This window comes from Rhipicephalus sanguineus, chromosome 2 (assembly GCF_013339695.2).
Source record: "Rhipicephalus sanguineus isolate Rsan-2018 chromosome 2, BIME_Rsan_1.4, whole genome shotgun sequence".
Classification (NCBI taxonomy): Eukaryota; Metazoa; Arthropoda; class Arachnida; order Ixodida; family Ixodidae; genus Rhipicephalus; species Rhipicephalus sanguineus.
Genome location: NC_051177.1, coordinates 181,845,211 through 181,917,299, shown reverse-complemented (window position 1 = coordinate 181,917,299; position 72,089 = coordinate 181,845,211). Strand labels below are relative to the sequence as shown.

The 72,089-nt window shown below is 46.3% G+C and overlaps 1 protein-coding gene and 2 non-coding genes across 3 annotated transcripts in view; all 3 read right to left on the bottom strand.

Moving 5' to 3' along the window:
* Positions 1-5,944, bottom strand: part of LOC119381407 (uncharacterized) — a 9,860-nt gene extending 3,916 nt beyond the window's left edge. Inside the window, exon 1 of the mRNA XM_037649245.2 lies at positions 5,674-5,944. Within this exon, the coding sequence (XP_037505173.1) occupies positions 5,674-5,752 (79 nt within the window). The 5' untranslated portion in view covers positions 5,753-5,944. The remainder of the gene's footprint in view (positions 1-5,673) is intronic.
* Positions 5,945-41,237: 35,293 nt separating this feature from the next.
* Trnag-gcc (transfer RNA glycine (anticodon GCC)) lies at positions 41,238-41,308 on the bottom strand. Its single transcript has one exon. It is a non-coding gene; the product is annotated as a tRNA-Gly (tRNA).
* Positions 41,309-42,840: 1,532 nt separating this feature from the next.
* Positions 42,841-42,953, bottom strand: LOC119384186 (small nucleolar RNA U13). Its single transcript, XR_005181900.1, has one exon. It is a non-coding gene; the product is annotated as a small nucleolar RNA U13 (small nucleolar RNA).
* Between the last annotated feature and the right edge of the window lie 29,136 nt (positions 42,954-72,089).

Here is a 72,089-nt window from a genome sequence, read left to right as displayed (position 1 = left end):
CTATACTATAGAGGACTGCGCTATGCTTCACCCTCTCCCCTCCTCCTTTCTCTCCTCCTCACCCTCTCTTCACTTTCCCACCGCCTTGATATAATATACCATACTATTCTATACAAGGTTATGCTATGCTCTACTGACGTACCCGAATAGCTGAGTGGTATACTGCGCTTCGGATCGCGGGTACGCGGGCTCGAATCACGCCTCGCCAAGAAATTTTTTTCTCCAAGAATTCCTCTCTTTCTTTTTTCTTTCTCTCTCTCTCTTTCTTTCTTTCTATCTCTTTGTATTGTTTCTCTAGCCCTTCAGAGTTACTGGATCTCATGCCGGACGAATCGGCGCACGTGTTCTGGGAGCGAAGCAGAAGAGGAAAAAGAGGATGAAGAGAGCTCGTGCCGGTTCATGATTAATATTTCTGTTTACGAACAACTGGGCTTCTCCGAGCTTAAATAGCTCCCCTGTTCAAAACTGTATACATCACTGTGTGTTAGACAAAAAGACTTCGGTTGACAGTCAGCGCTTCGTGTATCTCAGTCTATTTGTCCATTACCTGAGCTGTTACTCGCTTCTTATGGTAAGCACCAAACAACTAAAGTTAACACTGCGATAACATATCCACGTCTCACAAATTCTCCAAACCAGAAGAGCATTTCTCAGTCCTGGTCTTTCAATATATTTCTGCACCTTGACAATGTTTCTTAAGGGAACAACGGCAGGAAAAATGAATTGCGCTGTCATATTTCCCCATTAATGACCCCCGTGAAGCAATGTGCAACTACCGTTCCGCGTCCCAGTCTTAAATTATGCGCATAGTAGATATTGCCGAACTTGAATAAACATATTGGAGTTAACTTGCGGGCCTCAACCGGTGCACAGATGTAACCAATAAAGCTTCACATATCATACAAATATGGAAAGATGCGAACGAGAGAATAGCGGCATGGGCATCGTCTTTACCCTGCTTCCTTGTACAATTTGACAGAGAGTGGGGAATAAATGAAATTTCTAGTAACTACGGTAACGTGCACAGGTTGAAGCGACCAAGATTTCGCACCACAGTTCGCAAGTTTTCACGATGGGGCTGAATCACCATGAGTTAGACGACGTCGATTAGTTTGACGAGAAATCTATGCGGACTTTTACGTGAATACACCATCCTGAACGCTGCTTAACGGATTCCATATAACCAGTTCATATTTACCGACAGCAGAGTGTAACATCAGTTCTTTCGCCACTGATAACAGCGTACTGAATTGTAGTGATGCACTACCAACAAAATCGCGTAAAATATATCTCACAGCGTCGCAAACAGCACACGCTGCTCGATTGGTGCAAGGGGCTGGCATAACCGTAGTAGTTGTGTCTCTCTGCAGTATAAAGATACGATGATTTGGCGAAAATTTTCATGTATATATATTCGTCTTATTCTTTAACATATATTACTCTTACATCTTTAAAGGGGTCATGAAGCACCCCTTGGGCTGGTTGAAAAAACACATCCTGCGGAAAGCTGACACGGCTATGAACTGCTCTGCCAAATATTACAGTCGTGCGCGCCGCGTAATGGCCACAAGCGGAGCGCGAAGTTGCCGTTTCCCCAGGCACCCTCTTTTCAAACAGAGGCCGGTTCTCACTCTCGTCGGTGGGCGGGGCGTCTGTCCGCTGTACGTCGCAAAGACATAGCATGCTTATTGGCCGATAGCCGACGTAAATCGAGAGCGGCGTTTGGATCGGATGCGCTTCTCGCCGCGGAATGCCGCCACTTGCCGGCGCCGCACTCGCGCAAGCGAATCACAGCGGGAGAGCGATCGCGTTTCATGACGCGCGCTGGCGTAACTTCTTTCCCCCATGCCATCCCTCCCTGTCTAGCTTCCAGTGCGCTCGTCGGCACGAGAAAAGAGAGAAAGCGCTGGGAGCGTGCGCCAAACCCCCGTAACTCCGCTGATTCTTGACGGATTCGAGAAATTTTTGCGGCAATCGATTCGGGAGGCAGTACACTCCGATACTGAGGCCATTAGATCATTACTTGGAAAAGTGGTTCATGACCCCTTTAAGGAATTCCGAGTTGGAGATTTCGGTTATCTGTAAGTAGAAAACGATAGCTCGAATTGAGGAGACAGTGCAAGCGCTCGTTTTAGCGGGAGGGTCTGATACAGTAAAATAAATAACATAACGCCCCTTGTGATCATATGGATTCAGACGCTCACAGCGTGATTGTATGTGCCAGGAGCAAGACTGCTCAATAAGAAATCATTGATTTACAAGACAGTGTTGCTGTCTTGAAGCACCAGCAGGTGAGGAACTTAAGTAACTTTTGAGTGCTGGAAACAGCTCCAAAACGTTATAAGAATACGAACTTGTTCTGTGTCGCTCGTATTTTGCTAATGCGAAAAGTAATTGTCTTTTACAAATATTACAGCGAAATGCTGCACGAAGTCAGGCATGCCATTTTTGCACTCAACAGCAAGTCGGCGCCGGGTCCCGACGGCATCACCAATAAGATGCTGCGGAATCTCGACGACCGTTCGATCGAATACCTCGCCGAGAAGATCAACGAGACGTGGAGAAACGGCAGCGTCCCAAAAAGAATGGAAGACAGCCAACACCGTCTTTATCCCCAAACCAGGCAAGGCTCCGAATGTTGATAACCTGTGACCAATCTCTCTCACGTTTTGCGTCGGGAAAGCAGCGGAGCACGTCGTCCTCAATAGACTAAGCAAATATCTCGAAGACAACAACGTCTATACCCACAACATGACTGGCTTCCGAGCCGGTCTGTCTACGCAGGACGCCCTGAAGATGATTAGACATCAAAATATTGACGGCAATACCAGGGACACCAGGGCCTTGCTCGGACTCGACCTCGAGAAGGCGTTTGACAACGCTGTCCACGCATACATCCTGGCTTCTGTCGGGGACACCGAGCTGGGCACCAGACTGTAGAACTACGTCCATTCGTTCCTGACCGGGAGGAAAGCGAACCTGGGGTTTGACGTCTTCGTCTCCGACGAAGTGCTCCTGTGCTCACGGGGTATGCCGCAAGGCTCCGTCATTTCGCCCACTCTCTTCAACATCTGCATGACTGGACTCTCCAGGAGGCTGGCCCAAGTCGAAGGTATCAAACACACCATCTACGACGATGACATCACGGTCTGATCCACCGGCGTTAGTGAAAAGCAAGTGGAAAGTGCCATGCAAGAGGCCGTAGGTGTCACGGAACAGTACCTGTTACCCACCGGACTCAGAGGCTCCCCGACCAAATCCAAGCTCCGGCTTTACAGGAAAGAATAGGGGGGTCAACCTATGAGCTGGACGCCGGTCTCCAAAAGTGACATTCACCTGTTCACTCGGAGCGGCGACCCGATACCCAGGGTCGACACCATCAGAGTCCTCAGTATGTTCATCGAATCGCGTGGCGGCAACGGCTCTGCGTTGCGCAAAATCATCGCAAAGACTGATAACGCTTTTCGCCTCGTTCTAAGGGTCACGAACCGACGTCGAGGCAACAAGGAGGACAACCTGCTTCAGCTCATCAACGCCTTTGGGCTGTATCACTTCACCACGGTGGCCATGGACAACTGGCTCAGAGCAGAGCGGGAGAAGTTGAATGCCCTCATTAGAAAAATCGTCAAGTGAGCGCTCGGGCTGCCCATCAGAACGCACACCGAGGACCTCCTCCGGCTCGGCATACGCAACATCATGGAAGAAATTGCCGAGGCTCACGAACAGGCCCAGCTAACTCGGCTCTCCACCACGCCGGCCGGTAGGCGGATTCTAGAGGAGATTGGACTCGCCCCCACCAAGAACTTCGCTAGCAGCACACAAATTCCCAGAGAAATAAGGGAGAAGCTCGTCGTCGCTCCGTTGCCCCGCAACGTCCATCCTGTGCAGAACGCAGGTCGTCGCATGGCAAGAGCGTCAAAGATACTAAAACAAATCCACAATGATAAGATCGAAGCAAGCTTCGTAGACGCCGCCGCCTACCGAGACGGCAAGGCTTTTGCGATTTTCGTTGTGGACACACTGGGCAAAGTCATCGACTGTGCCTCGATTCGGACGACGGACCCCGAGGCGGCCGAGCAAGTGGCCATTGCACTCGCTATGCAAGGAGGTCGGAGAGACAACGTGTATGGCGACTCTAAAGGTGCCGCCAGGCCATTCCAGAAAGGTTGGGTAGCCCGGCAGGTAGTTGAAATTCTGAAAGGCTTCAAAAACGGTGACAGTTCCACACAGTCCATCTTTTGGCTCCCTGCGCACGTCCGGGCGATCCAGGGGTTTCCTCTGAACCTCAACGAGTCTGCCCACGAGAATGCGCGTGGCTTTACCGACCGCGCTGCCCTCGGATCGGGCGACTTTACCCCCGGACACGGGGGCGCTCCTAGCACGCACAACGAAATTACTCAATTCGTTTACTTAGAGAGAACGGTCTTTCCGCTGTCTCATTCCAAGCTAAGCAGGCCGCAGGTGGTCACACTCAGACTCCTGCGAATTAACTCCTACCCTAATCCGGCGTCCCTTAATAGCATATATCCGGACATTTACCCGAATAGTTCTTGCGCAGCGTGTGGCGAGGCTGCTACTTTGTCTCATATGCTCTGGGAAGGCAGGTCATTGGGCCCGAAGCTCATCAAGGAATAGTGGGACGCGCTCCTACGAAGTCCCATCTATGAGGGCCAAATCCTGACCGTCCAGCGCCCCTGTGATCGGGCCGGCAGTCTAGACCTGTCTGTCCCGTCGTGGGATTAGCCGGGTGCGCGATTAATTGCATTTTGCTGGACCCAATAAACGTTTATTCACTCACTCATTCCACGTGACCAAGGTAACAGTGTTCTCATGCCTACGGCTAGGACAAGGAGCGTGTGGCGAATGTCCGCGTTCATGCTAAATATTGAATTTTTCTCATCTCAAGGTATGCGAAAGGCACTCCATAATGTATTCGTTGCCGCCCGCATAACCGATTACGTGATGTTACTTGAAGAGCAAAAAAAAAGTAATAAGTTACATCGCCGACCCGCTCGCAGGCCGGTGCCGGGTCTGAGGCCCGCCCCGAATTAACTTCGCTGGATTCTAAATAAAGTTGATTAATTGATTTAAGAATTAAATTAGCTTGAATATTTTGCAAAACTTACGGCTACAGCGCGGTAAAGCACCTTTCGCAAGGCATTTGACTTGATATATCCGCGCCTATTGTTTTACCCGGTTGCTCTCGCAGTTAATTTCAAGGGACTTGAGGCAACATGCTATAAATTATACAGGGTGCTTCTGCATAATGTAAGTACAGTTGCAAATCAGTTGTCAAGAACCGCAGGCTTGTTAGAAATTTCTAAAAACATCAATAATAATCATTATTACAATAAATAATACAAAAATTACCGGATAGGAGGACAAAATAAATGCAAGGAGGTTAACCAGCGATGAGCCCGGTTGTCTACCCGGCACTGTGGACAATTCCATCCGAAACGTTAAGCGAATGGCCGGGCACTGACTCTGTAGCCTATGGCATATTCACACGATATACTGAAACAGCGGTTTGAGCATCGACCGCTTTAGCTGACAGCCCAAGTGAGGTCCGTTCTTTCTTTTCGCTCGGCGACTGCGCGCACTATTCAAGAAGTCACCCACTGTACATGTAGAATCATTATAAAAAGCTATTATGGTTGCTGATATACTGCTTACCGCATAGTTCTTTACCACCAGCAGCATCGGCAAGGAAAGCTCCTACAAGGACGAGTCCGCAGATGAGCAGAACCTTCATGTTGCGTCGGATGACGACTTGTACGGGACAGCGACAATGTCACACAGGCGCTGCACAATCTTAAGCGAAAGCTCAATGGAAGAACCATTGCGTGTGCGTTTATATAAGCGGGTCGGCTCTCCGGTGGCCTTGATCACGGCGCGTGACACCAACCGCGAAACTGTGAACATTTCCGCCTTTCCTCCTCGCTCAACTACCTCTACGCAACGTTGCTAACGCCTCTGTGAAATTTATAAAATAGTGGTACAACCGCACCACACTGTAATATCGAACATAAAGCGCTTGTTTGTTTTTTTATCATTCACGTGTCTGCATGACGGTTGTGGAACGGGAAAATTTTAGCGGCCCAAGGGGAAGGGGAGGAGGGGGGCGTTGCAGAGTTCTCATTTAACACTGCGCCCCGCAAGGTAGCAATATATGGCATGCCTCCGGGCAATCTGATGACCAGCGTTCTTTATAGCACGATGTCACTCGAGAAATTGCGATCGTCTTGACAGTTCAACCTTCTTGCCTTGTCGCCTTTTTTTTTCCCGCGCGTCAAGTAACACCACGTAAGATCACAACCTTGTCCAAGTTCTCTTCATCTGGTTGTGAGAGCGCATAGCGCGGCCGCGGCTCGTGCGGTCCTGGGCTGGGGCCTCCACCCACACCCAGGGCCCGTCGGACGGCCCTCCGTGTCCCTTTATTTTAACAAATGATATCTCTTTCTCTGTCACCAAAGTTTCAGTTCTTTTACATTCTTTTTTTCTCTCTCCATCTTATGCACTCTAAGAAAAAAAAGGACTGATTGACTCTTTATGTGTCCTGACTTGCCACGCATATGACTCTCTTTAAAAAGACACGCGAAGACTCTTCGGAGATCACTGTACTCTCGTTGGAGAATCGTGGGACCCAAGAGAGAGATAAAGTGTCTCTTTAAGAAAGTCTTGACTCGCCAAAAAGAGTGACACATAGTCTTTTTCTTATTTTTCCTTAGAGTGAGGGGCAAAAATATGTGCATATACGCGTATTGCATGATGCTTGTTTCGGCGTCCGCGATCACTTTCGTCAGGTGTAAATGTTTAAGGTCGTGGCAACATCATCCGTGCACGCTCGAGAAAAATGTTTCATTCAAATGCACAATCCGCTGTAAACAAGGAAACGCAATTGGATGTACTTTTCAAACAGTTAGACAAATCTTTTTATATAATTATGCTAACTGAAACGTGGTATGTTTAAAAAAGCATTGTTTTCAGTATGCCTGGGTATCATAATTGTCTTTTAAATTGAACTGCTAGCAGAGGAGGAGGTGTAATATGATGGTGGAAAGTCATATTATTTGTCATCTGTTACCGGAGTTCTGTCGCATGAACAATGACCATGGATGTTTATCTCTAATCTTGAATCGAACCTTAGTGGCTGTTGTTTATCGACCGCCAAGCGGCAATCTTCATCTATTTTTGCATTTTCTCGGACCTCTCGTCTCCTATGTAGGTAAACATAACTATGACGTCATACTAGGAGGAGATTTTAATGTAAATATGTTAGCTGACACCGCTAACAAAAGAAGACTAGACCAAACAATTTGTTCATTTTGTTGCAATAATGTTATCCCCATGCCTACAAGACTGACTTTTACCTCTTCCTTTTTACTTGACCTATTCGTAACAAATATACATCCTTCTCGACAAAAGGCGAGTGTAAAGAGTACAGATATCAGCGATCACAATAGTAAATATTTATGGGTGCATACAAATATACTTACAACAACTAAAGTACAAGTGCCCTTTCAAGAAATAACGCCTCGAACATTGGAGACTCTCCGAGAGAAAGTAGAAAGTTTTGATTGGAGTGGAATATTTAAAGGAAGCGATCCCGACTGCGTGTGTGACAACTTTTTGAGTCCTTTTCTGTCTCTATATAATACGTCATTTCCGCACAAATTTTTACGAACTTCGAAAAAAATTCGTAAGCCATGGATCACATCAGAATTACTAAGCAAGATTCAGATTAAGGATAGAATGTTTAAAAATTCCTTAAAGCTCGCGTTGTCGATCTACTTAGAGTATATAAAATATATCGGAACAGTCCAACGAAAAAAATTAGAATGGCCAAGGATAATTATTTCTGCGACCTCTTTTCTATGTCTGCATCAAGATCAGACATAACGTGAAAAAATCTAAATGCCTTATTCAATCGATCGAAGTGTTCAGGAATCTTAACAAAAGTAAGAAAGAATGACGAAGAATTTAGTGGGAAACGATTGGCAGACTTATTCAATGATTATTTCATCAATCTCGATACTTGAGAAACTAATCACAACGCCCTGCGTTACTTAGAACGTAGTGACGATAAAACCTTTTTTCTTAACCCTGTTACAACGATGGGGGTGATTACGATCACCCCCAACGATGGTGAGCGACGTAGATGACATTAAAATAAAACCCGTCAAACACGTGATAGACTTTTTAGCACCTTGCCTAACAAATAACACATGCTTTCAATCTCTGTTTAGCAGAAGGTGTTTTCCCGAAACGAATGCAAGTAGCAAAAGTAATCGTTGTACATAAAAAGGAGACAAAAATAGCATAGCTAACTACAGGTCAGTGGCCCTATTACCTGTATTTTCAAAAGGCCTGGAAAAAGTTATTTTGTCAAGATTGTTCAGCTTTTGCGATAAGCATGAGATAACACATACGGCTCAATTTGGCTTCACGAAAAAGCGCGCAAAAGAACTCGCTCTATTAGAACAGAGGTAGTTCATTTTGAATGCTTTCGACAATCGACACTTGGCTCTGGGTATTTATGTAGATTTAGATACTCGAAAGCCTTCGAGTATCTAAATAATAACCTGTTATTTAAAAAATTTGTAAAGTATGGATTTCGCGGCAAAGTCTTGGTATTCCTCGCTCTTATTTAGGTTGCAGGCACCAATTCGTAAGTATAAATGGCCACTCTTCCGACATAAAACCAATTTTGTCTGGCGTTCTACAAGAAAGTATCCTTGGTCCCTTTCTCCTCAACTTCTATATAAAGGGCATTGTCAATATTTATAACCACCAAATTCGTAATTTACGCAGGTGACACGACTTTGCTTTTCTGCGGTACATTATTATCTGACATAATCGATAGGGCAAACGAAACATTAACGCAGCTGGGTAAGTGGACTTATCACAATGCATTAAACGTTATCAATACCAAAACAAAAGCAATAGTTTTCCGGCCAAAAAACAGGGATGTGGTTACTGATGCAGCTTTAGTGTATAACGGCGCAATAATAGACGCAGTTAAAGGATTTAAGATACTTGGCGTAATATTTTCGGAAACATTTTCTTGGGATGACCACGTTAGCTACGTAGCACAAAAGTTATCTAGCATTGTAGGAATAACTTATCTTAACAGACAAACTCTCCCCACATAATGTTAAACTTCTTATTTATAACTCGCTGTTTTACTCGCATGTAACATACTGCCATCTTGTATGGGAATTTACTACTTCCACGAATTTACGAATGCTACACTCACTTATGAAAAAAAATGTTAAGACACATATATAACGTGTCTTTCGATCATCCGTCAGCACCGCTTTTCTGTAAGCATCATATTTTACAAATTTCCTGTCTGTATTCTTACCGCCTCTCCATAGCATACAAATCATAAATTAAGAATAACGGTCATTTCCTAGCACAATTAGCCTGCTTAGAATAGAGGATGCAGACGTATTCAGATCGCCATCCAGAGACTTGAAAAATAACACTATGTCGAACTAATTATGAGACACAAATGTTAAGACACAAGCTTCCGGAGTTATTAAACTTATTTAGCAGTAAGAACATTGCACCGGAAAGATCCTTCAGAAAAGAACTTCGTATTTTTTCTCAAACTTGTGAAAGTTCTTTTTGTTTGATTCGCTTTGAAATTACTTCCAACCATGCCTTGACACCTGTTTTGACGCAATATGCCATGCCCCTTAAGCGTCATTGTTTCTTCATAAATCTTACCCATCTTGCCTAGTTTTCACTTGTTGAAGTTTAACACATGACTCTCTAGTTACCAGTGCTCTTTTCTGCACTGCAACATGTTGCGATGTGTTCTTGTTAATTTACATTTCTAATGAAAATGCATTGCATTGTGGTCTGATAATATTGTTTTCCATCCTTTTATTTTCTTCCTGTTTGTTTGCCATGTTTATTTACATTGTTTAACTTGTTCCTGTATAATTCTCTTTTTGATTCATCATGTGCAGCGCAGTTTGCTGTAAACGCGCCAAAGCGTACATTCTGGGGGCCGCAGCTAGTCTAGCTGCTTCTCAGGTTTTCCCCAAGCCTCCCTCGTCTTCGTGATGAAAAATAAAGGAACTATTAATAACTTTAGCCACCACCGGAGCTGAAGGGATACCCTCTTTGTAGAACTACGCCAGCTCTGCGGCTTTCTAATGATTGCCGCTACAAAATGTCCGTATACCGACATACTGTGAACGTTTTGTGGAAAAATGGATGTTCTATCACTATAGTGATAGAATATGCATTTTTCTACCTCGCTAAAGTTTAACCTAAATTTACATCGAAACTGTTAGTGCGCCTATAAAAACGTTCGAAAAAGTTATGCGCATATTTTTAGAGTCCTGCACGGAATAACTAAATGACTCAGCAAGTATAAATGAACAACTGATGCGTGATATTACGTGCGATCTGCCTGCTGGCAAATATTGAAGTCTGCGGTTAAATTAGGAACAGAGTCAAAGTGTCTAAATCCTTGTTTCCGGCCCGTTTGGATGCATTATATGAAATGCGTAATAACTTCTGCCAAGTGCTTGGGAAACTCGAATTTGACAACGGCATGTTATTTTAATATGAAATCAAGATTATTCACCGGGTTAAAATGTATCTAAAAAACAGGCGCCCGTTCATTGCTGTAGGCAACCATCAGATCTATTTTCACTACGCTTCGTTCGGTTTTCGCCAGAGCTATGTCCTTCGGCCTACAGTGGTTTAATACACACAAGTTACCATTGCATAAAAATAAATTTATTATTTGAATTTTTCCAGATGACTGCGTCGTGTGCATTTAACCCGAACGATCATCTACAGTGCAAAGTGACCTGTATAAGCTTAGCAGTAAATGCGTTCATTCACAAATGAAAATTAACACAGGCAAGACTGAGCTGCTGAGTTTTAGTGCAACCAAAAAAGTCACAGTTTCGCCGCAACGGCAAAGCAATGATTGCGATAGCAATAAATTGTAATGTAACGCGAAGAACGGAAAGCAGCTCGAAATTGCCAGCGCGTCGCTCGAGCCCAAAGGATGCACGAAAAGAACGCACACAGGACGAGCGCGAACTAATGCGTCACAGCTCGACACTTGAAGCGCACTGCTCAAACATAAAGCAGGACGCACGAAACAAACGGACAGGTACACACAAGACGAGCGCGAACTAATTGTCACAGTTGTTACTTATTTCTGTTCGAACAGCGCGCTCCTTTCGCAAACGCGGCCGCTGCAGCGAGCGAAGCGAAGCACCTCACCGGCCGCCCCTTCTTTCCTTAAGATAAGTGCACGAAAGCGACGACGCCCTGTAGAGCGAACAGCAACGGCGTTCGCAGGGGCGGGCCGACGATCTTTAAAGCGCGCAACACGCGCGCACGTCGCGCCATCTATGTGGCCACTAAGAAAGCATGCTGAATTACATGGTATATATAAATAGCTCGCCGTTAGCAGGCTGAGAGACGGTGCTGTCGTGGCCTACCGTCTAACGCGGCGGGCTGCAAAGCGAGAGGTCGCCCGTTCGATTCCGCGCGTCGGAAAGAATTTCTTAATTATTTTTCTTTGTGGCCTTTCTATATATATACATACTTATACATATACGGTGAATGACGGGGACGGACATTTTCCAGCCGAGACTGTCCATATAATTGCTATCGCAATAAAACATAATTTCGTATGCTTATTGCATCAATTCTATGCTGTTGTGCCAGAGCACCTGATCGAACGTGGAAGCAGGGATCAACCCCTACATGCTTTGTCTGCAATCCGGGGAAAACGGCGTCTTCACCCAGCCGGTCCCGACAACTGACGCCAGTCGTTCTTCAAAGCTGCCCAGCTATGGAAAGGCTGCTCAACATACAAAAAGAAGACCGTCAACACCTGCGGCCGGCGGACGCTCAAGAGGTTAGAAGACCGTCAACACCTGCGGCCGGCGGACGCTCAAGAGGTTAGAAGAACGTCAACACCTGTGGCCAGCGGGCGGTCAAGAGACTAGAAGACCGTCAACACCTGAGGCCGGCGGACGGTCAGGAGACTAGAAGAACGTCAACACCTGCGACCGGTGGATCGTCAGCTGGACAATGGACGGCTAGAGGATTTAACACCCTGCCGGTCCATCGATGGGAGGGGAGATCGGAGAAGGAGAACGACTCGAACGGAGTCGAACAAGCCGACGTGGTCGGGCTGGCAGTCATGTTGCCTGATAGCAAAAATATGTAAATAGTTTGTACATAAAATCTTTTCCTTCTTCACCTTGCCATTACTGACTACTCCGAGCACGATACACACCCGTGTTCGCACCGGCCACGCAACCCGAGTCCCAACAGCGGTTCCAGAGGAGGGATGCAACGACGCGTATTCCCAGCAGCGAGCCTGAGGGACGACATCGGAACCTAAAGGTGGCGGTAGCGATGGGCCACGATATCTCATTCCTAACAGTGGTGGCAGCGGTGGGATGCCAGGACCTCGTATCCTACGCCGCGCACCCGAGGGGCCCTACACCAGTCCTAACAATGCTTACTCAAGCAGTTTCACTTTTTAGTATCTCGAGGTACATGTGGCAAAGCCGGAAATCAATTAAGGCCATATTGAACTATTGGATAGGCTACAGTACTCTCGCTCCGCGCCTTCTTTTCTTGTTTGTGCTTTTTTTTGGAACGCCTGCTCTCCATTGTTCTTTCCATCTTTCTTTCCCCATTCTTAGAGTAGGGTAGCAAACCGGATGTTATACTACTGCTTGACCACCCCGCCTTTCCCTAATTTTTATCCGTCTCTCCCTCTCTCTCTCTGGGGATTCATTCGTCGTTCCTGGTCCTGCACTAACAAAGACGCTCAACATTTCGCATACTGTTGCATTATCCACTCAAAATTGCAAGTCGCCCTCTTTTTGTGGATACCTCATAAGTGGTGCCTTATCAACAAACTATGTCTAGAAAATGCAAAAAATTTCAAGGAATTACTCCGCGTATATACGATACCCGCTGTCTATCAACTTTGTTTTCGAAACGAAATTTGCTTATTTCTAGTGCAACTGTGGGTGAACATGTATGTTTATTGAATTTTTTCAGCGAACGAGGGTGACCTTGAACACATTCACATAAACACTCGCAATTTTCGCAATTATATAGGTCAAAGGGGGGGGGGGGGATCGTACATGTGTGCAATTTTTTTTTTTTTTTGCTGAACTAAGCCGTTTAAGCAATTTTTATAGATACAAAATCTCAGCATGTCTTGTTAGTAAAAGCACACCGTCAATATTGCTGTACAATTGTTCAGAGTTCAGCGTTTCCTTTGCGAAGAACATTGATGATGAAATCTCGTTTTGCGCTTATTGCTACATTAAGAAAAAATCGTTTTGCTATATATGTGCCAAGGACTTTAGCAGTCACAGGCAACTTTATGGACCACTGACTGTAAAATTCCTGGGGTCCGGCACATATGTGCGAAGTATTCTCGTTAAATCAATATTTCACGTAAAATTGTTGTTTGGGCTAAAAGCTTTAGGTGACATAAATGAGCTTTATAACATCGAAAATGCGGGCTCGCGCAGCTAAGGCGAACTGATTCAAGTTTCTGAAAATGGAGTAACGGCAACAGTAACGTGCATCACTTTTTTTTTTTTTCGGTAACGCTAACGCGTTCCTTTTTTATTAGCATAACGAGTAACGCACTTAGTTTTTTTTTTTTTTCGGCAACGCCTACAACACTGCAACTTACACATAGGTCGCACGCTAAGGGACACAAATCACTAGCGTCATGGTATACGTCAGCGGTCTCTTTCAAATATTAAGCTTCATCTAATCTAGCTAAAATATTTCGTTTAGAGGTCTCTCCAATTTCAGCGCACTGATGATCTATCGTTTCTGCGTAAGCTGCAATCTTTCAAATGCGAACAGAAATTTCCCAGAGGTTGCGCACCGTTGCCGCAAACTGATTGTAACGTGCAATTCGTCAGGCCCCAACTCTCTGGCGCTTTTTTTTTTCGCGTTGTCCTTGGCTTACAGCGGCGACGAGTGTAACATTACTCTTGGCAGTGCAATCACCCAAGGTTAAACCTAACATTATGCGGCCTCTGCATGCATCTTTTGCAGAGCGCGGTCGTGCCTGTTGAATTTTTATTACGTATGATGATGCAGGAGCCGTCATTCCGTGCTAGTGGTTGGCACTCTTAATTTAGTTGCTCGAACTTGTTGCAAACTATCTAGCCAGGCTATGATCAGCCAAGAACGGGGCACCTGTCACTGTCTTGTTTGCGTCAGACGCGATGCATAATGCGATGCAGACACGCGACGAAACTTGTTTCGTCTTTTCTCTCACATCGCTTCCTCGACACGCCAGCTGGACGAGCTTTCACTTCCTCGCGCAGCTATTTACCACTTTTTTTTTCGTCGCCCAGGCAGAACGACAGCAAGAAAATACGAAGTGCTGTTGGCACCCAGATTTTAAAGGCCTGACTGAGCCAGGTTTTGGCGCGAATAATTAAAGCATCATCACTAACTACACGCCCATCACGCGTTCTGGTTTATGTCTAAGCTGTAACGTTATTCTTCCGATCATTGTTAATAGTACCTTAGTGACTATATTTCCTCAAAGTCCACTACTTCTCCGGGTCTGGCTATTTCTTGTATGTAAGGCTGACCAAAAGTCGCAGAAACTGTCAAACATGACGGTCCATTGCTTCCCCAAACCAGGGTTGCCGTTAGGCAAACTTGAGATGGAGCCAGAACTCGAGCTTTAAGTCGCCAAAGTTGCCATGCCACTTAACTTTATCGCCAAATTTGTAGCCAAATAGAAGAGAAGCGGTATTATGAGCATTGTTTTTAGTATTGAAGAACAAAGGTTGACATTTTGAGTAAGCAAGATCATAGAAATAAGAGGACAATTTTTCCCTTCAGCACATAAATGAACAAATTATGATAAATTCGGTGCGCGTGCATATAATATATGTAGGACAGATAGAGTCTTTGCCAGATAGAGGGTAATTTTGGAACATTCAATTCCAGCCAAAAAGTCAGTAGGAACATTAGACGTTGCAAGAGACACTAAAGGAAAGTATTGTCAACGTGAGTTGTTGGAATAGAGCTCCAGAAACCTCGCAGTGCTTTGTTTCTTGGCAAGGAAATGCGTACTTGGAAAGAAAATCACGTTCTGTGGTCCGCATACCATTAGGCCAACTTCGGCGATTTCTCGAGGTCAATGGATCTCAGCGAAATTCGAGAGGTGCGTTCCTTTACACGTTTCCGTCATTTATGGCAAATTACAGGCTCGACAGATATGCAAATTGTTTACAGACAAATTTTATCGATTATCGCCCAGCTGGCTTTCCACAATTACAGCGTCTATAATTGTATAGCGTCTATAATTGTTATAGCTTTCAATATAGCGTCTGCTCGTCGCCTGTCCACAAGGTAATGATCATATGTGTTTGACCAGCGCTTCGTTGGTTGGGCATGCGATTTTCAGCTCCTTGTGGACGGGCATGGGATTGCGATGGGTGCCAAGTGGTGTTGAGTCGTGGGCTGCGCACGTTTCCCCGTATAATTACCTTAAAGGGACTGTCTACCACTCAGAAAATTTTTTTGCTTGTGGGAAAAATGAGAAGATTGCTTATCACATCGGCGGTAACGAGCATGCTTTTGTTCAATAAAAAACTAATTATATTGTTAAGGTGTTTAATAGACAGCACTCAACGACAATAAGTAATGGCAATGGACAATAAGTAATGGACAATAAGTAATTTATTTTGCTCTGCAAGTTGCGAAAGTATCACCGCTAGCGACGTCACCCAAGAGCAATGTGGTTCAATCTAGTGGCAAGAGCAAAAAACTCTCGCAGGTAGATTTATTTTGTTGAAAACAAATATGTAAAAATTGAAATTGTATTTTATGCACGTTTGGAAGCTTTCCTTTCAGTCAGAGAGTAACTTTTGCTTTTTTTTCTCACGCGTTCAGAAAGGCGCCCGGCGGCGCTGCTGGCGACGCGTCCGCCTGCCCATAGGGTTTCCTACATATACCTGGAGGGAACTCTGGCGCTGCGATCGTTCAGCCAACATGGGAATGGTGGGTAGTACACGGATTTGCCTAATCTTCGTGCTTACGCCTTCGAACGCACTTGTGGCTTTGTTTATCGCTGTTTTTTGGCGTTCGCTGCGGATAAAAGAATGGGCCGTTGTGAACTTCGTGACCAGATTTGAATTGGTGAGGCTAAAAAGGTTAAAGTGGTGAAGTGGAACTGCTGGTACGTTTCCTGAACTTCGTCTTGCGACAAAGCGGATGCAGGCGACGCGGAGCCAAACGGAGCCGAAAGAACGAGGTTTAAACAAATCCGTGTACTACCCATCATTCCCATGCTGGCTGAAGCGCCATGCGTTGCAACTCCCATATACACTAGCGCCAGAGTTCCCTCTAGTGTATCTTTAAGAAACTCTATGTGCCTGCCTACGGCGGAGAAGCGCGAGCACGGCGTCCTGTGCTGCTGATAGGCAAAAGAAAAGGAAGACGTTTTGGGCGCAGAGCAGCGCGACTGACTTCAGGGAATTTTTGAACCACGCCTGTGAGTCCTCATGCGTAAAGTGCATACCAGTATTTATTTATTTTATTTATTTATTTTATTTTCAAGTACTGCAGCCCTTTGCAGGGCTATTGCAGGAATTGAATACATTTTCATACACAAATACATTGTTAACAAGGTTGACATCACAGCAAAAGCAAAAACAAACGACTTATCATAACAGTGCGTCTATAACTCCGACAACGACCATTCACGAGTACAACCAGGTAATTCATTCCACCTTTCAATAACTCTAGGAAAAAAATTCGGCAGATCCCACGTACCGTGGGAATCGATGTTATGCGAAGCATGCGCGGGATGGTGACTGTGGCATAATTCTTCATGTTGAGCGAAACGTTACGGAATGACGCTATAGAAATGAGGAAGTGATACAAACACACTTATATGCTGAAAAGTCGCATATGTATTATATAAGCAGTTGTTTACAGTTGCGTAACGATGCCAACAGCAACATAGGTGTTACCATCACCAGACGCGGTAAGCTGACATGTAGTGCTTAGATTCTTCAGTACTGGATAGCGCGAATCCGAATAGCACAAAGAAGAAACATATGCACAGGACAGGCGTTACTCGCAACTAAGCGTCATTCAGGAAAGTTCCCCTGGATATACACACAGCCGAGTGGTACACGCAGGCGCACTGCACATACGTTACAGTCACAGTTGCAGTTGCGTTACAGTTGTTATGGCTATACTTGTCCGTTATGACGGAGAACGCGCGTACGTTTCACGAACCCGTGTGTATGTGTAGAAGTGGTTCTTGACAGTTCTTGAACAAGGTCATCATCACCGTGGTCAGTCAGCACCAGCAGTTGGACCAGACCTGTTAATCGGATCCATTCGTGATCGCGGCAACGAGGGGTCTAAGTGCAGTGAAGTGCGAGGTATAGCACAGCTGGTGTAAATCCTGGATGCCTACGATGAAATGATCTGTGACGCCTCCTGTCCTGCACGTGGCAGCGAGGTCTTTTGATGCCCTGTCCACATTCAAGGCGTCTTTCACGCAGTATAAAGACCAGGTGTTGTTGGATCTTGATAAATCAATGTTGAAGTCGGCGGTAATGACGAGAGGCCTGGTTCTCTCGGCAGATTTATTGTAGGAAGCAGTGATCATGGTTTTTGCGTAATCGACGTGGTCCACGTTGCGGACCACGTGAATGAGTGCATAATAGTTGAGCATCTTCCAGGGGTGTTATGTCTTCAGCTTTCTACTTTCCTTGTGTCGGCCACGGTGGTGTAGCGGTTACGGTGCTCAGCTGCTGACCCGAAGATCGCGGGTTCGATCCCGGCCACGGCGGTCGCATTTCGATGGATGCAAAATGCTAGATGTCCGTGTACTGTGCGATCTCGGTGCACGTTAAAGAATACAAGATGGTCAAAATTAAAGCCCCAACAATTATTATTATTATTAGCACTTTCCTTGCGTGTCAATGTGTGTGTTCGCGTTTACTGTGTTGGTTGAGATTTTGTATCACCTGTGGCACATACCCGCATAACATAAACTCTGGTATACGGGTATGTGCCACACGTGACTGTGAGAAAGGGTTTCATGACGTACGCGACACGTATTAAATGCGAAGCATTTCTTAGCGAACCTCAGGCACTTTGGCCGTTTCTATCTACGTATCTATCTATCTATCTATCTAGCCGCCTACGTCTGGGCGCTCTCCTGGTCGTCTCCACAGGTTGTAATATACCAAAATTGGCATAGCAGGGGATCAGTGTATGGCGAACACGATTCACTGGTCATGACATCTATAACGCAAAATACCTGTCGCGTACGTCGTGAAACCCTTTCTCTCAGTCACGTGTGGCGCATACCCGTAAACCAGAGTTAATTTTATGCGGGTATGTGCCACAGGCAATACAGAGTCTCAACCAACACAGTAACCGCGAACACACACATTGACGCGCAAGGAAAGTGATAGGAATTGTTGTTGTTTTACGTCCCAAAACAACGATACGATTAGGAGAGACGCCGTAGCGAAGGGCTTCGGAAATTTTGACCATCGGATATTCTTTCACGTGTAGCGAGATCACCAGTACACGGGCATCTAGCACTTTGCCTCCATCGAAATGCTACCGCCGCGGCCGGAATCGAACCCGTGACCATCGGGTCAGCAGCCGAGCACCGTAACCGCTACACCACCGCGGCGGACGGAAGGAAAGTGAGGAAGCTGAAGACAGAACACCCCTGGAAGACGCTCAACTACCATTCGCTCGTCCACGTGGTCATCAACGTGGACCACGTGGATTGCGCATAAACCGGGGTCAATGCTTCTCTACAATAAATCTGCTGGAAGAACCAGCTCTCTAATCATTACCAGTGACTTCAACATTGATTTATCAAGACCCAACAATACTTGGTCATTATACCGCGTGAAAGGCGGCTTGGATGTGGACAGGGTATCAAGAGACTTCGCTGCCACGTCCACTACAGGACGCATCATAGATCCTTTCATCGTAACAGGCATCCAGGATTTCCACCAGCTGCACTATACCTCGCTATTCACTACACTTAGACGCATCATAGCCGCGATCACGAATGGATCCGATTAACAAGTCCCGTCCAGCTGCTGGTACTCACTGATCACGGTGAAAATGACATTGTTCAAGAACTGTCGAGAACCACTTCTACACATACACACGGGTTCGTGAAACGTGCGTGCGTTCTCCGTCATAACGGACAAGCATAGCAACTGTAACTGTTACTGTAAGGTACGTGCCGTGCGCCTGCGCGTGCCACTCGGCTTTGTATATATCTAGGCAAACTTTCGTGAATGAAGCTTAGTTGCAAGTAACTCCTGTCCTGTGCATCCGTGTTCCTTCTGTGTCCTGTGCGGATTCGCGCTATCCAGTATTGAAGAAAATAAGCACTACACATCAGGTTACCGCGTCTGGTGTTGGTAACAGCCATGCTGCTGTTGGCATCGTTACGCAACTGTAAAAATAAACTGGTTATATAATACATATGCGACTCGTCAATATATGAGTGTGCGTATATCACTTCCACATTTCTCTAGCGTCATTCCGTTACGTTTCACTCAATGTGAAAAATTACGCCGCAGTCACCATCCCACTCATGCTTCGCATAACATTGATTTCCGCGGTACGTGGGATCTGCCGAATTTTTTTGCATTATTCATGTCATGACCAGTCAATCATGTTCTTCATGAACTGATCCTCTGCTGTGCAAATTTCGGTATATTACAACCTATGGAGACGACCAGGAGAGCGCCCAGACGTAGGCGGCTAGATAGATAGATAGATAGATAGATAGATAGATAGATAGATAGATAGATAGATAGATAGATAGATAGATAGATAGATAGATAGATAGATAGATAGATAGATAGATAGATAGATAGATAGATAGATAGATAGATAGATAGATAGATAGATAGATAGATAGATAGATAGATAGATAGATAGATAGATAGATAGATAGATAGATAGATAGATAGATAGATAGATAGATAGATAGATAGATAGATAGATAGATAGATAGATAGATAGATAGATAGATAGATAGATAGATAGATAGATAGATAGATAGATAGATAGATAGATAGATAGATAGATAGATAGATACGTAGATATAAACGCCCAAAGTGCCTGAGGTTCGCTAAGAAATGCTTCGCATTTAATAACTATTCTTTAAAATTTTCGTGTGCGTAAAGAAAGCCTTTAGGTTGAGGCTGTGGTAACGTCTAGTTGAAAGAGTATTAGCATAGGAGATGTAATCGTCTGAAGATAGTCGACAAGATGAGTGAAGAAATGAGTGCAATAGCTTCAAGGAATCGGTATCCCGTCTCGTGCATAGGAGAGGGAGTTTCAAGTAATTCATTGTTGATGAAGGTGAAAAATTACAATCATAGCGATGGCAAATGAAAGGAACTGCCTTCCTTTGTACAGATTCAATTTTGGTGACGTCGCATGTTTTATACGGGTTCCAGACACATGAAGCATACTCTAGTATAGGACGTATAAGCGTTTTATATAACAGTAACTTAGTGCATTTCGGAGATTTAGATGACGTACGACGCAGGTAACCTAATTTTTTCAGTGCTTTGGATGTAATGTAGTCAATATGCTGCGACCACTGCAAATTGTGTGATAAGATAACCTCAAGGTATTTGTACTCTTGTGCCCGGGGGATTACTGTTTTGTCGGAACCGTATACATGCTGCAACGGAAAAGTGGCCGTTTGTGAATGATACTACTACAGTTTTTTTAACGTTAATGCGTATCTGCCAATGCCTGCACCACGTGCAAAAGCTGGTGAAGGAATCCTGAAGTAAGGTATGATCACTAGGAAAAGAAATTACTTGATATAGGACACAGTCGTCGGCATAAAGACGGACCTTTGACTTCATATTGCTAGGAAGGTCATTTATAAATATTAAAAATAATAAAGGTCCTAGAGCGGATCCCTGTGGAACACCAGAAGTCACATTGACAGTTGAGGACGAAGTGGAGTTAAATGACACATATTGAGATCAGGTTTCAAAACAGGAGAAAGTGCCTCAGATCAGGCTGGCCGACGTTTCGATAGGGGACCTATCTTTGTCAAAGGCGCCTTGTCATCCCTGGCGTGTTAGTTTTAAGGGGTTAGTGATGACGTCATGTCCAGCGGTGGCGCGTCTGTTGCTGTTGGTAATTTCTGCCTGGAAAGAGAGAAACTCGAAAGCAGAGGAGAGTAGCCCTTGCCACATTTCAAGAGAGTTTGCAAACACGTTCGGGTCTGCCATGTCAGAGTTAAAGGAAACCAGCTCCCATAATACACTATCAATATTCTTTTTTAATATCTCTTAACCTTGCATGTATAAATGTGCACATACGTGTAGATATTATACTCTTAAGATGTTTTCATTTTCTAGTGAATCCGAACCACGGTTTCCTTTCCCTTTTCCGCGCTCCAAAGGCCGCTTCTGGCCAGCATTGTCACAGCCCTCGCCTTCCCAGGAAGTTCTACGAGTCTTATTCCGATTGTTCCTCCCCGACCGCCCCTCGTTCCTTTCTCCTTTTTTTTCCCCCTCTTAGTTGACGGGCGCCCAATTTTTGGAAGCCACCGATGACACTGGATGCATATGCCAGCCAATTACCTCACCCATTAAGCAGCAGCTTTTCAGGCAACCCTTTCAATATCACTTAAAGTAGGCAGGCGGAATTTTAAACGTACGCCGCCCGAGTACCTCTTTTCTTTTTTTTCTTTTTTTTTCGTTTGTGGCTGCCTTCCCCACCACCTTCTGCAGCTCGTTGGCGGACATTTAAACGTAAGACGCCCGGTTTTTCTCCCCGCCTGTAGTTTCCTTCCTCACCACCTTCTGCAGCTCTTTGTGATGGCTGCACTTGCCCTCTCGCCTGGTTGTACCCCCCCCCCTTTTCTTTTTCTTTTTTTTTTGTTTTTTTTTCTTTCTTTGCAGCTTCCTTTAACTCTGACATGGCAGACCCGAACGTGTTTGCAAACTCTCTTGAAATGTGGCAAGGGCTACACTCCTCTGCTTTCGAGTTTCTCTCTTTCCAGGCAGAAATTACCAACAGCAACAGACACGCCACCGCTGGACATGACGTCATCACTAACCCCTTAAAACTAACACGCCAGGGATGACAAAGCGCCTTTGACAAAGATAGGTCCCCTATCGAAACGTCGGCCAGCCTGATCTGAGGCACTTTCTCCTGTTTTGAAACCTATAACGTGTATCCATCTGTCGGCTCCCTTCTTGATCTTGGACATATTGAGATCGAGATTTAAGAAAGCTAACTATCAAGTTGGTTAATTGAGGGTTGTTTAAAATAGCGTCAATTTTACTTAGCAGTTTATTGTGTGTAACGGTGTCAAAAGCCTCGGAAAAGTCGATGAATAACGCATCAGTCTTATTGCCAATGTCAAGGTTGCTGGAAATGTCATGCGCACCTTCGACCATTTGTGTAACTGTGCTGAAACCACGACGAAAACCATGGTGAATGTTCGAGAGAAGGTTATTCGGCTCAAGGTATTCCATTATATGTTTGTGAATGATATGCTCAAGCAGTTTACCAGAACTTGAAGTAAGTGATATCGACCTGTAGTTGGACAGGAGTTGCTTGTTACTAGACTTGTGCAAAGGCAAGATCTTGGCTAGCTTCCAGGACTGGGGGACGATGTTTGAAGACGTGGATTTTTGAAAAATGATCGACAAATAACGTGCACACCAGAGGGAGTACCGTACCAGAAAGCTGTTTGAAATGTCGTCGGGACCAGTGCACTTTTTTGTCTAACTTGAGTATCAATTTCAGGATGCCGTTCTCGTTAATTAACACATCGTCAATAGCGAGCTCAGGATTAGGGCTTCTGAATACTGGGAGAAAACTGTTATCGTGAGTAAATACCGACTAAAAGTAGACATTTAAAGCATTAGCTACATCAAGTGGGTCTGAAACAGCCTTACCGTCTAGTATAAAGGAAATGGTGTCAGTTTTAGTTGGTGATATAGAAGTCCAAAATTTGCGCGGGTTAGTTTGAAGCAATCTTGGAAGTTCACCTTGAAAATAAAAGCCTTTAGCTCTTTGCATTTCGGTACGTAGTTGCAGCGAGGTACTATTAAAGCGAACGATACTGTCACCGACGTTCTACATTGAAGATTTTTCATTCAGGTTCCGCTTCACCAAGGCGTCCGTGTTGGCTGTCATGCCGCATATGCAACACAGAACAGCTATACATAACTTAAAAGAGCAGGGACCTTTTGTTCTTCTGTGAAGCACGTCTCATGTTCGTTTTATTTGCACGTTTGGTATGAGTGGAACCACTACAGTTCGTTTCACAACGCCGGCGTACCAGTGCTGCTGGAACAGACCAAGTTTCCCGCTCGACTGCTTTTTTTTTTTCAGGCAGACTCGTCCCTCTGTTGAAGCGGCGACCATCTTGGGGGACCCTCTGTCGCCGCGTTTTGCACGGTGCTGTCAACACGTTCGTCAAATCGAAGTTTTGGGGGAGTCCTAGTGACTTTCTTGGCGCAATGTCGTCCGCTGCAAGCCGAGGGCCTCTTATGTCGTCGTACTACAGTGACTTAATTGGATCGGCGCGCATTCGATACGAAGAAAAGGTGCAAATGTGCGACGGCATCGATCCGTACACGCTGCGACCGCACGCCGACACGACGACGGACGTCAACACGCTGCCTGAAGTAACGCACGGAGATATCGTGAACTATCTAGTGTACTCCTCGAGCTTCGCGACTCTTCAGGAAATGAAAGCCTTCAAGTCCCTTGAGGCACATAATTATTTTACAAGCGGCTGGGTGAAGAGCTTGTCGACGAAGCGGCTTCAGGAAGGAAAAGTGGTCCTGCTCGGGGAGGTAAGTGCAACGCCTACACATTACGGGTAAACAATCCTAAATGCTAAGCTACAAGAGGTTGCATGACCGGCCGCGATTGCTCGATGGTTCTGGTGTTCTGCTGCTGCAAACGCGAGATACGGATTTTGAACCGTAGTTGCGACGACCGCATTTTGATGGGGCGGAAACGCAAAAACGCTGGAATGTTCGAGTTTTGCGTACGCGTTAAAGAAATCAGTGTCGTCAAACCTGATCAGGAGCCCCACCCGTCAGTGTTTTTCACTACCTCCTTAATGCTGCTTTGAGCTGTTAAACGCAATCAATCATAGAAATCGAAGAAAGTTTCACCCGCCCGAGTGCTCCAGTGGGCACAACCTGTCGAAAATTCTGTAGCATCCACTGTTAGTGCTCCTTCTTGCGGTCATCACACCTTGTGTTACTGTCTTCTTGACCCTTTGTGGCAATCGCGTTAAGTGTTTTTTGTTCGCGAATTGGTGAATGACCTGTGCTTTCGCACACTGCTGCTGAGTTATGTCTTCATGCGAAAGACAACGTACCATTTACTAACTGTTTCTGTGCGGGGGCGCTATGGCATGACAATGTGAATGAGGCTAGTAGATTAACCTCCTTGCTCTCATACTAGTAGTACCTCAGGTGCCATGTAGCAGACCTAAAAGTGGTCATTATCCCAAATAATGTGTACTAACTTCTTGATAAAAATTGTGTTCTCTGTGTACGTAGAAACTGATAATCTTCTTACTATCATTGCAGATAAATCATTCTCAGAGATTAGGAGAGCATCCACTGAAGGTGTGGGTGCTATGCAAGGCCGATGGCATTGTTCTCACCGCCCACTGCACCTGCATGTCAGGGGTAGGCGAAGCATGCTCACACATTGGAGCATGTCTCTTTGCCGTGGACACTGGGTGTAAAAATGAAGAATGATGTTACATGTACTGGAAAAGAGAATGCATGGCTGCCGGCACACGTTGAAAAGGTGCAGTTCAAACGCCTTAAAGACATCGATTTTACATCTTCTAAAGGGAAAAAAAGGCTTCTAGATGGCAGCCGAGCTGATGCCCAGAAGAGTAAGGAAATAATTGACATCCCATCACCCTCGCCAGAAGAGCTGCGCAACTTCTACTCTTCTATCAAGAAATCGGGAATAGTGCCCGTAATATTCTCTATATTACCTGAGTATTGTGAGGCATTCAAACAACCAGAAGCAACACAGAAGGCAGACTTGAGAAGTTTATTTAGCGAGAACTATGCAGCCTGCACTTATGAGACACTTACACAGAAGGCAGAGAGCTTTCTTTCGGCATATGTGTTGAGCGACGACACTGTAAAACGTGTGGAAGCTTCCACAAAACAGCAGAGCCGTTCTCAGCAGTGGTTTCTGCACAGGGCCGGCAGAGTGACTGCCTCAGTCATGAGAAGGGTATGTCACACGAATGTAGACAAACCCAGCGTGTCTTTGCTGAAAATTGTGTGCTACCCTGAAAAACAAAGCCTCAGAACGCCAGCTGTGATGTGGGGCATTAACCATGAACAAGATGCCCTCGGGGCTTATCAAGCTAAGGTGTGCTCTAAGCACAAGCATTTCACGTGCCAGAGGTCTGGGCTACACCTGAGCACTGAGCATCCGTTTATTGGAGCCACGCCAGATGCGCTTGTTTCGTGCACTTGTTGTGGTAAGGGAGTGGCAGAATTCAAATGCCCGTACCTGCTTTGCAATGCCAAAGATTTTAATTCTGCTAACACCTGTTTAAATGAAATGAATGGTGTAATGGAATTGCAAAAATTTCATGCATACTATTACCAGGTGCAGACACAAATGGCTATATGTGATGTCGATTACTGTGACTTCGTTGATTGGGCACCACATCTGCTGCACGTAGAGCGAATAAGGCGGGACACACAGTTTTGCAACGAGATGTTTTCCTGTGCGACAATGTTTTTTGTCAAGGCAGTGCTTCCAGAACTATTTAGCAAATACTTTACACGACAGCAGAACAACACACAAGATACATTCTGCTTCTGCAACGGGCCAGAAACTGGGAAAATGATTGCGTGTGACAACGTGCAGTGTGTACGCAAATGGTTCCATTTTTCTTGCGTTCAACTAACTCGTGCGCCCAAGACCAAGAAATGGTATTGCCCGATGTGCAAGAACGACGGAAAGTAATTTTAAATATTAGTCGTAAGCATAATGCTTCCATTCGTGTTTGAATAGATATGCACCTGCAAATTAGAACGTATTCGTCTGACTAAGCGCTATCACATCAAACTGTACATCTGCTTTTTTATTAAATACCGACTGCTATTCGTAGCTTTAAATTTGTTCTTTGGAATGTGTAGTTATCTATTTCTTGTGGATCTACATATGCTTCTTATCCACTGCAGTAGTGTTGCTTTTCTTTTCTTGTACGCTGCAATCTTGGATGGTGGGCATTTTTTAAGCCTGTAAAGCTTTACTGGCAATCTGTTTTGTGATTAAGCAGCAGAATGTAGAAATAAAACACACTAGTAAGCTAGTGTACAACAGCAAACACTTGTGTGATTTGTGTTATCTTCCTTGCTAAGGACTTATGCTTGGTTCAGCTTCTTTATGCACTATGGATACCATGTATCTTGCTGCTTCAAACACTGCACAGTTTATTTTTCAACATATCAATCTGATAAAAAGAGAGTACATAATGTGATGACTTGAAGCAAACAAGATTCGCAAAAGTCACTGATGAGCGGAGCTGCAAAATCACGACATGCTGTGCTATTGCCCAGCATACTAACAGTGTACAGTTGCGCTCAATATGACTTGCAACACGGGAGCGCCTGGCCTTAAGAGTTCAAAACCTGCGCATAGCTTCCACTAGCTCTTATTTCCACAAGTAAACGCCGTTTTCTTACTTGGGGATGATCACAAATGAGGAAATATCATTTAGTTGTTCAAATGAAAACAAGTTGAAGCCATGCGCAATCTCGGAACTCATGAGGCCATGCGCTGCCGTGTTGCAAGTCATATTGAGCGCGACTGTACAGTGCCAGGCATTTTCGATGTTTCACAGCAGAGGTGGCCAGCACTAAGTGGTCCATCTTAAGGTCCACATTTCAAAAGCTATGTCTTGTCATAAGCATGAGTGCTGCATATTGCAATTTTACCACTGCAGTCATCAGTAACTTGTGCTACATCATTCTTTCTTGCAGCTGTACAAAACACATGACAACAGAATAGGTCAGAATGGGGCTAAACAGAGCTTGACATAACGTTGCTGATATAATCTGGATGAAGTGTGAGTTTGGTGCATTACAAAATATAAATAAATGATTGCTGCAGAGCAATAAAACGTGTCGCACTAAAGAACAAGGAAGGATGGGATGAAACAACAGATGGAGAGTTGACATATGGCAATGTTGCTATTCGAACAGTATTTGTTCACAAATTTTACTCGGTCACATTGTTCAAACCTTCAGCACCATATAAGAATATGCATGCATGTATGTATGTTCAGACAATGTCGTGTGTATGTTCACCCTCTCCTGGTGTGCCACTATTCAACGAGTGAGTTGAGCAAGCAGCAATATCACATTAATATTGTCACGTGGTCGTGACGTCGACGAAGACAGCAGTCGGCGTTTTATATGAAATATAAGACTCGCGGCAATATGAAAGCTAGAGCTGGCTAGCTTGTCACACAGGAAGCATGTGGTTAAACAATAACATTTGTTATACTGTTTTATAACAACTTCTTATAAAACCAAAAAAAAAAAGGGTTTCTTTGCTATGATGTTACGCAAGCCATATGTGGCTGTGATAGAATGCACAAAAAGGAATGAAAAACTTTCACATAAACTGAGTTTCATGGAGATGTCCCAAATTGCTTATTGTGTAGTGATATATGAGAGCTGTACAATGTATATTCGTGTTTGGCGCTATAGCACCGTTTGACGTGGATGCACCCATGTTGACAGCATGTCTCTATCGTGACGACTAACGCCCATGATCATGATTAAACCGTTGTGGTAGCTGACGGTGTGAACATATATTTGGGCACAGCGAATCGTGAATCCCGCGTAAGGATGATATCAACAAGCTCATAATCAACACTGGTACCCGGTATGCACTTCTTCAAAGCGTCGTCAATTAAGGAGAGAAACGGCACGGGGTGCGCTTTCTAGTAATGGGTAGCCGACGCCTGTGCTCATGCATACATAACACACACTGCGCTTCAGCAACACGGGAGGTAGAGGTTCATGGCCTGAGCCGCAAACGCGGGAGTCCCGCTGGCCTCTGTCTCGCAGGCTCTGCTCTCGCTCCACCAAGGCACGACATTCGCCCGTCGAAATAGCGTGCTTTCTGCAACACATATTGCAACAGTTTTGTTAGTCGGTGCTCTCGCAAATGAAGCAGTCGGCGGCGGAGAAATCCCGTTGCTGCACGTGGAAGCTGCACTACTCCTATGAGCCGACGCACGCTAAGCCAAAGGCAAAGAACGTAACTGCGTCAAGGGTGCCTCGGCGACGCCAGCGCGGCCAGTCTACCTCTCTGGTATCGAGACGCTTTAACCATGACCTCTGATATCGCACGAAATCTCGGAGTAAACGCTAGTAAGTGTCGATCGCGAAGCATTACTTCTTTTCACATCTCACAGATGGCGGCACCGCCCCGCTCCGCCCGCCGCGAAAGAGAATGTGTGAAAGATATAAGGCGCGTTCGCGCCGTGTCTAGTCGTCTCCCGAGTTAGCTTAGTCGGTAGAGCGTCGAGCGCTTTGCCGTCGCGGCCGCAACGTCGTGGGTTCGATTCCCAGCGGGGTATCTTTTTCTTGGTTTTTCTTTCTCACCCGTTGGCGTCCATTTTATCAACGTCATATCCGTGACGGATGAAGCTTTCACATAAACTGAGTTCATGAGATGTGCCAAATTATAATGCAATCAAGCTCTGACTTTCTAAAAAACTGAACACAGATACCACAAAAGTGACCTGTGAAATGAATTGTCGCTGATCTACTATGGGAATCGTGAATAGTAAAAAGCCTTTTCGACTTCTGTATATTTTATTACAGAGACGCAAGTCGCAATACTGAGCCTCTTGCTTTCCAATTACTACAGGGCTTTGATTTCTTGTTGGCATATTCTTGCGTATTGTCACGCGTATGTGAAAATATTTGCTTTTTTAAGAACCAATTTAACAAGCTGCAGTTACATTTGCAGCCAGAAGCACAAAGTTTAGGCAAATTGAAGTACTACATATGATTCCCATGTTGGTTGGGCCGTCGATGCTTGTTTCCAAGTGACAGCCATGCCAGTTTTGAAACACTTTTGCTCTAATAGCATGCACAGTGGTCTGAAAATCTTTTAAGGGCTGTCATTGGCTTCCTCTAGTTCTGCAACAATGGATGGACAAAGCTTTGAAAGAGCACAGCACACAGTGACAATTTTATCTATTGGTGCTAATTTGTGTCCAGGTTTGCAGGTAACATAATCAATGGGCAGTATAGACTTCAGAATGACAAATTTGTTTCTAATTAGGCCGATGACCCTCTCGACATGGATCCGCACATTGGCTAGTTTTCTTGTGCTTTCCACCTCTTCAGCTGAAAGCTGTTTTTTACCTCTGGTAAAAGCTGGAATGTGGAGCCTTGCACAGTAAAATCCAACGCTTTCCGATATGTTAAACCCTCGATCAGCGAGCACCACATCACCAGGCAGTAAGTTGTCCAAGAGACCGCAGTGCTCGGGGATGTGCCTGTCACTGACCCTTCCTCCCCACCCTTCAGATATAAAGGTAACAGCACCTGTTGGGGCAATGCCAATTAAGAATTTGGCTGTGTTGCTACCCTTGTATTGGGACCACGTTTCGCTTCTTGGCAGAAATGACGACGGCCGCTCTATCCTTAGTTCAAAACAATCAATAATGACTACCACATCAGTACCAAATGCATTGTAAAATGCCTGTGGCATTGTACGATGCAGTGGTGTTCGCTCAGGCCATACAATTTGTGCCTTCAGTCGATAGTAAGCACAGTGCAGCCACTTATGAAAAATTCTAGACACAGTAGCTTCTGAGACCCCAAATCTGAAGCCCAAGTCAACATTGTGCAGATTCAGGTTCAGCTTCATTAAAAACAAAATAAACTCCTGAAACTTCGACAATGAATTATTTACATTGTGTGACACATAGGCCCCAAGGACTTCAAACAAGCTGTTTAACTGTGTAAAGTTGTGCATTCCTGTGTAAAAAACAACTTTTGCCTCAAATCTTTGAAATGCTGCTTTTGACAGCTGCAACTGTTCGTTTTCGCAGCGAGCAGTGTACTGGCCATCGTTGAGTGTAAGGCACTGCGATTCCAAAGCTTGGAGGTCCACAAAAGTTAGGTCCGTCTGTGCAGCAACTCCTGAGAAAAAACAAAGCAAATGTCACAGCACTTTTTATGAAAGGATACCTCGTAAACGCATTGCTCCTCTTTGACAAGCGGAGCGCAATACTCAAAAAAGTTAATGAAGCTCTCAAGCTCACGAAATTTTCAAAAGGCTACAAACCAGGCTCATTTTTGTCCATGCGGCTTTCGTCTTCTCGCGGGGGCTGGCCAGGCTCGTTTTCGTCTGTGCGGCTTTCGTCGCTTTCGTCATCTCGCGAGGGCAGGCCTGTGTCGCCAATCCCGTTGCCGATCGACTCCACGACGGCCGCCGCCGCATCAGCCCGATCTTTTTGTAGGCGCCGTCGCGCACGGTCTTCGTGACGCGCGCTGTATCAGAGCAGAAGCGTCGGTGCCTTATCGGGATTCGTCTCGTCCCACAGCTGAGATGGTCTGCCTGCAAATGCAATTTGTTCCGTTTTTTCGTGGTGTCCCAGCATTTCGATTTATTAAAAAAGGTTTTCGAGCTCACCTGATGCGAAGTGGGCACCGCAAACTCGGATTTCGGCACGGTCGCTGTTCAGATCCGCGCGCCTGATACGTGCCAGCCACGAATTGCGCCGCTTCGCGCTTAGCGTTCTCGTGCGGTCGCACTGATTGTGGACGACCTTTGGTAGGCGGAAGAGAGTCGCGTTCGCAAACTTCCGTCTCTTCTTCGTTTTGCTGGGTTAGCGCACAGCCCCATGACGAGCGATCGCAGAAACGCTTCTGTGCGTTCACTGCCACGGACGGTCCCCCAAGATGGCGCAGTGGTATCCCAGAATTCCTGGCCGTGACGTAGGTGCAAGGCATGTATACTGTGGTAATAATACTTTATTTGACAGTTTGCGTGCTTTAAACGACCCCTACGGTATTTGTTTTATTATTAAACAAACCTAATGAAGACTGCACAAACTGCATATGGTTCTAGCTTTCGACTTTCACCTGCAATAGAATCGTCATCGCGTTCACTAAGCAGTGTTGTGGGGGAGAGACTGAGAGTCATAGAGTTAAATACTGACTCTAGAGAAAAAGCTGGGCCGCGAGACCTATACTCTGTTCCAGAAGTTCCGTGCAGCAGAGCCAAGGCTACACGACCCTCGAGCGCAGGTTGTTGCGAAGCGAGATGTAGTGCCCCATATACGTAGCCCGTTGTTTGTCCTCATGACTTTTGCGAGCGGTCTCGTCGGAGGATTTTTACTTGAAGGCTTCTCTGCGTGTTGTAGCTGTGATTTGTATGACGATTTTGTCGCATTTCCTGTATAAAACAATTTTTGTGGCTCCATGATACTGAAGAAAGAGTTCTTGCTTGTACGTGTTATAACTTGCAAATGACGAAAGAAATAACGCTGTTGTGGCTCGTATGTGTTATGTTTTTACTTATAAAGTACGAAGGAATGGTACGACACTGTCTAAACTTTTATGAGTAGTCCGCACAGCCCGAGCGTCCACAGCGCCGCGGAGGACCGAGTCTTGGGTTGTGATTAGTCCGCGGTGGCAGATTTGGTCACTCCTTAGCAGTGCCTCCTCTATAACTTTCAGTGCCTGGTGGATGGGGAGGAGAACAAAAGGCGCGACCGTCGGCGCGAGTACAACCGGTCACCGCCAGGCGCCGCCACCCAAACAGGGTTTCGCGGTCTTTCGCTCGCTGCCCGCGCATCACTTGCGCAGGTGCGGCTGCTAGTTTCGTTTCCCGATTTTCTCACCTTCAGGATATCTTGAGATGCTGACAATGATCGGTAGAAGCAAGGCCTACTCGACCGCTAAGCTCTTGAGCTCGCTCGCAACAAACACAAGACTTGGCAAAACCCGCAGTTGCTGTTGGCACTCGGCCGCGGAGCAAGCTTATACAAAACCCGATTCAAAATCAGTCTACGTTCCACCCAATAAAACTTGCTGCTGGGCGAGTTGGTTCATACTTGCAAGGAAAGAATACTGATGCGCACACACATAAAAACACGGACTCAGGAGACTCGGACGAGCGCAAACTTTCAACTAACTTTATTTTTCGTCGTCAACAAATATGCCATCATCACTCATTCCGAGCTATACCTTCTCGCCATGAGACGCACAGGAGGAGTAGAGTAAGAGCAAAGCGCAAGAACTATCCGCGCCGAATGAAGTGTGAACAGCGCTCTGAACGCGCGGCTAGTTCAGGCCGTCTGCTGCCGACATCTAAAATAGGCAAGCGCGTCCGGTTATCGATAGTTTTGCTTTTCTTTCCTTTGACATTCCATATTTTGCTTTGCCACTGGAGCGCCACGTTAATGCTTTCCACTGATCGCAACTGGCGCAGCGCAGTTTCTCTGGCAGCAGCGTGCGTGAAGCGAGTGCTCATAGCTCCCTTATAGAGTTCTCATCTTGCTTCCATCTCTGCCTTGTTATCAGCCCCTAGCTGCGATGCGAACAGAGGGCGGATAGAATAGCGAAGCTCCAGTGCACGTGCGTTCAAGTCACCCGGGAGGTGTTGCTGTTTCGAACTCAATCGGTCTGAGGACGCGGAAACGAGCTCTCACTGCGCCGTCTCTTACAACGAGCATCTCGGGTGCGCGCGCGCCTGCTCGGTAGCCCCGCGCTCGTGGCTGCTGCAGTGACCAAATAATTTCAAAATTAACGTCTTCAGTGCCGGCGACACCTTTTTCGGTACCTGCTGGCCTTTTAATAAAAAAGCAATTCAATCCTGCCTGCATTTTATACACTTGCTGGGCAAGAAGTCAGAAAATTGCCAATGTCTCATTGGAGGGGTCGTAACTATTAGTGCAACGACATTATGCTACATGTTTTCAATGATTATGAAAGCTGATGTGGAGGACAATAAGTGGACAAAGTTTAAGAAATATGAAAAATGTTTTTTTTTAATTGTCGTCAGAAGCTTTCATTGTCCGGTGTTTTCTTTAACTTAGCCCGATCATGTCTCTTTACTGAAAAGTTATATAAATATAAGATTCGGCAGCGTGGTAGATAAGGATGCGAGGAACGTAATGCGCAATTTTGTCGCTCTGCTACAAGGATTTTTCGAGATAAAGACCTTCAAAGTAAAGAAAATAACGTCTCCTGGGACTATTTGAGGTTTTTTATAAAAAAATCTACAATACACATCAAAACTAAAAATACCTGAGCAGAAGCAAAAACACGCATATATTTAGTTAAAGAAATTTCAGCTACCTAACTTTAATATATTTGTGCAATCATAACGAAAGTTGGCCAAAACAGCAGAGCGGATGAGCGCTCTACTCCACCTCTTCGTCATTATTGATTTCCTGTGCTTCGAAAAAAATTTTTGGTGGCAAAACAAATTGCGGATCTCTTCTTTCCACTCATCAGGCAATAATATATAAAATTTTGAAATAAATTTGAGAGGTCGACCAGCCATCGATTGTTCGATCTTACGTGGAATCACCCTAATAAAACTTTGAACTCGATTTTCTCCTCTATTAATAAACCTATAGTGATGGCGAAGTTAACGACAATAGTTCTCGGAGCACAATTTATCGATCTAAACCGATTCATTGTTTCTCTTTAGTGTCCCTTTAAAACGCATAGTTCGAGAGGAGTGGCTTGAGGAAGTAAATACATATGAGGTTCACGTGTCGCACCCTGTGGTCATAGCTGCCATCACTCTGGCATTTAAGGAGCCTTGATGCACAGAGGGCTGGAACTGTGTACTTTGTCAAGGTACTGAACGGCTTTGCCAAAGTTGGGTTGCCTTTGAGCGCACCGTCTGCAAAAGCTCGCAAAGTATCAAGGACAAAAAGGAGCTGGTCAGATGGATACAGTCCGGGCACTTTCTTTTTTCGTCCGACTTGCACAGCGGCACGCAGCAGTACGACATCGCAATTCATGCAAGCTACGTGGTCACGACAAAGGATCAAAACATCTTCCATCGCATTAAACTCGCTAAACCCAACCGCACGTGTCAAGGCAGAGCAAAGCAAACAAGCGCTCTAGGTCGCGCCCGCACCAGCACTACCGGCTCAGCGCCCGGATGGGATGGATGGATGCTATGAGCGTCCCCTTTATAACGGGGCGGTGACATGTCTGCCACCAGGCTCGAAGGATAAAAAAAGAAAAAAAAAAGAAAAAAAACTTCCTTGTTTCATGTTGTCCTAATGCCTTATCTACATTGATTAAATCTATGTTATTATAACAAAAAATATAAATTCACAGTCCATCTCTCTGCCTCTTAAGGCAGAATAACCTTTTTTCTCCCAATTATTTATTTTTGTACTTTATCTCTACTTTTCTGCCACCAATACTCTAACCGTCTCTTACTTATTTCTATCGCGGGCGTGTTCAGCTTTCCATTGTTGTCCCTAAAACCCAAGGCTTCATGTAGACTCGTGCCCACACGTATACCTGGGTGAATATCGCCACATTCAATCAGTACATGTTCCATCGTTTCCTTAGTTCCCCCGCAGCATGTACAATGTTCTTCTTCGTTACTGAATCTCGCTTTATAACTACGCGTTCTCAGGCAGCCCGACCTTGCTTCAAACAGTAAAGCGCTTCCCCTTGAATTATCATAAAACCTTTCCCTCCTTATTTCGTTTTTTTCCTTTTCGGTAGTTACTCAGAGCCGGCTTCTTTTCCATCGCTGTCATCCAATAAATCTTCTCCGCCTCTCTGACCTTCCGCTTAATGCTCCTTGTTGCCATATCGCCCGCACTGCCAGCCGTATATTTACTGGTGAGCCTCCTAGTTCTTTTTCTCCACTGCGTGTCAACGCTTTTTCTATACAAATACCTGAAATACCGACCCTGTTTGCACAGCGCCACCACGCAGTCGCGGCGAGCGGGGGAAACGCAAGCGCCGACGGCCGCGGGAGGGTGTTCTACCAGGCACTGAAAGTTATAGAGGAGGCACTGTCCTTAGTCAAAATGGCGGCGCCTGGTTCACCTGTGCGATATCGTGCAGGTATCTCGAAGACGCGCGCTTTTACGGTGCCGAGGAGAATATTTAACCGCTTTCACAATAGGCTCTTTTAGCTGAGCGTCGCTTACGCTCAGCCCTTCCCAGATGTAGCGTCTCGAGAGAGTGCAAGGTGCTGCATGTATTTCGTGTTTTCGACTAGCGCGTCTTGCCGAGACGCGGTGAGCTTGGCTGCAAAATGACGGCGAAACCAAGTGGACGCACCTTCACACTCCGGTCAGTTGGCTTCACGAGCGGAGCGAAAGATGCGTTCTACGTTCCGCCGGTCGCACAATCGTTCTGCGCACGAGCACTGCAGTTCTTTCAACGTGTTTGTGTGTTAATTGAGTCACGCGCACTACAGATCTTTCTACGCGTTCATGTGCATTCACCGGTCTGGCCGGAGCGGATCGTAAATGCCCAGCTAAAAGTGCCTAATTACAGCTCATCTCACAGCGCAGTTGCATAGTGTCCCGAGACGCTCTTGCCGCTTTCGCTGCAGCGCTCGCCGCTAGCAGACGACATGGCGCGGAAGGACACACTTAGATGTGCTCGCCCTCCTGATTGGTTGAGAAGGCCTCGCTGACATCTTGGAACGTTGTCATTCTTGCCATCACATATCAATCCTAAAGAAGCATCTGCACAATTAAAAATTTGCGGATATTGTTTTGTGTTTATTTTGAATACTTCTACGAAAGAATACGACGGCTATTTATGCAATTTACTGCGCGCGGAAAGGAGCGTTTGCAGGCTGGTTAACTAGATGGCACCACCATATCAACACTCGCGAGTACGCGAGTGTGTGCTTGCGGCCGATTGCGCCGGTTTGCGCGTCGTGTTAAAGCCCCTGGAACTTCGTTCGGGTCGTGTATCTCGTAGTTGTCATAGTGTCCCGTTGTGTGCGTTTTCTGTCGCCGCATACCACTCGACTTCATGTCACAGCCCTTTTTTCTTTCAAGCTGAAAACTTCAGTGCAAACCAGGACGGACGGCAAAGAAGAGATGAGACAAGCCCTGAAAGTTGCGTACGAACTAGTCGCAACGGCGCTTTTTTTAGACTTTTTAACAACGATAAAGCTTCGTGGGCCGTGTAACTTTAGTTTCGATTGAAGCTTTCGGGAGATGTCTCACTCAAATTCGCCGCTGCATGCTGCAATCGACATTTTTCTGCTTTACGGCTCTCTGCGCTGAAATACGGCAGCAATGAGCTGAAAAAGAACGTGGATACAGGTGTCTCGCCATTGCAAGTCGAATCAGCGCGCGACCACGACCTACGGACTTTGCTTGCTTCGAGCTGCGAATCTGTCGAGTGACCTTTGTGCCAGCGAACGGAGAAACTTTGGTAGGGAGTGCCTAGTAAAAACCATGCACAAACAGGAGGACATTTTAACTGTTATCAACCGGACCAGCTGCACAGACAACCGTACACTAACACACGGCTTCACGCATCAAAACACAGCTGATGTTCTCTGAACAGCGCGTAGCTGGCTTAGGTTGATAGATTAAACTCATTACTACCGTCAAATATAGAGAGCGTCTCAGGGTCTGGCAACGCTGGCAACGATCGTTTTGTTCCATCATGGCGGAACCCATGCGGTTATAGGTTTCAATGCATGGGTAGCCACCATAGCATGGGCCCTATGGGGAGCTTTTCCTCTAGTCAGTATATTAACTCAATGCTGAGAGTATTTCCGCAGCGCGTTGAAAAAGTCACGTGGTACACGTCGCTGTGCGGCTGTGCTGCCCTCTGCCTGCGCGCGCGGAGTTGGCGGGCATGTTGGCGGGGGTGTGGCCGTTGCCCGTGGCCAGGCGAGCGAGACCGGCGAGACGCGTAGACGCGGTGGCTCCGGCCATCGTATCGATAGTATGCGCTCCCTTTCTGCGGTAGTGTTATGTTCTTTCGGCAGAGTGAAAAGCTGGGCTTGGTGTTCCCTGACTACTAACACATACTGTACGATGGAGTTAGGAGAGGCTAGGATAAACGCACATCTTCATTATCTTTGTTTGTTGCTAGCGTGCATGCTTGTTGTTGACATTCGACCGTCAGTTTGTGTTGCATATCGTGCTTTAATTGTGGTGTTCTAATGCGGCCAGACTGCTCGCACTGACTTACAAGAGCGCCCCCTACCTCTAGGCCGCACACCTTGACTTAGCAGCCCTAACATTGCTGCATTTCTTTGTTGCTGCAAGAATAAATTCTGCGTGAACAAAGCAGTACAAAAGCGTGCACTGTCGGCGCAGAGCATTACGACGTTCGGCGACGAGTATGGCGAGTACGAACAAGGTTCTGTCTTCGGGAGGAGAAGGGCCGCGGCGGGAAACATGAAGGGAATTTGCTAGAGCATGGGCCCAACGACGACGGGCCGACCCCGAGTTTCGAGCGAGGGAGGCGTGTCGCAGCAACTGTACGACAGAGCTCATCGGAGAGATGTTCGGCCGCCCAGCAACGAAGGGAATCCGATCCTTGCTTGCGAGTGGCCAAAGCAGGAGCTCAGGGACCGTTTAGTAGTGTCATATTATCATCACTGTATCGACAGCTAAAATAGTACTTAGTAAAAAAGGCACCCCAAAGCCAAGGAAAAGGCACCGGCTCCGCAGTTTCATCAGTCTTGGCGACGCCAAGTCAATGAAGCTGTGCTAAATTTTGCCCTTGAATGTTGCATTTGTGCACTGTGACGTGCAGCTCATGCAGTTACTGCGTCATCGCAATACCCACTGAATACGTTGTAATAACAAAAGGAAACATATGGCACTGCCGCAGAACCCAACGACGGTCGGAGTGACTTTTTCAACGCGCTGCCGAAATACTCTCCCGTGTTGTGGGTACAGTGTTGTGGCGTCCTCCTACCAATGGAAGTCATAGGTAGTTCCCAATTGGTAAAAATGGGGTAGATTGTCCTTTGAGGGGGCCATAGACTTAAAATACGAAGTTTCAGGAAATTTCGTTGAGCCAATGTCACCGAAATACGAAAAATACACTTTGAAATTCGTGACTTCATATATGCGGAAATTTCGGCACGAAATTTAAAAGTGCGAATTTGAACTTGATTTTCGCTTAATGAACATATGATGGTGAAATTAACGAGATTAGAGTTCTCAGCGTACAATTTATCAATCTTAATGCGATTCATTGTTTCACTCTAGTGTCCCTTGAAAATGGGCTGTACGTCCCTCATTTTTTATTGTGCGCAGCCGATTCCCTTCCCTGCAGGGTTGTCGTTGGGCAGATTTGAAAAGGAGCCAAATTCAAGCTAAAGGTAGCCAAAGTAACCATGTCTTTTAACTTTAGCGCCAAAGTTATAGCCAGATAGAACGTAAGCAATATTATAAAAATATATATCTTTTTTTGAATATACAAAAACATAGAGCAAGGAGCACAATTTCTTCCCTCTTCTATCGGTCTTCAAGCCACATATTATTTTGTGAATACATATAATATTTTATGTTCAGTGCGTCTGCAAATAGCTTATCTGTAATAGCATTTGCCCGAGTAACTTTAGAACATTCCAGCCAACAACTCAATTGGAACGTTAGACGTTCAAGTAATAATTTCTTGAAGCCGTATAGAAAGCATTTGATCAGTTAAGTTACATATTACCAGTCCAGTTTCAAGCAGTTAAATCTGGTTTTTGGTGAAAGATCAGCTTCATTTGCTTGCGTATCTGTTTTTGCCAAGCTCATACAAGAACATAAGCTGCGCATTAGAACTAGAAACTGGCGCGTAGCATCAGCAGAAATGGCGGGTAGCGTCAGCAGCGTACTAGCAATGCATTTGCCTACACGCGCGCAACTTGGTCACTCTGTCCTTGCAGTCGCGCCATGCGGAGGGAGCCTCTGTGAGCACCGGCCTGTTTTAGGACAGGCAAACGCATCGGCCAATAGGAACAAACAGCTTGGAAACAATGGGTAGTCTTTAGGCTTGCTTGCTATTTCATCTGCAAATAATAAGAAAAATTGGCACTAAATGCATCAAAACAGAAGCTCAAAGTGGCCGCAAAGTAGCCATGGAGCCAACCTGAAATACTTGCCGCCAGATGGGGTTGCTGTTGCTGGCGCAAAGCAGCCACCAACGGCAACCCTGCTTCCCTGCTCGACTTGCGCGGCGCGTGTCATAACATCGGTTGTATTGGACAAACCCAGTCCAGTAACAATTAGGCAACATCAACACGCTAGACTTATGAATACTCTGAAGGCAATTAGTAACCTCTCATCGGAAAAGTCGTAAAACCCTTCACTGAAGGATGGATGGATGCTATGAGCGCAGGGCCGTAACTAAGGGGGGGTTGAGGTGGTTCTGACACCCCCCGAAATTTTTTCGTGCTTTAACTTTTCGGGTGATACTAAAATAATTGCACGCCTTCACAGCGACCACCAGTTGCCAAAGGTAGCCGTTCTACACAAAAACACCCCCCGAAAAAATTTCCTGGGTACGGCTACAGTGTACTACGGCCCTGTATGAGCGTGCCCTTTATAACGGGGTGGTGACAAGTGTGCCACCAAGCTCGACAAAAAAAGTAATAAATAAAAAAAAATTTAATCTTGTTCCTCTTTCCCTTCTTTTTTTTAAATGTTGGCCTAATGCCTCTACTTCGATTAAATATCTTACCACAGGGGAAAAAAACGTAAATTCTCAGCCCAGTTCTCTGCCCTTTACGGCAGAGGGTCCTTATTTTTTCCAATTTATTTTTGTACTTTCTCTCTAATTTTCTGCCACCAATATTCTAACCGTCTCTTACTTATTTCTATCGCGGACTTGTTCAGCTTTCCATTGTTGTCCCTAAAACTCAAGGCTTCATGTAGGCTCGTGGCCAAACGTAGAACCTTGGTTGGACGTAATGGAGCGCCACCTTCGGAGGGACGGTGAACCTCCTCATTTGACGTCTTCCTTCCGTCGGCGCAGGTGGCGCTAGGTGAAACATTCGTTTCGACGAAATAGAGTCCATATTTAGATTTTTCGCGCAGTTTCGTTTTTTATGAGTCTGCACGGCAATGTTGATGGACCATCGTAAGTGCTATGTTTCAAGCGGTGCGTGCTCGTATTTGGATGCGATCCGTTTTTCGTGAAAAACAACTTGGTTTGATGCCCATTGCATTGAAATGTGGAAGATACATATATTCTGGACGCTGAAATAACGGACCGAAAGAAGCGGATGTTCAATAAATAATTATGGTTCAGTTTATACTTGCTGTTTCCATAAGCATTTTTCCATAATCTCTTCTTCGCTTATATGCACACAAGAATGTAGAAGAAACATATATGTCTAGCAGAACTGCCGACGGTATTGCATCCAGCCAAACCATCACAAACCTTTGTGCATCGCGCCTTTTGGTCCTTGATTCAGATGCAGTGAATCTATCTACCGCGTTTAGCAAAGTGCATTTCACCTTGTGCTTATTTCGCACCATGAAACTGTGCGGTGAAGCCCAACTTGAAGTCATATTTTGTCGATGCCGGGTTTAAACTTCACGAAGAATTTTCATCCTGGAAACAAGATTTATTTTTTTTTTAACTTTTTTAACAAACATCCACTGATGTCGTTCTCCACGACGACCACTATTCAGCAAATTTTCTATGGGATCACTACAGGCCAAAATACCATATTATTAGCAAGTTAATTATGTGTGGTTGCGTTAAAAACAATACATGCGGGCAACATTAGCAGATGAATGATGTGTGGCGAGGGGCCGTATATATGACGCCTTTATTGCGTTTCAATGCAGCAAGATTTTCTTTTTTTTTTTTTTTTGAGCAGCGACAAGAAAACGCTCTCACATTGCAGTCTGACACTTTAGGAGTAAATCGCAGGAATTCAGATGATGATATAGTGTCATGATTGTTCTCTAGCAATAAAACAATGTGATAGATAGAAATAGTGTATAATTGCGTGTTTAATGGTAACACTGATGAAAACAACGGATTTTCGGTCGTAGTCTGGTGTACATTAATAAAATTCGCAGCGCTCTGAGATGTACGTAAAATATTTCACCGCTGCGGCGGCGCCATGAAATTCAGAGAAACAAAAAAAAAATGAGGCTTGAAGAAAAAAAAATTGTGTGCGTCGGCCGGGAATCGAACCCGGGCCACCCGCGTGGCAGGCGAGTATTCTACCACTGAACCACCGACGCCGATGCAAGGGAAGGCTGGACGTCGTCCATATATAACTTGGCTCACTGCCCAACGCAAAAGAGTCGTGGTTTGGTCAGTGTGGTTTTGTCTGTAACTCAGTAGCAGGGGCGGCGCCAGTGGGGGGTTTGGGGGGGCTCCAGCCCCCCCAAAATTTCCGTCTGCCCCCCGTTTGCCCCCCCCAAGAGCAAGCATAGCCAAAATACAATGCATATGTTCCCAGCCTCTCTGCCCCCCTGAAGGAACCCACTTGTCGTGGGTGCCCCCCCCCCCCCCAGTAAAAAAATCCTGGCGCCGCCCCTGCTCAGTAGTAACCTCTATAACATATACTCTTGCTGCTACAGGCGAGGTCTCTGTGAGGCAGGAAACTGCTTTCGCGAGGCAGGGCTAGGCTGTTCGGGGAATATCGGGGTTAGATGACACAGTTTCTGATCGCAACGAAAAGGCAAAATGAACATCGCGTCTGTCATGCAAATTAGTATTATCATTACAAATGACATAACCAAGACATAAAGACGGAAGCAATGCAACGCTTTCGACCGACGGCTCCCCTTGAGATAGCTGTAAAACATAACAACGCATGAAACCCATTATCATATTTGGTATTACAACGCAGGTCGCCTTAGAAAAAAAAAGGTCGTCATTCTGTAGAGCGACTCTCAAGCGTGCGCACCGCATTCTTGCACAGCGATAACTTTATAAGTGATAGCTTAAAAAAAAATCTTCCATTACACCAAACGTGCGTTGTAGTTGAGTCATGCGGCAAGGGAGGCTGTTCATTTTTTTTATATAATTATTTCCTCTAAAGCTGCAGCTGCTGCAAATTTCATGCAGTTTCCTTGGATCTCCCATAAACCGTCAATTTTCATTACAGCACTAATGCCCGAAAAATCGAACTGCGTGGCTTGCGTGGTTCCAGTGTAGTTAATTCATGTAAAACGGACAGCGATATCGAGTCATTTGTGTTTCGGAGTAATTCCGACTGCCTGGATTTTCTTTATTACGTGCGACTAACCAAGCCTATGCCCGCAGACGTTTTTTTTTTTTTTTCTACATTTTACCCCAGCTAGAATGGACCACCGTGACAGGGAATCGAAACCGTGGTAAACAAAATAATAGTAATCGCACTGGCTAGGTTACAAGTCTCTGAACGGTGAAACAGTTCGTGCAAAGAATTAAATTTCAAATTTTCAACGACTAGTTACCACGTTTTGTACGTAAAGCACAACAAGACCTGCTGTGGACAGCTATTCCAAAAAGCTACTTTGCGGAAAACGTGCAGTCGAATTTTTGAGCACCTGAAGCCATTGGTGCTTCCACCTCTGTTTGAAAAAGCCCGCGCTCGCAAGAGCGACGTCATAACATCGTACACTAGTACACAGCGGTTCTTGCTTGCTATAAACAGCCGCTTTCGAGGTATCCTTTGCCACTCAACGACACAAGTCTCACAACACTCCGTTCACCACTGCACGCAACTAAGCGCGCAAACTGCGCAAATACATTTCACACCGCGGGTACAAGCGTATTCTACAGGGGTCAGAAGGGCTACGTGCCAATCGTCGTAACAAGGTAAAAGGGCGTGGCACGTATCACGCATGAGGCGTGCGAACCCACAGCTCATCATTCCCCAGTAGAACCAAAAAGGATCAGCCGTTGATAGCCTTCGAACGCACGGCTTCTACAGTAGATGCGCTTATAGCACAAGTGGTAGCAATTGTATAATACCGCTTACTAAGACTAAGAATTACCACATCTTCATTTTCCTTGGTATACGACAAGGCAGCGTTACCAACACCGCTGTTCTTTAAATTGAATGTGCGTCGCTTTGCGGTTCTGCAAGTAAATAATGCTTTAAGAAGCGTTCAAATTTCCAATGCTCTGCTACAGCGACGAAGCCAGCGAGCGTAGAGGAGGATCTTCTCTCACTCTTTTCTTCTTTCTTCGGCCTCCTCACCACAGCGCTTCCTGTTTCTCGTTCTCACTTTCTCGTTCAGGTGTCGCTCGTGTCGGCAGGTGCGTTTGTCGCGCTTCCTACTTTTCTTTTTTATCTCTTTTTTCTATCTCTCTCTCGTCTTTCACCGACTCCCGCTTCTTCGCTCTTCCGGCCGCGCCGAGCATTGCCGTGAAGACAACTTTATGAACAGCACCAGCTCCGTGCGCAACTAATCGTAGAGCAGTGCTAGTGCACCACCGCTTGCCTACGTCACCGACGCGCTGCATTTGTCTTCTAAACTTGCAGCTCACGTAGCTCGGCATTCGTGCGTTGAAATTAATGCTTTTCGCTTTCTCGCGCTTTTTAAATATTTATTCCCTTTTGGTAAACTATTTTAACTATTATACGGGTTATTCCACGCCAAACGTCCGCAATACGGCGACCATCTCAAATGTATTCGAAAAAAATGGTGGTGACTTTTTGCTTTGAAAACAGTGAATTGCTAGAATATTTAGGAGAGAAAAAGGTTTGGTCACGTGGGAGCCTTCTGAATTTCGCTGAATGTCGTTTGAGAGTTGTCTGTCAGAAATTTTATCCTGAGAGCCAGGCCCGTAGCCAGGAATTTTTTTCGGGGGGGGGGGGGGGGGGGGCACTTGCTGAAAACCTTGACTTTTTGAGAAAAACACCTATTTTTAATATTTGTTTTTGGTAAAAACACATACTTCACCAAAATTTCGGGAGGGCCCCCCCCCCCCCCTGGCTACGGGCCTGCTGAGTGCATACTTTCTCGTTTCAGTAACAAATTTGGTTTACATGTGAAGCAAAGATGTTTGTGTAAGGTGTTCTAAGCTCAGTAACATTACTGCAATTTTTCTGCCGTATACGCTTCCAGAAATTTCGCCCAAATGTCCTATGTTTGCTTTTTTTTTTCAGTGTAGTATTGCGCTATGTATGGATATCTGAGTAATAAATACTTACTGACATTATTAGGAATAATCGAATCACTGTTGCGAATGAATTCAATACTTTCTTTTCACGCGTCTCTGGTGTTGTTAAACCACATCCCGAAGAATGTAATGCAAATCTGCGCATCTTCCTTCTATTTCAGAATGTGATCTCAAATCTATGCTTTTTAACTTAAAATTTAATAAATCACCCGGCATTGACGGAATTTCAGTAGATGAGTTACGCAGAAACTTTTATGCTATTAAGCGTGTGTTATTAACGTTGCTCAACCATATTGTTGACACTGGAATTATCCCAGCAGAAATGAGGCCCTAGTGATACCGCTGTTCAAGGGAGGTGCATGAAACAAGCATGAAAATTACCGTCCTATCTCTATTTTACCTTGCATCTCTCAAATACTGGAAAAACACGTCTTGCAAGCTATGTTCACGTACCTTGATGCTAATAACATTATATCAAATGCGCTATATGGTTTTCTACCAGGTAAAGGCACACTGGACCTCCTAGAGGATATTTCAGACCTTATAAATTTTGCTTTCGAAGCCAACCAGGTTGTATGTGCTCTATTCGTGGATGTTAGCAAAGCTTTTTCACAGTGTGTGTCATAGGCTATTATTAACAAAACTCTCATTTCATTTCATTTCAGAATGTGATCTCAAATCTATGACTGGATTTCGTGGGCCTTTTTTAAAATTACTTGCTAATTTTTTAGACGATAGAACACAGTTAGTATCCATAGGGCAGTGCCGCAGCAATATAACCTCTATAGAAGCCGGAGTGCCCCAGGGATCAATATTAACCCCACTTCTCTTCAACTTATATGCCAATGATCTCGCCGCGGCGCACCTACTCGCATATTTCAATACGCTGACGACACTGTCATTTTGTCTCGGCATTCCCGTTTTCCAGAAGCAGTTTCCCTTCTGCAAGATTCAACGATAAACTTGATGAACTGCTTCGCCAATAATGTGATTAATGTAAAAGTCCTTGAAACACCAGCTCATTTGTTTCCATAATCTTCTAAAAAAAGTTAGTTTAGGCGTCCCATTGCTGGCTCACTGTTCATCTTGTTCTCCGTGTTCTTGTACACCTGTTCCATGTTTGATGTGTTAAATTTGGTGTACTTCTTGACAGTGACTTCGCCTGGAATTCTCACCTGGCGTATGTTTGTTCAAGGCTCCGGGCAGTATCTCGTACAATATACACTGTCAAATACTATACGCCACTATCAGTTCACAAAATGATACTGCAAGCCTTAGGTTATAGTGTTCTGCGGTATGGTATTACGGCGTTAGGTCACTGCGCGAATCGTTGGAAAAATAGAATAAACTCTATCCTTCTTTGTATTTTGAAAGTGATTAGTTACGATTTAAGACTGCCCTCGGGCACCGACCTTTTTAAATCATTACGTTGATCTAACTGATGCCCTTCTGACTGAGACGGCTGTCCTGAGGCATTTTTGGTCCAACAAGTATAAAGTCCCTTACGTCACTACACGCTGCCTCCGACCTAAAAACCGTTTTCGGGTGATTCGCTGCTCCACCAGATATGGTCAGCGCACTCGTAGCTACTTTATACCGTCTTGCTTTAATCAACTGCCCCCGAGTGTCTTTCGTGCAAAAACAAAATTGAAGCCGAAGCAACTTCTTCGTCGCAATAATCATAAACTCTTTCGTGATATCTGTACTTTTCCTTCGGCAAATGCCACTACGGTATCAAAACCTTAAGTTAACCATGTATTTCAGGCTGCGCATAGCTGTTTATCAGGGGCGTAGCCAGGGGGGGGGGGGGTTCAAACCCCCCCGAAATTTTTCAATTTTGCTTGCGCATATATTCACGCACACATACAAACGCACGAACATACATAAAGCATGGTTGAACCCCCCCCCCCCCCCCCCACGAAAAAAATTTCTGGCTACGCCCCTGCTGCTGATGTATTAAAGGCATTAGAATTTTTTTTCTTTTTTTTTTCTTTACAGGTTACAATGATGTTACATTGCTTTATCATGTACTTTCGTTTTTCATTGTTTTTCCGCGTTTTTTCTTTCATCGAAAATATGATGGTGTTCTATTATTGTATTTTTGCCATTGCACGTACGAATGGTAAAGTCATGTAAGGCTAGGTGACGTTATATGTATTACCATCAGTTTTATTTCTTCATGCACTGCTGCCCCTCTGTCATTTCTGCAAAGAAATAGAGAATATTGAGCATTATTTTTTTGGTGTCGCAGATATTCACTCATAAGAAAACGTCTTCTCATCACTCCGCTTTTAAAGTTAAACTTAAACTTAATTAACGGCATAAATTGTACTAAGTTTCGGTGCCTCAGGCTTAGGATATTGCCACTGGAATGCCTTTGATGCGGTGTGTAATTTCATTCAAGCTACGAAACGTACACCGTTTTAATTCTGAATGCAACAAATATTTGTTAAGTAATTAAAAAAAGAGCGTTAAAATGTAACAAATCTATTCGAAGTTATTCTGATCAAGATAACACGGCAGTCTGGTCCACCAGCGCAATCGCACTGTCACTGCCGTATTTATTTCATACGGTATCTATTATTCCATTTTTCGTTTTATTTATTTTTTTACCACTCTTCATTTTTCAAATTATCATCTAAATTTTAAACAAGGAATTCTTGGCCAATCCCCAGAGTGGGTATGTGCCATAGTGCAGAAGGAAAAAAAAAAAGAAAGAGTGTCTGCCGGTTCAATATGATGATAATCTTCTATCTACGATACATGGCAAACCTCGACTATAACAGCTCTGCCCTAAAAACATGCTATATTTCCATAACTTTAATTTGTCTTTTACCCACCGGCTTTCTTGCAACCCTCGCGTAGTGGGTAAGCACCATGGTCTGAGCAGCGGGTGAGCGCGAGCGAGCGAGCAAGTGTCGGTTGCCTGACCATGCTGCCGATGTACTCGCCAGGCTCTCGCACTGAGGCGCCCGCGTCGCCGCTGCGTGTTCCAGAAGCGCGTATCTCGGGCTCAAACTCGGCCCAGGATGGAGGCGGTCTGCTCCGGATAGCGCGAGACGACTCTTTCTGGCCTCCGCGTCCACCGTCCCGCGGCGATGCCGCCTTCGCGTCGCCTTCCCGTGCTGCTACTGGCGCGCAGTCGGTCGCGTCGCCCTCGGCTCTCAGGGTGTCGCAGCCGGGATCCATCTACGTGGAAATCGAAACCGAGTCCACGTCACAGGGAAACGAGTCGGCACCGCTGCTCCAGGGAATCGAAATGCGCAGTGACCTGCCACTGTACGAATGTGCCTTTATTTGAACCTCACTAGCATGCCACCATAAGTGTGCGCAAGGGGCGAGGGGGGGGGGGGGAGGGCCGCGCCCCCACCCAAATCACATAAGAGGGTTAGGGGGGGGGGGCATAGTCTGCCCCACGCCGTTACTCATTCAGACCTGTCCCGTCATTGTTTACAGAGCATGGCTATGGCCACGCAGGTTTTTGACGATAATGACGGCCTTCTTCCCAACTTTACTCCAGGAAAGCCATGGACTAAACGTAGGCCACTGTGAGAGGCACGTCATGGCTTCATTTTCATTCTTTATTCGTTGCGAAGCAACTTGTCTTTTGGACTCGACGAGTAGGGAGGGCGGAAGTACTGAGATGAAACTTCGCCCCCCCCCCCCCCTCCTTCCCTCATGGGGAACCCAGCGCACGCCTATGCATACCACATCTCGTTTCCTTTTTGTGTCGTTTCTTTTCCTCTCACTGTCACAGAAGTTTAGACATTCATTTTCGCTCGCGATTATGGAGCTAATGAGGGCGAAATTAACGACGATATATTTCTCAAAATATAGTTGATCAGTCTAAGTTGATTTGGTGTTCCACACGAGTGTCCCATTAGACGCGTAATTTTCGTTGCCTTCCACGCGAAAACGGACAGCGTGTGGCCCCGCGTGGGCAAGAGTGGCTCCAGGAGTTCCAGCCGAAGCAGAAGGTCTCGTGCTGCTCGTCCGCCCTCCTCGAAGCTCGAGCGCAACACGGCCTCGTACTGGGTCCTGGGTCTCACCATCGTGTGCCTCGTGTCTGCCAGCGCCCTCCTGATGACGCTCATGAACCGGGGCTACCTGGGAGCACTGGCCAACTCAACCGCCAGCCCAACGACGGCGCACCCGCGCGTGCTACAGACCGACGAGCCGCTTCCCGGCGACCCCAACTTCAAGGCAATGCACATTTCGATGGCATCGGGCTAACTCTTTCGCTACCGCGCCTTTATAATGTGGTTCACCGGTGACCCGAACGCGCCAAGCGAGAATTTAAAACAACAACGTTGCTTGCTGGGCGAGATGGAACAAGTCAGTCAGGATGGTATTTAACGCAAACACCAGACAACAGACAAAGGAGAGGAGAGACAAAGGAGAGGACATAGACGTAGGCGTCTACGTCCTCTCCTTTGTCTCTTGTCTATAGCGTTTGCGCTAAATACCATTATGACTGGGAATTTAAAAATACGGGCGCTCCTATATCAACTATAGTTGCGCCATTTAGCACATTTTGTAAGCATTATTGTTTCGTTTCCTGCGTAGTCAGTTTTTTTGCCCGAGCGGCGGCGATTTTTAACTGCGATTCAAAGACGGTGGTTCGCTTGGTTTGTTGGCAAAATGGCAGACGACCCGGTAGCGAGACCTCCTCAAAAATGTTGTTTCTTGGACGATTCTGTTGCGTCCGCAAGCGCTTTTTCTGCTGTTCCTAGCAGAAGTGACTCTGAGGATGATGTCAAATCATGGAAACATAGCTCGGATGATAAAAAATCGTAGAACGCGCCCGGGTCATAGTCAGGTGTTGAACAGTACGTTTCGCTTTCTGGCACATCAATTTTTACGCCGATTGAAATGTCCTGAGGATGTTAGCATTACTATATATCTTTTACTTATAGTGTCTCAAGAGCATATGTTAAACATTTGGGGACATCACCTTCATGCCAGCAGAGAGTAATGTTCAGCCCAAGAATGGTACCCTGCAGTGACCTAAGTGTTGCGCAGTGAAACGACATGTGTCACAAGGAAGATCGGCGTTTTAGGCATCTTTTTCAGAGCGGAAGTAATAAACAGTATTTGTGTTAACAAAAATGAGTAAGCGGGGTGTTGCTGCGAAATCTGATGCCGAGGATGATGGTTCTTTGGAACATGGTCAGGGCCGCAGAGATGGTGAATTTCATTTGCCTGCTGATCTATGTGGGCATCGTCAAGCTTCCACCACTACACCTCCTCAAAACAAGTACATGCAGAACAACTCCTACCGATTGACGAAGTGGAGAAAATATAAAGAGTGCTAAGAGGACAAGAAACTTGACGACTGGATAAATGCTTCTTGTAACGCCATGTTTTGCCCCACCAACCTTAGAAAAAGTTTCTTTTTTTACATTTTAGAGCTTTAACCTTGGAAAAAATTTGTTCTTTTACTTTTTAGACCTTTCAGACATGGTTCCACCTATTTCGATAGCGTAAGACATTAAAATGTGAAGACTTTTTTGTAGCTTACAAAGTTTAGAATCTTTTTATTGTGCGCGGTGAAGCCATACTTTAGGATGTTTTGGTGCCGCGTTGAGTGCTATACCTCTTGGTATCTGATTTTTTTTTCTGTGCTGCTATTCAGTATAATTTGCCAAATACCTATGGCTCAATAGCAGATTTCTCCCACTTCTTAACTGTATTCATTGTATTACTGTGTTTGGAAATTTTGTAGAGGGAAAAGCCATAACCGTGTAACCTATATAGGTTACACGGTTATATATATAATGGAATAATGCAGTTTTCACTGGGCAGACAAAAAAAAAGCTGATGAATCATAAGATTTTGAGCTAGGTCATTCAAACTTGCCTCTAATATAGAAAACTGTTGATCAAACAAGTTGTATATTTCAGATTATTTTTGAACTTTTTTGTTTTTATGTTGGGAGCAACACATTGGAAATGTTCTATGCAATGTTCAGTAAATTTTGTTTTTGATAAATACTCTTGCATATTATACACTAATATTATTAAAGCAATACATTCGAAAAGTACATCACTTAGCTTTCTACTGACATATAATAATACTGTTACACTGTATCTATCATATCATTTCTAACACAAAATAATTACTAAAACCTTCCAAATGGTGGCTACGGTATTTTTCTAACGGTTACGAAATACTTAGAGGGACGGGAGAGTGATGAAAACAACAGCGCCGCAGTGGGTGAAGCGCGAAAAAGGCTGCTGGAGAAAAGCGCTTGCGTCCGCCGCTCTTTTGGTCATACACCCGCTGTTGTGCTGCTTTTTTTTATACTTTTTATAGGAGTACTGACACGAAAATTTTACATCTTGTGTTTTTTTTTTTATGCGATAAGTAGCTAACGACCCGCTTATCACGGCTAGAAATCTCGTTTGTTCGAGCGCGCGAAAGTTAATTATTTGGAGACGGTTTTATAACGCCCAGTGTAACGCCCGTCTTCACACGAGGTGGCGGCTTACCAACAGACCCTCGCATGCTACCTAAGGAAATGCCCTACAAGAAAGTGGACGAGGGAGGGCCCTCAGTCGTATAGCTCAAATGGTAGAGCATTGGACGCGTCATACGAAGGTTATGGGTTCGGATCCCACCGACGGAAAGGGTCATTTTTGGTGCACATTAATTCCTTTCGATTTAAGTGACAATCATTACACTACAGTTAAGAATTACACTGGATACAGTTACACTACAGTTAAGTGTTCGCGGATGATGAAGCGTCCTTCCAATAAACACAACGGGACGTTTTTAGATAAGGTTATGTTAGCTAAGGTTGAAATCAAGGCTTCGACGGAGACCCGTCTGGTCGGGAGGAATCAATGAATAAAAAGATGAGGACGCCGACCACAAGAGAATCAAAATGTATTGACGTTTCGGCACCCAGAATGGGAGCCTTGTTAACAATCTATAGATTGTGATTGTGAACATGTTTGTGAACAGGCTCCCGTTCTGGGTGCCGAAACGTCAATACATTTTGTTCTCTTGTGGTCGGCGTCCTCATCTTTTTATTCAATTAGGTAATGTTAGGTTAAGTCAAAATAGGTTGGCACAATGAAACAGAAAATTCACGCATTGGAACAATCGCTTATACACTAAACGCATACAGGAACGTTGTTGTCAGCCAAAGTTCTAAGAGGGTTGTTGGAGCACGTGTGTATGCAGCTGTGTCCAGCGAATATCTTGGTCACTTCAACTGAGGACGGTACTGCGAAGGCTCACCTGTTAAAAAGCGCGTGTCATGAGTCGCCAAAAAAGACTGCGGTGTCAGACACGTGACTCCTTTTGTGCAGCGTAGAACAGGTGTCATGTACCTCTCGCCGTTTTTCATGTGGTCGACTTTACATATAGGCCGAACAAGTAGATGCATCAACATCACGTTGTTGGAACAGAGGAGTTCGTTGCTGGGGAATGCGCACTAGCATGTGTCCCAACACGCTGCGCAGTGCCCCCATGCTTCATGAAGCTGGGGTCCTATCGATACATCGAGATCAAATAACGAAAGAAATAATTGAGGCTTACAACATCAGAAAAAGGGATGACCAATGTATCAGCGTACCTTCTATTACCCTATACATGATAGCGAGTTTGCCTTTTTAGATAGTCCGGTATCTTAATATTAGTTTTCTTAGGCTAGTGTGCAGGTGGCCTTTTTCGCGTTTTATTTTCGTATTCGAAATGTGAGCTGCTTTGCCGTTTTTAGCTTTAAAGTGGTCACATGGGTGTGAGGGTAGTAGTAATCTTTTCTGTCATGTGCTTCCAATAAACATTCAGGTGCGAGTCAGCGCTGTGGTTTGTCCCTCTTTTCTCTTGGTCCGCGTCGTGGTCGCGCTCTGTTTCAATATGTTCAAGAGCTCTCACCAACCGGCCCAGCTTTCAATTCTCTCTACTGCGAAGGCTGTAGTAGAAATAGTCTCTGCTGACCGCAATCAGGACCTGGCGTCACCGGCGTAGCCAGGCCCCCCCCCCCCATCCCCGATGTTCTCCAATTTTGCATGTGTGTGTGTACACCCACACTTACAAAAACACGCGCGAACATGCATAAAAGCGTGACTGACCCCTCCTCCACCCGCTAAAAAAAGTGTTGGTTACGCCCCTGCTGCGCGCAAAGTACGAAGGGTGGTCACGTGGCGTTCACTCGAAAAACTCTTATATGTTTGTATACCTATATTCTGGTTCTACTGGAGTAGATAGAAACATGTGGCTTCCGTATAAGCGAAACCGCATAGGTTCCACTGAAATGCGTGCAGTTGTTGTTGTGAGACTCTGGATCGACTGTGTCATCGTTCACTCTGTCCTTTGTTTTTTTTTTTTTTTTCCTACGTCATCTGCTTGCGCTCTTCAAAATTCTGTTTAATTATAAGAGGTGAAGCATGCAAACGCCGACTCAATAGAAGACGGTTCAAACGCCGGCTTTGGCGTTGTCTTGTTGACTTCTCTTATGTCCGCGTTAGCACGCCTTGCCTTTTATGATAAATCTCTACCAACTATCTCAACTTTCAAGCGTCTAAAATTTTTTATGCTTAGCAAAATGTACCAACTAAGTCCCTAGATTTTTCCCTCTTCTTTCTTAAGTACCGACAACCATTGAAGAGCCGCCGACGAATCTCATTGGCTAACGCTCGTTCTCGGTAACCATGTTCTTCCTAACGCTTTTCCAGCACCTGGTTACCTGGTGAAACGCGTCCCCCGCTCACTATATGGGGGGGTGGGGGTTGCGGGAGGAGAAAGGCGCGTCGCGTTCGCATATTGTCCGCTGAAAGGTGCATGGAAATGCATTTAGACGTACGTGACTTTGTAAGTCTTCCAAGTTAGGATGAACATGGCCGCAGAAGCCGGCTGCGCGTGAGACAGGGCCGGGAGTGGAGGCAGTTGTCGGTACTTAGGCAAAAAGAGAAAAATCTAGGAAGGGAGAAATATAGGGACCTTAGCACACACCAGCCTCGTTGTTAATCTATCTCATTGTCCGTGTTGTGCGTATCTATGTCCCTCCTGCGGAAAAACAGGTGGCCATCTTGTTCCGGCCGCCCGATAACCGAAGCCAGCAGACTGGCGATTCCACCCTGAGGACGCCAACTTTCTTCACATCTGCATCGACGCCTCCGAGCACTCCGGGACTGCCCATTGGTACAGGGGAAGGCGAGACGCCGCCCCTTCCGAAGCCCGCGCCCCCTGCCGGCGGCTGGATTGATTACGACTCCATTGACGGCGGCAACACACAGGTATAGTGCCTATATAAACGGACGTGCATGTTTTGTTTAAAACATAGCGCGACGTACGTCAGGTGGCGAGAGCAGGGGAGGGGAGGGGGGCGCTCTCCAAAAGTACTTTTGCCTACCTCCCTCCCCTTTCCCTCAAAGAGCAGACACCTGCAGTCGGATACAACTTTAGAAGTCCGCGGCATTTCCTCCTCAAAGGTGGAAGCACACAAGCCTGCACCAATGGGCGCGCGCTCCAGACGGACGTCATGAGCCCGACTGACGGGGACTCCGCCTTCGCGGTACATTGCCGAGTGCATGAGCAGGACTATTTCTTTACTCGCAGAGGCGATCGGCTGCCGCGCTTCGGTCGGCTGGGCGGGGCCTCTCCGGACTTTTACAGCGAAAGCTGTTATGAGATCATTTCAGCGCCCGTTTAACGCCGGTGTCCGCCGCCGATGTCCGTAACCACTATCGCTCGAAATAAGAAAAAAAAATGAACTAATAAAAAATTCCAGGATGCAACGAGGTTTGAACCTGGGCCCTCTGCGTGGGAGCCCAGTATTCCACCTCTGAGCCATACCGGTGTTTGAAACTGCTTTGCGAAAAGGTCCCATACAGGCTTCATGTCGGGAAGGAACCGCATTAACACATGCAATATAGCGTGGTAGAAAAGTAAAATAAGCACCAAGCGTCGCACAACGCGAATTCTGTAACCAGGCGTCACACAATGCGAATTGCGCAACGAGTAGGTTTTTGAGTGCTTCCAACCCATTACAAATGCTCCGCACAATTCTTCATCGTCATCAGGCACAGCATCAACAAAGCGCATAATGCTTTACATGCGTTTAGCAGGCACCATGGAATCCGTAGAATGACGAAAAATGGCATAGTGCCTGCTTCCCTACTTCCCAAAAATTACAGTGATTTATAGCGTAGTGGGTTCCTCGCAAGTGCACTTGTATTGGTTGCCAATGAAGCCCATAAGCGCATGATCCATTTCCTCGGGGTCTCAGTAAAGTTCTTCGCCCCCCCCCCCTCTCTCCCACGTCAACGTATGTTATACAGCATGGCGGGAGAGGGAAATAGCGACCGGGCGTCACCCAATGCAAATTACATAACTGGTGGGCCGTTTAAAGCTTCCAACCCATTACAAAGGGCTGAGTCATAATTCTTTATCGTCATCAGTTGTCGCGTCAACAAAGTGCACACAATGCCTTACAGACGTGTAGCTGGTGCCTCGCTTCCCCGCAGAATGACAAATAATGGCTTAGTAGCAGTGTTGGCGGTAACGCGTTACAAGTAACGGCGTTACCGGTAACGCGTTACTTTTTTCGGTAACTTAGTAACGTACTCGTTACAATTTAGAAACTGTAACGGGTAACGTACTTACGTTAACATTTTTCGGTAACGTGTGGTGTCACGTTACTCGTTACTTTTTCATCCTGGGGGTGTCGTTTGCTCAGAGCTCGCCCCGACAAATGCTTCTGTCGCAGCGTCGGACTGCTGTCGGCCTGCCAGGCATTGACCAAGAAAGCGCGGGCGGAATCGCTTTTTTTTTTTTTTTGCGGAAATTGGGGAGACCAATTTTTTAAGACGCGCCGACTCCTCTTGTGTGGAGGTTTGGGCCATCGCCACACAAAGCTTGATGAAAGCCGCATAATTCGCCATGAGAAACTGTACGGACATGCTTCTCGTGGAAGTGGATGTAGCAGATGGATTGCTGGCAGCTGCGCCTTTTCGTGCCCAAAAGACAGGCCGTCCGAAGAGAAAGAGCAAGGGCTGGTTTACTCCATACCACGTGCTGATCGTGAAATGTTTTACGTGGGGGAAACGAAGAACTCCCCCGAGAGGCTGCGACAACATAAAAACGATGTCCGCAAGTTCGCGTGGCAAAGGAGTACACTCGCTGAGCATAGCATGGTAAACGACCACCGCATCGAATTCGACAACTCCCGCGTCGTCGACTTAAGCAGCTTTCTGTGGAATTCTGGCCCATCCAGGCGACAGCCGGTAATGTCAACCGGTCTACAGGTGCGCTGCCGATCCAGAGTCTGCCTTATTGTGGAGAATAGGCGTGACCCCCGGCTGGAAGAAAAACCCTGAAAAAGAATGCGAGCGGGACGGGAAAAGTAGAATTTTTTCTGGTAACGCAAAAAAAAAAAATCTTTTTTTTACTCACTACCTTAAACTGACACAAAAATTTTGCACCTTGTTTTTTTTTGTTGCAATAGATAGCTTATGATCCACTTATCACGGCTGCAAACCTCGTTTGCGCGAGTGCGCGACGGTTATTTATTTAGAGACGTTTTTAGAGCGCCCAGTCGCAGTTTCGGTTTCAAAGCACCGAGCTGGGCAGCACTACTTCCGGAGGACGGGTAGCCACAGCTGGCCACGTGAACACGCAAAATTGTGACGTAGGCGACGCGCGAGCGTGAGTGCGGTGGGCGCCGAACCAGGTGAAGTGGCGCCAGCTATGGAGGATTAGAAACAACTAACAAACGCGTAATCTATGTCCTCCGAGCATTCGGAAGCGCCCATCTCGACTCGACGGCGCCGAATCGGGACGAATACATTGCTGTCGAAGCTTAAAGGGGTCATGAAGCACCCCTTGGGCTTGTTGAAAAAACACGTCCTGCGGAAAGCTGACACGGCTATGAACTGCTCAGCCAAATACTACAGTCGTGCGCGCCGCGTAAAGGCCACAAGCGGAGCGCGAAGTTGCCGTTTCCCCGGGCGCCCTCTTTTCAAACAGAGGCCGGTTCTCACTCTCGTCGGTGGGCGGGGCGTCTGGCAGTTTACGTCGCGGATCTGTCAGTTTACGTCGCAAGAGACATAGCATGCTTATTGGCCGATAGCCGACGTAAATCGAGAGCGCCGTTCGGATCAGATGCGCTTCTTGCCGCGGGGTGCCGCCACTTGCCGGCGCCGCACTCCTCAGTACACGGTAGCCGCACTCGCGCAAGCGAATCACAGCGGGAGAGCGATCGCGTTTCATGACGCGCACTGACGTAACTTCTTTCCCCCGTGTCATTCCTCCCTGTCTAGCTTCGAGTGCGCTCGTCGGCACGAGAAAAGAGAGAAAGCGCTGGGAGCGTGCGCCAAACCCCCGTAACTCCGCTGATTCTTGACGGATTCGAGAAATTTTTGCGGCAATCGATTCGGGAGGCAGTAAACTCCGATACTAAGGTCATTAGCTCATTACTTGGAAAAGTGGTTCATGACCCCTTTAAGGACATGAATCTAAAGCAAATGGAAGCATCAGTTCGGAACTTACACGTTACAGAGCGCACGGCGGCCACTTGATAGATTCGAAGTGGACGACAACCGCTTTTGGCAGTGCTGCCATGTTTTTCGGAGGCGCGAATGCCTCGCCGGCGAAGCTTGCCGTGCAAGTTGGACAGCTCTCGCGCGTGCGGCGACGGCCGACGTTCTGCGGCACCGCGCCGTTGCGGCAGGCTTGCCGCTAGCGTGAGCGGGCCATAACATCTGCCAAAGGGCACGACGAGCGAACAGCGGAAAAGAACACAACTAGAACACGCCAAGCCGCAGGCACGGAGGAAGAAATGGCAGGTAGCACGGCACAAGCGCAAGGGCACAACCAGCCACCATCCAACACAAACTCGTGACGTAGGTTTGTTTACACACCCCCCGCGTTGATGTCGGCGTCGCGAAGCGCTCGCATCTCGCTCAGTCGCGCGGCATGCATTTTAAAATTGATTTTAAATATGTTCTAGGCTATATTGGCCCTTGATATTTCGTAGACGTTGTGTACGGCTCCGCATACATCTATTTAACTCATTATCTCGCCTTCGAAATTTTGTGTCAGTGCTCCTTTAATACCGCTGTCACACGAACAGCCTTAAAGGCCAACTCCGGCGATTTTTCGAGGTCGATGGATCTCAGTGAAATTCGCTGGGTACGTTCCTTTGCACGTTTCCGTCATTTATGCCAAATTACAGGCTTGAGACATGCGCAGATTGTTTGTAAATGAATTTTAAAGATTGTCTGCAAACGCCCTCCTGGCTTTCCACAATTATTGGCAACATTGCGTCTGTGACGTCAGTGTTGGCAAGGCGGCGGAAGTGACGCAGCCGAGGGCACCGCTAACTTCGGCGCTTAGGCCGCTACAGCGAGCGTCTGCTGCCTTGTCTGCTGTGCACAAGGCGACAGACAGCGTTGGTTTGGCCGGCGCTTCGCTGGTCGTCCCGGCTGTCACAGTTTTCATACTCTGCGCCGGCGTGACCGGCATGCCTTGCACGACTTCCGGTTCGTTCGTAACAACGTCTACGTCATACGTAGACAGTACACTCGGTTGGGTTTCGGTTTCGGTGTTGCGCTTTTTTGCTTATTTAAAATTATTCTCCAATTTGCCGAGTATTTCTGCTATCGGGCCCGTAACAGGAGCGTCTCAGGAACATAAAAGCACCATTACTTTGACACGGCCAAAAAATCGCCGGAGTTGGCCTTTAACCGCGATTAACTAACTACGGTTACGGCTAACCACGTTTGCAGGTAGCTACACGGCAGACATTACCGCAGTTAGTGTACTAATCGTGGTTATTGCAAACGGGTGATTCCACGAGAGATCGACACGGATCCAAAAATAGATATTTTAGATTTGATTCGGTATATTATATTTTATGCATGTCCCATGCCAGTAGCCCGAAAAGGAACTTAATTTCCTTATTAACTGCATAATTTACGAGGGAAAAAATATCAAACATATTCAATCCGGAGGGACCAATTTCATTACCTGTCGTTCTTGAAAGTTCACGACGTTGTAAAACGCAAATATTATCGTTACAAAGAAGATATTTTGTGTATGAAATGTATGCGCAACAAAGAGTAAAGTAACATTGTTTGAAACTTGTAGAGCTAAGGAAACTGTTTTTGAAAAATGTCTAAATATGCGACGTTTTATAGTAGCTACAAAGTTGATAAGGCCTATCAACTTTGTTTCAAAAATAAATTTTGCTTTTTCTATCTGCAACTGCAGCGACGTTTCTGGTTATTGAACTCCTGAGCGAGTGAGGCTGATCTTGAACACCCTCACATAAACGCTCGCAATTTTTGCGGTAATTATACAGGTTAAAGTGAACAAAAGATGTTTATGCACAGATATTTTTTACGTTACTAGCCCATATAAGCATTTCTTTACTACTACAAAATTCGCGCATCCATTTTGCTAGCAGAAGCACGCCATCACAATTATTGTAAATTTCTTGAGAGTTCATTGATTCTTTCTTTGCGAATAGCGTTGATGATTGAATCTCGTATTCTGTATAATGTCACATTGACAAAAATGGCTTCACCATGTGTCAGAGTCTGAAGCCATCAAACGTAACTCTACAGGCAACTTTAAGCCACTATACCATTGCTAACGTCCGGTACATTTGTGCAAGTAATACATGTTAAACTAGCATTTTGGGTATATTCGTTGTTTGCGTTAGAAGTTTTATGTGAAACATAAATTTCAGGTTTAAATTATTGTTATTGTGGGTTCCTGAAGCGAAGCCACATCGCATGCGCAGTTCGACCAGAATGAACTCGTACCAACTAGCCCAACTCTCCACGCTGCTTAATCGAATAAAATTTATGATTGCGGAGTAACGGCAGAGGTAACGTCCGTTACTTTTTTTCGGTAACGGTAACGGTAACGCGTTACATTTTTTTGTAGGTAACGTAGGGCGGTAACGCGTTCCTTTTTTTATAGTGTAACGAGTAACGTATTTAGTTACTTTTTTTCAGTAACGCCTACAACACTGCTTAGTAGGTGCTGCCCAACTTCACAAAAATTGTGATTTATGGCGTATAGTGGGTACCTTGCTAGTGTACTTGTATTAGTAGCCCCAAGAGAGCTTACAACGGACTCTAGAAACGCCGCTCTTCCAGCTTTCGCTGTGACTGTGCTGTGGTTTCAGCGCAGGCCTGGCGTTTTTTTAAGCTGTATCCGACTATAGTCAAAACACAACGCATAAGTCGCCCGACTCCCTGCCACCCTGACGGAACTCGCTTGTCGTGGATGCCCCCCCCCCCCCCCGCCAGTTAAATAGTTCAAGCATCAAAAATGAAAAGAGAAAGAAAGGACTCCGCGCCCACTTCTTATATGCTCTTGCTGACATTTCGCGGGAAGATTGTATTCTATTGTCTCTATATATTTCAGTGTAACGCTCCCAACAGTCGCAGTTATTTGCCTAGTATTCAAGAAATAAACGGCGAACTAGCAATGCGTCGTGGAAAAAAAAAAAGCCCCGGCTGCAGGCAGCACAAGTGTTCCTATATATATGCTCCTGGAAGCACACACACTAACTCCCTACCTGCCGGCAGTTGCAGAGCTAAATCGCTCGGAGAGGCTCGCTGCGCAGGCACAGCTATTGAGGCCGTTTCCTCTTCTTTTCTGTCATGAACTCATGCCATAGCTTGTTTCGTAGCAAAAAATAATATTGGTTAATGAAATTCTACACGTAACCTAACTGTAATCGGAAAAGGATGGAGGAGGTAATAGGGCAGTACAACTTGGATGACGCTTGAACTTCACCTCCAAGAGTGGACAGCGTGTGCGGGCCCCGTTCTCACTTGCTTCTCACTGTCTTCTCACTTGCTTGCCACGCTTCGCTTCTCGGTGAACACGTGAACCGCGCCGCGAAGAAAGGAGTGTCTGTGCGCGTAACATTGGCCGTTTTAAACTCTCCTAGAAGGCTTATGCAAGTACAGTTGCCAAGTGCCCAGTACGCCATATTTCATCATTTTGTGAGTTATCGAAGCACCCACTAGGCGTCTGCAAGGGAATACGCGCACCCACGCAGCTGCACATTTTCTTGATACTGTATACCTGATGGCCACTCCTTGCACAATTCATATGGCGCGACGCATTGTGCGATTATATGCTTCTGCCACGCAATATTCCGTGTCTTAACGCGACTCCTCGCGCTACATGACGCCTGTATAGTGGTTTCTCTTCTTTTTACGCGATAGCGTTAAAGAAATCGTTCCGCAGAAACTCCGGTGTCGGTGTCGGCGTCGTTGGTTGTGAACGAAAACTCATCTTGTCCGTGACCGAAAAATCGAGAAAGATGCAAATAAAATAAATAATTAAAAAATCCACGCACAAAGAAGTGAACCATGACGAGTGGGCGAAGCTCTGGGTATCGTATGGTTGAGTATCCGTACGTTACCCGAGCGTTGCCCCATACAATGTAAATTGAGTGACATAAAGTGACATAAAGAGTCGACGACAAAGCTATAGGTCCTAAGGTCCATAATGTCTACGTTGAAGTCGCCGACTAGTATAAAGGGTTTGCGCTTGTAGGTGTTTTATATTGCTCTGTCACAATTATGATTGATGTTCGTCTATTGTAAACCTTCTTTTATTCACATACATACATATGTTTCGACTATAGCAACAGTTTTCTATATACCATGACAGCGGACAGTGAGAGTCGACGACAAAGGTGGGTCCTAATGTTCATAATGTCTACGTTGAAGTTGCCGACTAGTATAAAGGGTTTGTGCTTTTAGGCGTTTTATATTGTTCCGTCACAATTACGAGTGATATTAGTCTACTGTTAAACCTGAGGTTTCGATTTCACATGGTGCTGTTCCGTGCACACGGACGCCATACGGACGAGCCTCGGCCTTAAGGTGCTTCGCCCCTAAAATCTTAGGTTCGACTTAGAATTGAACCAAAGCCGTTTGCGTGGCAAGCAGGTGTTCTACCACAGAGCCCCGCTATTGCTTGAAACTGCTTCGGTAAAGAGCACTGTATGAATGTCATGTGGTGGAAGGAGTTTCCTTGACGCATGTAATACTGCGTGGCAGAAGCGTATAATCGCCCCAGGCATCAAAACTTGTGAATTGTGCAACGAGTGGGTGTTTTAAAGCTGCCCACCCATTACAACGTGTGCAGCTGCGAGGGTGCGCGTGGCACCGTATACGGCCGCGTAGTGGGTGCATGGCCGACAGGAGCATAGCCAGAATTTTTTTTCGGGGGGCGGGGGTTCAACCATACTTTATGTATGTTCGTGCGTGCGTTTTTACGTGTGCGTGTATATATGCGCAAGCAAAACTATAAAATTTCGGGGGGGGGGGGGGTCGGTTAACCCCCAACCCCCCCCCCTTGGCTACGCCCCTGATGGCCAATTTTCAAAAGGAGGAACTATCGCGTAGTGGGCACTTAACTGTTCTTGCAGTAGACATTCTAGGAAAGTTTTAAACGGCAAATGTTACCCGAACAGTCGTTCGTTTCCTTACGGCATGGTTCAGGCATGCACCGAGAACCGAAGTTAGGCTAGCAAATAAGAAGGCGATGCGCACGGGCCCCGATTACGGTGTCGCGTTCTACTCTTGAAGGCGAAGCTCAAGCGTCCACCAAGTTTTTTTTCTTTTTTTTTTTTTACGATGCAAGTTCAAGAGTGCTGTCGTGGTTCTGTGGTATACAAGAACTGACTGCCACGCAGAAGGACCGATTTCGATTCCGGCTCGAATCAATCGTGATTTTCTGCGCACGGACAACTCCGCCGATGCCGACACCGGAATTTCTGCAACACGGGCTTTTGCGAGAGCGGAAACGAGAGGTCACATATGTACTCGAGATATTAGCACCCACACCTACCGAGCGCCAGGTCGGGGGTGCCTCTCTCCCCATTAAAAAAAAAAAGAAAGAAAGCTGTTTCTACCCCGGTAGCACTGGGATTCGAATCCCGTACGCTGAGCTACTTGACTTGAAGAAAATAAATTTGCGGCTGGCTGCGCGCACGGTTCTGTGTTGACGGCGCGGGCGCCACCACCCACCGCTCCGCCGGCGCCGCGCTACGTGCTGACCTGCTCGCCTGCCCCATCTCGTAAACTCTGTGTAAACGTCGTCATTGCAGAATGTAGGTGTTTTTGCTCCGTTGTTTTTTAACTGCGCACGATTGCTAGTTTGCACTTCGTTCTTAAAAACTATATATAGGCACGGAACTATGCCCAGAGTTTCGCTGAGGATGGCGACACAACATAATGCGAGCATTCTGCGACATTTGAGCAAGAACAAAGCAGAGTTTGAGAAAGAACAAGCATGAATCACTTTGTCTGATATCTTTACGCGAAATACCCACGTTCCTGTGGAAGGAGTGTGGAAATACCCACGTGGAAATAACCACGTTTCTGTGGAATTACCCCATTCATGTAGGCATAGGAGGTCCCCCTGTCAGTTTCTCCGAAACTTTGGGACCTCCTGCTGTAGTACGCTAACCATGTAACTCAACTGAACTATTTAATAAACTTGACTTGACTTCACTCCGCTGTGCAGGCGACGAATGTCTCGACCGACGACAGCAGCGGGGGGACGGCCGGAACCGACGACTCGGCGCAGGTGGCGCAGCTGTTGGCGGCCGCAGTGCACGCACTGGACGAGCCCGGTGGACTGCTGGAGCGAGACTCCGGATTGACCGTCGACGCTTTGGAGCGGGCCGCTGTCGCCGGCGGCCAAATGACGACGGTTGTTGCCCAGGCAACGCACACAACAACGTGGGTCGACGGAGGTGACGGATCGTGGGATGACCGCAAGTGAAAGAGATCCGCTACCTCAGATGCGAGGCGGAATCTGGCGTCGAAAACGCTTGTATGTCGCACGTGTATACGACGGTGCCTGTATCGTTGTAATTAAAAGATCAATTGCTTCTTAAAAGAGTGATGACACGAATTTGAGACGTCGCAAAAGGTTCATTTCCATACACCGGAGTCAGGCAACACGTATAAAATGTTTTACTTTCATTTTAAAGTTTTCCACGCTGAGCATCTGCAAGCCAGCCCCACGGCAATAAAGCTTATCCTGACGAGTCAACACAGTTCAACTAAGTTCGCGAATTCTGCGTCCTGCATGCAGCCAAAATCGCAGAAATTGCTGTCGGTGTCACTGGGCGACCGTGACACCACGAGCGGATGACAGATCTTCCGCTAGTACATCGCGAGTTGCTGTCTCCCCGTGACGTCACACGGCGATGATACGTCACTGAGAAGCCGACCCCTCGATATCGAAGCCGGAAGTCTTTAGATGCGAAGCATCTTAAGGCGGCGGCTTTGTCCATCCCTCCAACGGCGTCCACACCCCCGCTGCGCATGCGCGTCCCCTCTCCCTCTCTTACGCTTCCCCCCTCTCGCGCGCCTCATTCTCTTCTGCGCAACGCGCGATGAGCGCCCTCCTACGCTCCCCCGCTCTCGCGCGCTTCATTCTCTCCTGCGCAACGCCGCGATGAGCGTCAGCATCAACGCTGGCAGCGTTGACGCCAGCTCAAGCACGCCACGGGAAGCGTCCACACCTCCACTGCGCATGTGCGTCCCCTCTTCCTCTCTCCTCTCCTACGCTCCCCCCCCCCCTCTCGCGCGCCTCATTCTCTCCTGCGCAACGCCGCGATGAGCGCCTTCCTACGCTCCCCCCCCCCCCTCTCGCGCGGCCTTGACGCTACACTTCACCGACCACAAGGCCGTCGTCTTCAAAGCGCCGCGTGCACCGACGCTAGAAATCGCATACGGTCTCTAAATAAAGACGCCACCACCACGTACAAAGCGGTCTGTCGCTCTTCTCTTATGCATTCTCAATACATTCTCATTGGTCCTCTCAATAAATTACACCATCTCCCGCTCAAGCGAATCACCTCCCCGCTGCTTCGCATCCACACATGGTTCCCTTTAGCGGGAGGAGGAGGAGGAATAAACTTTATTAAGAACCAGCAATTTAAATACCTTGGCCTAGGCCTCCCACGTGGGAGATGGTGTAATTTTTTTCTAAGGTAGCGGTAATAAAAATATATTCGGTATATTCCCATACACCACAATACTCTTTTTAGGGTTCTCGACACCAGCGTTTTTATTTGCAGCAACAAGCCGAAGATATTTAAAATTCATGTCAGCACTCCTTCAATGCGGTAAGGATATAGGAAGACTGTGTAAACCCGCGCGGATCTCTGTGACAAAAATTTTTAAATGACGGGTGACTTGCTGGAGATATATCGAAATGTTGTAATAAAGTGTAGAAGCACGGAACACATAAACATCACTGCTACCGTCGCGGAAGCAGTGATGCCAGCAACTCGAATAGTTTTGTTAGTTTAAATCTGGGTCATTGAGGCAACGTCGTTAAAGGAGGTTGAAGAGCACGTTGCAAGTTTATATTACTAATCTGTAATGTCTAAACATTTCATCTTCAACTTTTTCCTTCAGTAAGTGAATTAGTTTCCTAAGCAAGGCATGCACCGTCCGATTCATGGCCTATCCCCCGTATATATAGTTGGTTGCGCCAAGGTACTGAGTAACCAATCAAGTGGATCGAAAGTCAAGTAACCTATGCCATCAATCTATACCCCAATATATCGTAATAGGGGCGTTGCTCCTTTTCGAGGGGAGGGGGGAGGGGATGTTGAACCCCCGAAATCACGCACCTGACTACGCCGCTATATCGTAGCTTGATAAGGATACCACATAGCAAATATATCCGCGTCTTATTTACACGAAGGCTCCTCTTTCTTCGCAGATGCAATAGATAAATTAATACCATTTTTCTTGCACGAACACGACTTCGTAAAGATATTCTGTGGAAATACAATGGAACGTGTTATTTATTTATTTATTTATTTATTTATTTATTTATTTATTTATTTATTTATTTGATTCGTCATTTAATCTTCAGTTCTACACCTCCTCGCACACGTCATTGTTTACGTATTCCATTTTGCTTCATTGTGCCTCATTTATTATCCTTTACATTTTTTCAACGCGAAAGTGGGTCCACCAAGACTTTTATGACGTATTTCCGTCACGGAAGTACGTCAGAAAAATGAACGCGATCAGATGGCAAAGAAAAAAACTAGAAAAAGTTCAGTAGACAGGACTGGAACCCCCGACCTCTAGGTCCGCGACGATTGCTGGCGGGCGTTTAACCCACTCGGCTGCCGTCAAATTACATGCCACACGAACGCGCCTTTTATCTCTCCCACTTTCCTCTCACAGTGGTCTTGGTTCGCGGGGCGGTGTCACTGTCTGGAAGCCGTATAGTGAAGTAATCCATGGCCTCCGAGATTACCTCCTGCATGCAAGCCGCTACTACGATCGTCCCATTCGCCGCGTTTCCAATGTGAGAAGTGTAATTTTGTGAACGCTTTAACACACCGCGAGGTGGCGGCTTTAGCCCAAGCCCCCAAGCCTCGCTCATAGCGTCCACCCTATTCTAGTACACTATAGTCCACCCATATTAAAAAAATAGCTCTCCGACGCTCGCCTGGCTGTCCCACTGCGTTCCCCGCTCGTCCTGTGAGAAATCACGGCCAGGCTAGAGGGGAGACACGACGCGCGTTGCGTTTCTGTTCGCGTTTCACAACGCTTTGAAGGAGCGCATATTGAGTACCATTGTTTATTATGTGCTTGATGTTGCCATCTTTGCGCGGGATTCACCATATGCGGTGTCCAGGTATATGTTTACGACTTCAGCTACCGCAAGAGTCAAGTCAGATCATGTGCGTGATCCGTAGGGACGAAGATGTACCACTAGGCGTCAACGTGGGTGCGTTCACATCAAGCAGTGCTATATCTGGCAAACAACAAAAGACGTTGTACAAGCTTTCATATATCAATGCACTATAAGCAATCAACTACGTCTGTGAAGACACGTTTCACTTTCGTGCTATACCGATTGCTATGACGGGGGGATCAGCCATGTTTTTAAATTTATTGCCTATCCCGAACAGTAGTTCGCTTGATGTTGCTCGAAGATGAAACCAATTGTGATTAGAATATTAAATTATATAAGTGTTTGTATTTTTCGCTGATTTGTTTTCCTGCAAACGCCCAATTCACAGCCATTGCGATAAACAGCCTGACATGGACCACCCAACAAGTGAACCGGCAGTCTTGTGCCTTCGATTTAATTGTCAAGCTGTTATTCTGTCGCATGGGGTCTTTAGGCTTTTGGATTATGCTGTGGGAATGTTTTCTGCGGCTCCCTGGATTTCCTTTTCGAGTACAACCGAGTGATGATTGTGATTACGACGGTGATGTCAATAGCCACAGCTTGGGATTGGCCCAGAGGCACGTTTAAAATAAGCAGAAAATAAGGATGGATAACCATAAAAAAAATCACACCATCTCCCGCTAAAGGGGACCATGACGCGATGCGAAGCAGCGTTTCGCTGCTTGGGGAGGAGATGGGGAGGGTGAAAGGGGAGAGGGGGAGGGGAGAGGAGGTGTGTGGAGAGGGCTTGCACATGCGCAGTAAGGGTGGTCACGCCGCACACCCCCACCACCCCCACAGGATTGAACTCCACTATAAGATGCTTCACATCTAATACACAGAAGGAAACAAAGCAGTTATATAGAAAGCAAATAAGATGAAGGTAAGCACTTTTCAGTTGCTCGAAGAAAACTAAAAAAAACGCCAGGCCTGCGCGGAAAGCGCAGCACAGTCACAGCGAAAGCTCGAAGAGCGGCATTTCTAGAGCCCGTTATAAACTCTCTTGTGGCTGCTAATACAACTACACTACCAACGTACCCACTATGCCACAAATGATAATTTTGTGAAGTTGGAAGCACCCACCACGACATTACTCGTCATTCTGCGGAGAAGCGAGGTGCCATCAGTAAATCATTATGTGCAGTTTCTTGATGCGACGACTGATGACAATGAAGAATTACGAGTGAGCCTTTTGTAATGGTCTGGAAGCTTTAAATGACCCACTAGTTATATAATTCGCATTGCGTGACGCCCGGTCGTTATTTCATTATCCCACCAAGCTTTATAACATACGCTAACGTGAGAAAAAGATAGAGAGAGGGAATTAACTTTATTAATGGATCATGAGAGCCTTATGGGCTTCCTTGGCAACCAATAGAAGTGCACTTGCGAGGAACCCACTACGCTATAAATCATAATTTTTGTGACGGAAGGAAGCAGCCACTACGTAATTTTTCGTCATTCTGCGCAGAACCGTGGTACCTGCTAAACACCTGTAAGGCATTATGTGCACTTTGTTGATGCTGTGGCTAATGACGATGAAGAATTATGGCAGAGCCCTTTGTAAGGGGTTGGAAGCATTCAACAACTCAATCGTTGCGCAATTCGCATTGTGTGACGCCTGGTTACAGAATTCGCATTGTGTGACGCCTGGTTACAGAATTCGCATTGTGTGACACTTGGTTGTTATTTTACTCTTCTACCACGCTACATTACATATGTTAATGTGGTTCCTTCTTGACATGAAGGCTGTATAGGGTCTTTTTGCGAAGCACTTTCAAGCACCAGCATGGTTCTGAGCAATAAAGAAAAAAAAAACGGCATGGTTCTGAGATAGGATACTGGGCTCCCACGCAGAGGGCCCAGGTTCGAACCTCGTCCCATTCTGGAAATTTTATCTTATTTCGTTTTTTTTTTATTTCGAGCGATAGTGGTTACGGACACCGGCGGCGGCGGCGGACAACTACGGCGCCAAAAAAACGGCCCTTGTTGTGATCTCATAACAGCTTTCGCTGTAAAAATCCACGCATCTCCACGAAGTGAATCATGATGAGTGGGCGAAGCTCTGGGTATCGTATGGGTGAGTAACCGTGCTTTACCCGAGCGTTGCCCCATATATAATGTGAACTCAGTGACATAAAGTGGCATAAACAGTCGACGACAAAGCTAGGTTCTAAGGTCTGTAATGACTACGTTGAAGTTGCCGACTAGTATAAAGGGTTTGTACTTGCAGGTGTTTTAATATTGCTTAGTCGCAATTATGATTTATATTAGTCTATTGTTAAACCTGATGTTTCGATTACACGGTGCTGTGCCGTGAGCACGGACAACGAACAACAACGGACATGCCTCGGCCCTAAGGTGCTTCTCGCCTCCAATAAAACTCTGAAAGTTATTTATGCTCAGACAGCCTGGGTGCAACTAGTTTTCAATGCACTTGAAGGCCGAGACAGACGGTATGATTTTCCATGCGATGTGCCGGCCGACGCGGCGGTGGGGGAGAGGGAATGGTGGCTGTCCGATGCTATGAAAGGTCACCATTCCGGTTCCCCCACAGCCGTGTCGGACGTCGCATCGCATGGAAAATCGTACCGTCTGTCTCGCCCTTAAGCAAGCGTATGCGTTCAAAGCGCCGCAGCGAACCTATCTGCTGCAACATGCGCAACCGCAGATGCTATCCGATTGCAGTCATGAATTGTTGACTGGAAAATTTTCTATACAGCCCGCACTTGTGTTAGCGCTCCTTGTGCGCATGGTCCAAACGAGCGTATATATAATAAGGCTGTAAAATGTACTTATCGCGGTTTGTATGCCAGTTCCAGAACTATGAACGTTGTGAAAGAACTTCAGCCGTAACTTTTTTTATTTCCTCGAAGCAGCTGCTATCCCGACATCTGTATTGCGACTAGACTTGCAGGTCGACCAGTACCAAGAAGGCAGAATAGCCGGCTACACTGGCAACTTTTCCCGCTGTCTTTTCTTCTTTTTTCTTGTTTTTCCTTCAATTTTTAATTAGTGGTTACTGAGTACAGTCATTGCTGTTCTCATTCTGACATTTAACCTCGTCTTTCCGTATTGTTTGCACTAAATAACTCGCATATATGTAAATCTGCCTGTCACTTTCAGCCTCTCTTTTATTTTATTTTTTTTTTTTTGCAGCGATACTGTACAGGCAGCAGCAAGCTTAACTCGAACTCTCCGCAGTGTGCCCTGAAACGGCTTGATTGACGTCAGCGCCGCGTAGCTTTGGGTTCTGTTGCCGAGATGTTACGATGCCGGCATACTAATAATAATATCTGGGGTTTAACGTCCGAAAACCACGATATGATTATGAGAGACGCCGTAGTGGATTGTTTCCGGAAATTTCGACCACCTGGGGTTCTTTAACGTGCACCTAAATCTAAGTACACGGGCCTCAAACATTTTCGCCTCCATCGAAAATGCAGCCGCCGCGGCCGGGATTCGATCCCGCGACCTTCGGGCCAGCAGTCGAGCGTCATAACCACTATATATAGACCACCGTGGCGGGGAGCCCCACTACTCACCACTGGTCCACCAAAAATGAAGAAGTCGTTCACAGGCAAAAAACGTATGTGACACAGAAATCGGGCAAATCCCACTACTCACCACCGGTCCACTATACTCCGTTTCACACATCAGGTGCAACGCTGTGGAAGCTATGGAAGAAGTTCGGCCAGCAAAATGTGTAAATCCGCGTGTCTTCTGCTTGGCCTCCGCGATCAGTTCCGGCTGCGCGCTGCCAGTGCTAGTCGCGGAGGCCATGACACAAAAAAAAAAAGAGACGCTGAGCGATCCAGAACAAACTATCGACAACAGTGTAAATAACTGGGTTCGTTCATTTCTTGGACACAAATCACCTTCTTTTATTACACGGCCCATGAACGAAAAAAAAAAAAAAACACATTACGGGTGGTAAATTCACTGTACTATTTCTTAGTGCGAACGCATCTACAGCAAGAAGTCTCGCTAGCTACCGTAGCGTTGCACCTGATGTATGAAACGGAGTATAAAAATGAAGAAGGGAACAATCTGGCGACAAAGAGCAATCATTGTTCTTTGTAAGATTTCTACGACTGACGCAACCAACAATTGAGGAAGACTTTAGTGAAACGTGTGCATTCTTGCATGTGTCTTCAACGTGATCCATGGCACGAGTAAAATAAGGTCGCCGGTGTCGATGCACCTAAATAAAATGAAAGGGAATGCGGCTAAAGCGATTAACGCACGAAGTACAACCGCTAAGCTCGGGTGTCCTGCAAGATGCACATCCAAACAAAGGGTCACTACAGAAAAGTCATTCACTCGAGGTGTATAATTTTTCAAGTGTAGGCTACGCTAACAGTAGAAAAAAAACCGCCAAAAATATCAGTCACGAGTACTTGATTAATCTAAAGTTGTACTTTGTAAAAGCCGCCATCATACCAGCCATTGGCGCAGCTATAGCGGGGGAAGGGGGCGTTCGAGCACCCCCGAAAATTTTCAGTTTTGTATGTGCACATAACACGCACACACACAAACGCATGCACGAACATAAAGTGTAATTAACCCCCCCCCCCCCCCCCCCCAGAAAATTTTCAGGGTGCGCCCCTGGAACCGGCAAACACTTCGTTGTCTACTTTGTAGAGGGCGCTACGCGCCATGCTTTCTATATATGGTTGAGGGGAATAAAGCAATGGGCATTCGTTCGGTCATCATGGCTCGGAGTCACTTGTGTAGACGCGCCTAGCGTCTGTCAGCTACCGGTATCGTACATGGTGTCAGAAGTGGCCGCCGTTCGCTCTCTGTAATGGCAGACAAGCCCGACGCTGCGTTTGCCGGGGTACCTGGACTCCAACAGCCACCAAACTTCGACTTCAGCGACCCAAGTACGTGGTCCAGCTGGATTGAGCAGTTCGAGGACTATGCCTACGCTACAGGAATGCAGCGAGCTACCGACGAGGTTCGGGTACGAACGCTTCTTTACTGCATGGGTGTTCAAGCTCGACGCGTGCTAGCGTCTTTCAACTTGACGGCCGAAGAAGCTCTGTCGTACAGCGTTGTGAAAAGCAAGTTCACCTCGTATTTTGTTCACCCGCTAAATGAAGTTCATGAGAGTTATCGTTTTCACAAGCGGACGCAGCAAACAGACGAAAGCGTCGATGCTTTTTATTCTGCGTTGCGAAACATGGTCAAACGATGCAACTATGGCTCAGCGTCCGTAGAGGATAGGCTCGTTCGAGACCGATTTATCGTCGGCTTGTTGGACAGCAGGTTATCAGAACAACTCTGCCGCACCTCTGACTTGACGCTGGACAAAGCGCTCCTGCATGCACGGCTGCACGAAGATGCCGAAAGAGAAAAATGTGAACGCGCAAACCAGTTATCTGGACCAGTCGCCGTTGATGCAGCGAAGCACAAGCCAGCGAAAAGGCAATCCCATAAGCGAACGTCAGCATCAAGAGAAACCCCTTTTTCTGATGCGACGCACGGACTGTGTCACTTCTGTGGACGTGAAGCGCATCAGCGGGAATTTTGTCCTGCCAAGAAAGCAGTTTGCAATTTTTGCAAAAAGAAAGGGCACTTTGAGGCAGTTTGCTTAGCCAAGCAGCGTTCGCACAGCCGACAGTCACATGCCATCGAGATGCATGCTGTCAAGACCAGTCGTGAAGCAAACGCCAAGTTCGTTTGGGTTCACGTGAACGGCGTCCCGCTCAAGTTCAAAGTCGACTCAGGAGCGGAAGTTACCGTCGTTCCAAGCACTTTTCCGGGAGTACCGTCTCAACTCGAAAAACCGGAGGGTCATCTAACAGGTCCTGGAAATTATCCTTTAAATGTGTCTGGCCAATTCAGAGCTACGTTGGAGTGGAAGAGCCGCACCTGCGTACAGCCAGTGTATGTCATGCCTTCGCAGTCTACGCCTCTGCTAGGCTACCCTGCTATACTCGCATTGGGAGTTGTGAAATTCGTCGACGCCGCACAGCGACCTGAAAAGCCAGCCAGCTCATCAAGCGACGCCACCCTTAGCCAGGATATCTTCGATGGACTTGGTACCGTAGGGGAGGAGTACACTATTAAGCTCAAGCCAAATGCCAAGCCATTTGCGCTCAGTGTACCTCGCAGAATTCCCATTCCTCTGTACGACCAGGTGAAGCAAGAGCTGGACCAGATGGAAAAACAAGGGGTCCTCAGGCGTATTAC